The following is a 60948-nucleotide window of genomic DNA, read 5'->3' on the forward strand; positions in this document are numbered from 1 at the left end:
TAGAGAAAGGCTAAGCAAAGCAACGAATACTCAGCTCAGCCAAAAAATAAAAAATTTGCAGGTACACATACACTCATGCTCAATGCTTAGTTGCTTCGGTCATGTCCAACTCTTTGTGACTCTATGGACTGTAGCCCTCCAGGCTGCTCTGTCCGTGGGATTTTCCAGGCAAGAATACTGGAATGGGTTGTCATGCCCTGCTCCAGGCGATCTTCCCGACCCAGGGATCGGGCTGGGTCTCTTAAGTCTCCTGCATTGGCAAGCGGGTTCTTTACCATTGAGCCACTGGGGAAGCCCACACACTCTCACACAGATACATATTTCCATTTCTTAGACATACAGTTGACCCTTGAACAACAAGGGGGTTAAGAGGGCCCACCCTCCTCGCAGTGGAAAATCTGCATGTAACTTCATAGTCAGCCCTCAGAGTCCTTCCTTGTAAGGACATTCAACTAATCTCCTTATGAGGGATTGTGTAGTACATGGGTGTATAAGTGGACCCTCACAGTACAAACCTGTATTGTTCAAGAGTATATATACAATTTTCTCTACTCTGCTTTTTTTGCTTATTATATCTTGGATATCACTCCATAGTGGAGGATGGAGGTACTTCTAATTCCCCCACCCCCTCTTTTTTAAGGCTGTTTGAATTTACTCAATCAGTCCCTTAATGATGGATATTCAGTTGTTTTATCTTTGTTGGTAAAAATAATAGCTTTTTACTCCTTCTCTCTTCCTTCCTCCCTCCCTCCCTTTTCTTTCTCTCTATGTTTTCAACAGTTTATCTTTGGAATAGGCTCCTAAAAATGGAATTTCTGCATATAGAGTAGTTAAGAAAATTTTTTTTAACAATCTCAAACTCTTAAAAAATTTCGAATAGAGTACAAAGAGGATTTATTTCCTGTACCACCTGAGAGTAAGTTGCTGGCATGATGCCCTATCACCACTGAATACTTTAGTGTGTATTTCCTATAAACAAAAGGGTTTGCCTCCATAACCCCAGCACAACTATCAAAATCATGAAGTTAACATTGGGCCAATACTCCTATCTCATCCTTGGATTCCATTCAATCTTTGCCAATAATCATCTTTAAAGCAAACAGATTCTATCCTGAATCATGTGTGATATGTTGGTGTAACATTTCTCTAGTCTCTCGTTTTGGAACTATTCTTTCTTTCCTAAGCTTTCATGACCTCAATATGTTTGATGATAACAAGTCAGTTTTGTTGTATGTTTTTCAGTTTGGGTTCATAGTACTATTAGCTTTAAAAAAAAAAATGTGTTAATGTTCATCATGTTCTCCTTAATTGGTGTTAGGACCTTGGGGGAGAGGGTGAAGCAGGATGAAGGGAAGGAAATATCTCTAGAAGAGAGGGGGCCCATCCCCCTCTGCAAATGTGTTTATCTCACTGTACACAAAGGATCAGAGCCTTTTTTTATGGAGGGTGCGGGTAGGGGAGAGGAAGCCGATTCCCCAGGAAGCTCTGCCAGATAAGAAATCTGTCTCTGTAAACTCATCTGCTTCTGTGTTTTTGTGTGTTCCTCCTTGGCTTCCTCCTTAGTTCCAGTAGAATTATTTGCAGAGGGGAAAATCCCAGCTTTGTTTCAGCTTAGCTAAGGGAAAAGGAATGGGTCAGGAGAGCTGGTCAAGAAAGAGGGGGCTGCTGGGCACATGGACGCTCAGTCTGCCTTTCTTAGGACTCAGACTTGGCAACCGGCCTTCCGTAAAGACAAAAAGAAACCCCGTGTGAAATGCGGCTGTATGAGATTGGAATTGACATGCATACACTAGGTAGGAGATGCACGTTCCATATTCTGGAGAAGGAAATGGCAGCCCACTCTAGCACTCTTGCCTGAGAAATTCCATAGACAGAGGAGGCTGGTGGCCTACTATCCACGGGGTCACATAGAGCTGGACACAACTTAGCGACTAAACAATAACAATAGCAACAATGTATAAACTAGGTAACTAATAAGAACCTACTTATAGCACAGGGAAGGCCACTCAATGTTCTGAGGTGACCTAAATGGGAAGGAAATCCAAAAAAGAGGGGATGTATATCTATGGCTGATTCATTTTGCTATACAGCAGAAAATAACATTGTAAAGCAACTATACTCCAATTTAAAAAAAAAAAATTTTTTTAAGGTAGCTGTATGTAGCAAGCACTTGATGGGTAGCTACTACGTAAACAGTTAAGAGCTCCTCCTTCCTTGTCATGAGCTCTGTTCATACACCTGCTATAGGCCCTAATACCCTAGTGAAACTGTCTTTTCTACAGGACTGGGGGTGCCTGCTGGATGGAGGCCTGAACTCTTCTCAGAGTCCAGCAAGGGGAGTGGCATCACATACATCTCTCGGAGCTACTTAACTCATTAGTATCCCCACTGAGGAGGCCTTTAGTCCCACAGCAGGAATCTTCTCCAGAAAGAAGCTGAGTATGAGAGACTTATTAATAAGGGCACACATTAATATGGGGGGAAAAAATGAGAACGGGACATATTCACAAGAAGGACCTGGGGATCATCTACCTGATGATCCCTTTAGGTCCATCAGCCAGAGTAATTTCATTGAAACTAAGCTTGGAAGGAGAGGAGGAAGAGAAGGGAAAACAAGAAGTTAAGGAGTGTGTGATTCTACTGCAGGGGGGCGGGTTCCATCTCTGCTCCAGGAACTAGGATCCTGCATGCCACACGGTGGCAAAAATAATAATAATAAGCACATAAAATAATCTGGAAACACATCAGAAACAACTCAATTTTTAAAAAGTGTGTGATTAGTTCCTTTTCAAATCCAAGACGCAGAAGGCTTCAGAGGGGTCCCAGTTTAACCAGTGCTCCCAGAAGCCCGCACAGTCCAAATCCAGCCAGGCTCAGCCCTGGGACTCTAAATCCTGAGCCCACCTGAGAGTTTAGTAAGGCAGGGAGTAATTGAATTTGTAAAGCTACATTTTCTTTTCAGGCCAAAAAAAAAAAAAAAGAAGGTAAGACCATACACTCTTGGTTGAATACAAGTGTTTGCACTGTTTGCCAAAGATACAACAGATGCAGATTCCCCTAAGGAAGGATGGTGACAGTTTGAGGGATGGTGTCTATGCATGTATTTAATTGGGTAAAGTCCCTAAATAGAGTGCTTTTTTTTTTTTTTTTAACCTGATAAGAACTCCAATCCACCCAGCAAGGAAAAAATCAAAGTATACCTTCAAACAATGTCTGTGAGATAACCTCGAAGTCTTGTAAGTCAATATTTGCTTACAGGAATTCTATGTACATTCCAGACATTTCATATTCAGATCTTTTAAAATTCCTTGTTTTTGATGGGCATCGCTTGGACATTACCACTCATAAGAAGGTCCTTATTCCTCTAACCCCTCATCCCCATCCCTTTGACTTTTTTTTGGATGAAGCATTATTTTTTATCCTTCTAATGACTGGTATTTGGCTATAGTTGGAGCTCTCTTGATAAGAGGGGATTTTGGCATTTAAAAAAATTGTGTATCATTTTATGAACTGAGGAGAGACAGCACAATTTGACATTAGATAGAAAAGACTTTGTTAAAACACTTGGAATTTAAAAGCTCTGCTTGCCTTGTAATGAGTCCTTTGAAAGATAATCTGTTTGGAGCCCTATGGGGTTTCTAAGGAAACATGCAGCTTTGAGGGGAAACATTCTCTCTCCCCCCTGGTCCCAGAAGTGCACATTTCTCAACCTGACATTCTAGCTGGATCACTCTGCTTCCTGATGCAGTAATTAGATATTTTGGTGAAGAAAAATTTTAAAGCCTAATCATGCTGTAGTGGGAAGGTGGGATTTCTTTGGAGGCAAGTTTTCCTCAAAAGCCAGGCATTACATTTTGGCCTCTCACAAGATGCCCGCCCCTTACTATGAAAGAGCCTACAGTCTCTGCCCTCGGAGAGGTTACCATTCAGAAGAGAGGAGAGGCTGCCAGCCGAATAATTTACACGTGTGGTAATCGCCATGAACTGTTATTAGTGTTGTCAGAGCATTCGATACATTTATTGCCTTAACTGAGCCCACTGCCTGGCGGACACAAAGGCAATTACTAAAATATATCAAGGCTTCCCTGGTGGCTCAGATGGTAAAGGCTCTGCCTGCAATGCAGGAGACCCGGGTTTGATCCCTGGGTCAGGAATATCCCCTGGAGAAGAAAATGGCAACTCACTCCAGTATTCTCGCTTGGAGAATCCCATGGATAGAGGAGCCTAGTGGGCTACAGTCCATGGAGTCGGACACAACTGAGCAACTAACACACACACGACGTATCAAACCTATGTTATATATTACAATCACACCATTGCTCTTTTTAAAAAATCTCACCAAAAGAGGAAAAAACTACCCCCAATTGTAATATAAATGCATCCTGATTTCAGAGATGCTAAAAAACTGAAGATCTGCATCTTCAACGAGATGCAGTAACTCCATCCAGATTCACCAGGAGTACAAGTAGGAAAATAATCACAAAGTAAGGTAAGAAGTGAGCTTCCCAGGTGGCACAGTGGGTAAAGAATCTGCCTGCCAGTGCAGGAGATATAGGAGACATGGGTTCAGTCCCTGGGGCAGGACGATCCCCTGGAGGAGGGAATAGCAACCCACTCCAGTTCACTGCCTGGAGAATCCCATGGACAGGCTACAGTCTACTGGGTGGCAAAGAGCTGGCCATGACTGATGGAAAGAACGCACAAGGTAAGAAGCACCACGAGGGAGGTCTGGAAAAGTGCTAAGTTGGTCCAGACCAAGGAGTACTTGATGCTAAGAGATGATAGGTAGGCTTTCCAGAGGAGGTTACATTTGAGCAAGGTCTTAATGAATGAATAAGGATTTATAGGTAGAGAAGACAGGGCATTTTGGGCTGAGGAAATTGTATGCACAAAGGCGAAGAGGAAATGATAATCACAGTCTGGGCTTCAGATATATGTCCCAACTTAAAGCTCCCAACACAATGTTAAGTTGCATTTCTTCTCTCTTACAGAGGACACAAACACAGATTTAGTAATTTGTCCAAGGTTTCTCAGCTGGTAATCAAGAAATACTAACTATTGCTATTATTTCAGTCCAGTCATGTGGGCCATTGTTCTAAAGCTGTGCTATTCAATATGGTAGCCTCTAGCCATGTGTGACCATTGAGCTCCATATAGTCACTTGAAATGTCAAAATGTGTCTATTTCAAGTTGCATGTGCTGTAAGAATAACTATACCCTGGATTTTAAAGACATAGTACCCAGGAGTTCCCTAGTGGTCTAATGGTTAGGATTTGGTGCTTTCACTGTCTTGGTCCTGCTTCAGTCCCTGGTTGGGATACTGAGATGTCTCAAGCTGCATGACTTGACAAAAAATAAATAAAGACTTAGTACCCCCTTAAAAATGTAAGACATATCCCTAATCGTTTTTAGATTAATGCAAGTTAAAAATGACAATATTTTGGATGTGCTTGATTAAATAAAATATAATCTTAATTTTTTTCTTACTTTTTTATAATTGAGAAAATATTTTAATTTTTATGTAATTTTTATTATAATCACATTATATTTCTGTTGGCCAACACTGTTCTAGGGTGGTCTGCTGAGAGGGGGAGGGATGTGGGGAATTGTGTCCAGGGCAGAGGAATGGTGTGTGCCCAGGTGTGCTGCTCTCTGCCAGGAATCCCTGTCTGCTGGCTTAGCCTCACACATTGGCGCATCGCTACTTAAGCAGTTTGCCCCAGGCTCCACATCTGCTGGTGACAGAGCTGGGCTTTGAAACTAGGCAACCTAACACCTTAGCCTGCCTTTGAATTCCAGAAATGTGAATGATTGAGGTACAGGTGATAGTGGCGCCAGGGGCAGGGTTCAGGGCCTTCATCCGTTACCCGCTGCAGGAAGCAGGTACCTGTGCATTCCCAGAAGACCTCGGACGAGTGAGTGGAATGCTGGGAATTTTTGGCACCAGTGGCAAGGCCTGGAGGAAAATAACTTCCATCCTGTAGCAGGGTCCTGTGAGGGCCAGGCACTCCAGGTGCGATGTTGGAGGACAACCAGGGTCTGGCCTATATTAGTGAGCTTCTGTCTGAAGTTTAAGTCCTGAACCAGGATCCAAGCCCTTCCATACCCTGACCCCTGTTTCCGAACATCATTGCTCTGGCATCTGCCCCACCCTCTACCCACCGTACACCTGGCTCCCTCTAGACTTCATACACTGCTGTGTGGCCTTGCCTTTTGTTAATTTTTTCCCTCAGCTGATGGGCACTTTCCTATCTTGCCCCAGAGGCCAACTCCTCCTTCAAGACCCAGCTCAAACATCATCTTTACTATAACCTCCCCTGACTTTGATGGAAAAGACCCGGAAGCTGGGAAAGATTGAAAGCAAAAGGAGAAGGGGGAGGCAGAGGATGAGATGGCTGGATGGCATCACCAAGTCAGTGGACATGAATTTGAGCAAACTCTGGGAGATAGTGAAGGACAGGGAAGCCTGGCATGCTGCAGCCCGTGAGATTGCAAAGAGTGGGACATGACTTAGCAACTGAAGAGCAACAACCCCTGACTCACCTGGGACAAAAAGCATCACCATCACTCCTCTGTTCCATACTCCAGCTGTTTGTCTGTCTATCCATGGTGCCTGCTTGATGACATGCCCCATCTGGGCAGTGGCAACATCCTACTGGTCCTGGCCACCCCAGCAGTGCCAATGTTGGCACACACCAGATGCTGCATGTCTGTTTTGGAATGGAATCAAATTGAATCACGTTTAACCAACTGAAGGAGAATGGCAACAGCTCCTTCACAATGGAATTCCTCTTTGCAAATCCTTAGGAAGGCGGGAGGCTCCCGCTCTTTGTCTGCTTGTTAAAACGCAGGATTGAAAGAGAGAACAGGTAGCAGTTGTTATTGTTTAACTTCTGAAATGGTTGTTACAGAACCAAACTATGCAAGAAAAAACCCATGATAACTCACCCGTGTGACTCAGCAACGAGGCCCCTTCCAGGGGAAACATAGTCAGTTTAGCTTACAGGCTTTTAATCTGTGAGACTCAGTCCCTCTCCCTCACAGGGCTATCATGCGCTCAGGTCTCAGTGCTCAAGGCACAGTGGGGGCCCAGCCTGTGACACCAGAAGGCTTCTAGGCTTGATCCTTCTCTTGACTCGCTTGCTTCTCACAGCAGCTTCATGGAGCGTAGAATGTTTTGGGATATTTTCATTGGTCTGAAAGTTTGGTTTCATAAATTAACAAGTTGTGACAACTTCTCCCACCTCCATATGGTTTGATGTTTTCCTTTCAGACCTGCTACTGATGGTTATTGCGCTGTGGATCATGCCTCTTGAGTCACTACCTGCCTCCATGACTGCAGACAGATGCTGACAGCTGCAATTAGGTGCCCAGTGATATCTTTAAGATGGATGTAGGGCCTGGAGAATGCGCCACAGGCCCAGAAAAGAAGCACCATCCATGTCAGAATCAAGAGTCGTCATGCTACTGTATCTATGAAGGAGTGGTCCTCCCACCAAAATATAACTCTTATTCTAAGAAGAAAAAATTTGACAACCCCTGCCAAGCATAATGTTATTCTACCCTGGGAGCCTGTCCCACCCATCACCTGGATTTTGCATAAAAATTTCAATTATTAAAAAAAAATATTTCAATTATTTTCTTACAATGTCCAGTGAAGATTCAGCAGCTTGAAGCCAGACAACTTAACAAGACAATCTCTTGGTTTTCTTTCTGGTTGTAAATGGGTGTTGTAAACATAGCAGTGTGTACAATTTAGAGAAGGAAGTCTGCCTTCTTCTCAAAGCAGAGAACTTGCCTATGCCATCAGTGTGTGAAGAGCCATGCAATGGAAGGATTTGCTGAGACTTAGCTTCTATGGTAGTGTCCCGCTCTTTTCCCCCTGCTCCATCTCTTTCTTCTGCTTCTCCTTTCTACCAAGAAAGAAACCAGAAAGTCTGGGAGAGTGCCTGTCCTAAAGAACTGAAGTAGCTCGCTCTGTCTGAGGGCAATAGGACCCCTTAGAGACCATGGTCATGCCCAACATAAGAAGTGATGGGTAATTTCCTACTTGCTGGAAAATGAGGACCTTTTGTGTTTCAAGGGTTGAAAAGGAAAAGTTTCCAGACCTACAGTGGCCTGGTCCCTGGAGATGGAAAGTTTATGGAAGTTTGGGGTCTGCAGAGCTGGACAGCCTGATAAAATCTGAGGTAACCCTCTTGGGTGACTAGATCTTTGGGGGAAATATCTCCTAAAGGACTGAAAATTAGCACTAAGAGCTGCAATTCTGGGAACCTAAGCAAGGGACAGTCTCAGCTGGGCTAAGCATTAGGTCTCAAAGTTCTCTTTCCCACACAGATCTTCAGCAGCCTTTGCAGAGCCCTGCATAATATCATCCGAAGGCTTACGTGGGGCGTCTTCCATAGCCATGTGGCAGTGATCAGTAACATTTCTCCCACTGGGCTGCAGAAGTCAGGTTGTCCCCTATTTAATCCAAAAAGAGTCTTTGAGACTGTGGACAAGTCATAGGGTTGGAGACAGCCCCATGACAGAGATGCCGGACTTTCGCTAACCCACAATCTATTAAACCATGGGAACTTAAGCCACTTGTTTTGTGTGAAAAAACTAAATATGACAGTATTTGCTCCTGGATTTGTGAAGCAGTCCTACTGGTTATTGCATCCAAGATATGTGTGCCTATGAACAATTTGAAAGCTGAGAAGTTTTCCCATCAGCCCCAAATTGAAAGCTTATGAAAGTGCTGACCCCAAGTTTCTGCCCTGATAGTTCTGAGATTCACTGTCAGTTCAGTCAGTTCAGTTACTCAGTTGTATCCAACTCTTTGCAACCTCAAGACTGCAGCACTCCAGGCTTCCCTGTCCATCACCAACTTCTGGAGCTTGCTCAAACTCATGTCCATCAAGTCAGTGATGCCATCCAACCATCTCATCCTCTGTCATCCCCTTCTCCTCCTGCCTTCAATCTTTCCTGGCATCAGGGTCTTTTCCAATGAATCAGTTCTTTGCATCAGGTGTCCAAAGTATTGGAGCTTCAGCTTCAGCATCAGTCTTTCCAATGAATATTCAGGACTGATTTCCTTTAGGATTGACTGGTTTGATCTTGCAGGCCAAGAGACTCTCAAGAGTCTTCTCCAACTCCGCAGTTCAGAAGCATCAGTTTTTCGGTGCGCAGCTTTCTTTATGGCCCAGGTCTCACATCCATACATGACGACTGGAAAAACCATAGCTTTGACTAAATGGACCTTTGTTGGCAAAGTAATGTCTCTGCTTTTTAATATGCTTAGGTTGATCATAGCTTTTCTTCCAAGGAGCAAGTGTCTTTTGATTTCATGGCTGCAGTCACCGTTTGCAGTGATTTTGAAGCCCCCCAAAATAGTCTCTCATTGTTTCCATTGTTTCCCATCTATTTGCCATGAAGTGATGTGACCAGATACCATGATCTTGGTTTTTTGAATGTTGAGTTTTAAGCCAACTTTTTCACTCTCCTCTTTCACTTTCATCAAGAAGCTCTTTAGTTCCTCTTTGCTTTCTGCCATAAGGGTCGTGTCATCTGCATGTCTAAGGTCATTGATATTTCTCCTGGCAACCTTGATTCCAACTTGTGCTTCATCCAGCCCGGCATTTCACACAATGTACTCTGCATAGAAGTTGAATAAGTAGGGTGACAATATACAGCCCTGACGTACTCCTTTCAAAGTTTGGAACCAGTCTGTTCTATGTCCAGTTCTAACTGTTACCTCTTGACCTGCATTCATTGAGTCAAAAACAAACAGCTGAAGCTGCCTGATGTATATTTTGTGTTTATAATGAGAAGGGAAAATGATCACTCTTGGGGAAGATGGTGCTAAAACAAAGCCACACAAGAGCCTAAACTTTGAGATAAGGTTTGCCCATAGTCATTGTGCATTTAATAAATGTCCATAATACTCACTCTTTGCCATTCACTGTGCTAAGTACTTGAGAATAAAATGATATAGCAGGTGTTGTCCTTGCACTCTGACATAGAGATGGAGAAATACACTAATGAAATCATTGCTCAAAAAAGTAAATAGCTGTAGTTAGCACTAGAGAACTGATTCTTTATTTTCAGTTTGATTAATTTTCAGCTAAGAGGATAGATGAGACTCTATGTATAGAGGTCAAGATAGGAAAGAGTTAAGCCCTACACGAGGCCTTGCAGAGGCTGTCCTGGGGAGAAGAAGGACCTATTCATCCATCCTTGGGCAATGGGTTGGTTCTTTCTCTACTGTCGTTTCAGAGAATGTATGTTCCCTCCGGCAGCCTTGCTGGCCCGGAAGGTCACTGCAGGCTCAGGGTGCCACAAACACAGGATTGTTCACTCTTTGGCTGGTGAACTGGGCTGGGGACCAAACTGGACCACAAACTCAGGTTTTCCCACTTCATTTTAAGGGCAGCCAACTCCAAGACTGAAAAACGGGCTTATGGCAACACTAAGAGTAATGGTGAGGGGAGCCAAAGTCAATGCCATCACTAGATCATGCTGCCTTCAGAATAATTTCTCAATCTTTGAAACAATTGCAGAGTGATTGCCAGAGGGTTTCAGAGGGGAGGAGAGCTGAAGGGACTTTGGCTAATAAGGTTGTATGTTGAAATAATACAAAACAATAAAAAGAATTTCCTAGGAATCCCTAATCTAGTCTATTTTTGAGAAGTGTGGTTTTAATTTCTTCCTATTATTCTTAGGCATATGGTGAATTAATATGGAATTTTCTATTAATTAGATAATTAATTCAACATATATTCATTCTAGTCTACTCTTTTACTATTAATAGCTATAAGAGCTTAGGTTACAATCCTTTCATTCTTCCATTTAACCAGTTATTTACTTAGTGTCTAATGCAAGTAAGACTTTGTGCTATACCCAAAGAAGGAAACCTAAGTCAGAGGTCACCAAATCTCATGCCATTCATCTTTTTTCCAAGCACATGAGAAAACTACATTGGGAGGCCTTATCATGTTGGGGCCACAAGACTGGGTTGTAGCTAATAGAAGGGAGTAGAAATGATGTATGTTACTCTCAAGCCTAGTCATAAAATTCATTGTGCAATGGTGCAGTTTCTTAATTTCCCTTCAGTGGTGAATCTGGATGGCAGAAATACGAGATAAATGGAATACGGATCCCTGAGGCAGCCCTTGGAGGAGAGCCACAGAAAGACTGCATGTGGGGTGGAATTTGGTATGATCTAGCCTCATTTTCCCTAACCAACACACACTCTCTAAAGGTAGGGATGTTTCAGCTTAATACTGAAAGTAAAGAAAAAATTATCTAGGCTAATTCAGGTAATGTGAACTGATATTTTTCCAGCTGGGGGAAAAAAAAAAAACTACATAAAAAAATAACCAGGTTGGGACTTCCCTGGTGGTCTAGTCATGGAGAATCCACTTGCCAATGCAGGGCACGTGGGTTCGATCCCCGGTCCGGGAAGATTACACATGCAATAAAGAGCCTGCACACAGCAATGAAAGGGGCTCCCTCTCACCACAGCTAGAGAAAGCCCATGTGCAGCAACAAATCCCAGTGCAGCAATAAGCCAACAAATAAACCTTTTTAAAAAAGCAAGTTTCCCAATGTCTCGAATGAACCCCAGCTGTTTACTTGAACAACTGAGTACAGTGGTTACAGTCATCAAAGTAGAGATCGTAGAAATTCCCTGAAAAATTCTGATTCACACTTTAGAAAGTTTTTATTTTATTGTATTAATTTATTTATGGCTGTGCTAGGTCTTCGTTGCTGTACAGGCTTTTCTCTAGTTGTGGTGAGTGGGGGCTACTCTTCGTTGCATTTCATGGGCTTCTCATTGCTGTGGCTCCTCTTGTTGGAGAGCACGGGCTCTGGGGTGCACGGGCTTCAGTCGGAGCACAGGCTCAGTAGTTGTGGCATACAGGCTTAGTTGCTCCTTGGCATGTGGGAATCTTCCTGGATCAGAGGAACTGGTGTCTCTTGCATTGGCAGGCAAATTCTTTACAACTGAACCACCTGGGAAGCCCTAGAAAGTTGTAACAAGACTGAAGGAGATAACAGGTTAGTTGAAGGAATCACTTTCTTATCATAGAAAGAGATCATCCATTTCTTGACTATCTGGAGTTCATAGTTTAAGTGGTAGAATAGAGGAGATGAACCTAGAGCCCTGGATTTAGATTCCATGCCCCCCCCTACCCCACCTGCCAGACAGGTTCTTCTTGTCATTTAGTTCTTCAGAGAATGCTTTGCTGACAGCTCCATATGAAGCAGTCACCAGTTATTCTCTACTGAAGCCCTCTATTCTAATTGCCTGTGTAGCTCCTGACTATCTGACAGTTTTCTTGTTTATAAATTTGTTTGTTTTATTATAGGGTGTCTTCTCTCACTCGAATGAGGGAAAGAACACTTTGTTCAACATTATCTCCAGCACACTGAATGGTGACTAGCACATAGTAGGGCCCCATAAATGTTTATCAAATAAATCAATGTCAGGCAGTCAAACAGGAGTAAAAAATCAAATGTTTTATTTTGAAATAATTTGCAAATATACTGAACATCCAAGGTTGGGATGTGCCTCAAATAAGAACTATGAGGTAGCCATGTTTATCATTCTGCATCAAAAAATTTGATGCTTTCTGCATCAAGTGTCAATTGACATCAGTATCTTGCGAAATTTTCTCAAATGACACACTGGAGCAGTCTATTCCTGGAGAATTCTTTCCCTAGACTTGAAAAAGTCCCAGGGATGTAAATAGTTTTGAATCTAGCATAGTTCATATACATTAAACCCCTCTATTACAACATGTCTCAGATAATTTGATGCCTAAGATGCAGTTTTTGCTGTAGAGGCTGAAGCAAGCAATATCTCTCTTTCAAAAGGGATAAGAATTCTCTGGCTTGGGCCTCCTCTACCTATAACTTCTCTGGATCCTCAGACATGGGAATTTCAGATCTGAGTAATCAGGAAATCATGTTAACATGTAGGGGTCTATTCCATGACCTAATATCATCTTCAGATTATCAACTAAAATCTGTTTTGAAAGCCAATGAGTATAAAGACAAAGGGATGTGATTGCAGTCCTGAAGCCAGAAGCTATAAAGAGAAAGTAGGTCAAGAATAAAATTGACAAAATTTGCATGTAACTGGGTTTGACAAGGACTAGCCTTACTGGTTCACCAAACAAGGAGGTCTCCTCAGGTAACTGCATGAGAAGCTCATTTCAAGCCTTGCTAACCAACTAAGTACTAATAATGGTTTCACACCATGGGAGACAGCTGGCATAGTATAACAGCCAAGGAAATGCCAGGAGGGTAGAGGTTGTGTTATATTCATCTACTTAAATCCCTTCAACATTTTTTGTTTGTTTGGTTTTGGCTGCGCTGGGTCTTTGCTGCTGCTCATGGGCTTTATACAGTTGTGGCGAGTGGGGGCTACTTTCGTTGGGAGCACAGGCTTTTCCTTGTGGTGACGTCTCTTGTTGCTGAGCATCTAGCTGCATGGGTCTCAGTAGCTGCAGCATGTGGGCTCAGCGGTTGTGTCACACAGGCTTAGCTGCTCCGAGATATGTGGAATCTTCCCAGACCAGGGATAGAACCATGTCCCCTGCATTGGCAGATGAATATTACATAAAATTGTTTTATTCATTTTTTAAAACATATTTTATGTCAATTGCTATGTTTTTCTTAATGGTTTCTCTCTTGAGATGGATTCTTATCCACATTCCACCAGGGAAGTCCTCCTTCAACATTTTTATTATCTGCTGTATGAATTATAAAGCTTCAGGATAATATGCTTTGAGTGGTTTTTAGGTAGAAATCTTGGATTAACTCCAAGGCAGTTTGGCCTGCCCATCCCTGAGAAGCAGAGGTAAAGCAGGGAGGGTGCTGGATGCTGGACTGGGGGGTCTGTGGATCACGAAGACTGTGATGCCCAGAGTGCCGAAGGAGCTGGGCTTGAAGGACTCTATGGTTGAAGGGGGGAGCTCAAGAGACGGTTCAAAACAACATTCTTCCTTCACAAATGCTGAGTGTGTGACATATGCCCAGGCATTGTCCTAAGCACAGGAGATACAGTGATGAAGAAGATAGTCTTTTACATCTAGTTTAAGAGACTTGAAGCAATAAGAATTGGGCTTAAATCCCGCCTGTGCCACTAATTAGCTGTGATCCTGGGGGAATATCTTGACTCTTTTTGAGTTCAACTTCTTCAACTAGGAAGTGGGGACAACCTCAAAGATATGCTTGTGAAAATTAAGTTAGATTATGTCAGTGAAGCTCTTAGCACAGACCCTGGCATGCAGTGAGTGCTGTAAGCCCTAGGAAGCAGGAATTACATCTTGGATTCGTTTTGAATTCTCAGTGCTTGCCTTCATACACAGAAAGTGCTAAAAGAATTATCTGCTGAAGGCTTGAAGGTTAATAGAGAGTCAGATTGGAGGCCAGAAAGCAAGCTAAGGGTCTGGAACAGGATAAAAAGCCAAAATGTCAAGAAGTATTATAGAAAAACCAGAAGCAGGATGTATGAAGAGAATACTCAAAGAAAGTAAGGTTATTGATGGGGAGGTCTCTGCACAAGGTAGTGGGCATATGGGTGAGCTTGGCCCAGCTCCATAGGCTACTGACTCTCCTCCCTGCTCCCACAAACACACCCCGCCCCCTTCTAGCAACAAACACAACCAATTAGCATAACAGACAGTTCAGCTATATTTGTCTATTGGGAGAGCTGGGGAGAGAAGTACAGGCTCTTGAGACCATATTCCCAAACCAGAGCTGGGTTTGAACTGTGGCTGCTCAAACTTTCCTTCTACCCCATTTAGCCTCAGTACCTACCTTCTCCCTCAGGCGGAGGGTGACCATAAGTCCAGGATGCCTGAGTTTAAGCACATGTCCTGATGCAATCATTAATATAGCAGTGTATACACCAATCACCTAGAATACTAAAATGCAGATTCTGATCCAGTAGGTCTGCTGCTGCTGCTAAGTCACATCAGTCGTGTCCGACTCTGTGCGACCCCATAGACAGCATAGACAGGCTCCTCCATCCCTGGGACTCTCCAGGCAAGAACACTGGAGTGGGTTGTCATTTCCTTCTCCAATGCATGAAAGTGAAAAGTGAAAGTGAAGTCACTCAGTTGTGTCCGACTCTTCGCGACCCCATGGACTATAGCCTACCAGGCTCCTCCGTCCATGCGATTTTCCAGGCAAGAGGACTGGAGTGGGTTGCCATGGCTTTCTCCGCCAGTAGGTCTGGGTAGAGCCTAAAATTCTGCATTTCTTAAGAACTCCCAGGTGAGGCTAATGCTATTTGTTCAAGGACCATGCTTTCAGCAGCAAAGGTCTACCACTGATTCTCAATATGACTGTAGTCAGGATCACCTTGGTTGTTTAAACTGCAGACTCTGAGGCCCCAGTCACCTATTGGTGTGGATGGCTCAAAAAGACCAGCTGTGAAATAACTCTCCTTTATGAATTTCTACTAACCTTCTATACCAACCTTTGCTTTGAGTTAAGGGAGTTCAAACAGAAAATCAACCTGTTAACCTCAATGAACGCCCCTTAGTCCACATGCAGGGAGAGGCATCAAGGGACCTGCCAATTCTGAGATTGGGGAGGGTAGCAGGTCTACCAGGTCCAAGGAACCGCTCTGGGGTTTGTCCTTCAGATGTCCTGGGATTTGGTTGGCAAGGCTTTATGGGACCTGCTCAATAAAAAACTTCGGACCAGGTACTGAAAGAGGCACTATAGGGGGCGAGAAAAGCCACACTCTCTGGCTTCAGGGAATGTTAAATTAAGAGATAGGATTTCAGATTCTTTCAAAGTCCCAGCTAAACACATGCAAAAGAAATCAAACAGAACACCTGGGTGCTGAAAAGCAAACCTGTAGGGAACTGAGCTGGATGAGGTGAGAAGAGTGAGACTTCCAGGTAGAAGTGAATTTCACACTGGGTTTCTCAGGAGATAATCTGTGGGGATTAGTGGAAGTGGATGGAGGATGTTGCTGAGTAAGGGACTGAAAAGTGGGGGAATCCAGACAGGAAGAAACAGGGTCTACAAGGGGCCTCCCTGAAAAGCCATTGGGTTTTAAAAGTCAGAAAGAATTAAGTTAGTCTGTCAAGAACCCACAGGGCACTGTCCTCTAACAGCTCCCATTGGGGAGGATGCTGAGCGCCCAGGGCAAGTGACCAGACCACATCCTGCCCTCCCGCACAGGCTGGTGTAGCAACCTGCAGTGCCTTGGCTTTTGGAGACCTCCCTGTGGGTGTTATTTTGATCATTCTTGCCCAGCAGTAAAATAACACCCAACTAATGAGCTGCCAACTGCAAGCTGTTCAATTTACTTCCTCCCTCCCTGTCCCTATTCGTACCTATGCTGGAGTGGCCTCACTTGGGCAGAAGGGAATGGTGGAAAGATTTTCCACGCACTTCAGAGCAGGGTCAAATGAAAGGCACAATCAGGACTTCTGAGGAAGAGAGGAAGGGCAGAGAAGGGGCTGCCTTGCTGTAAGACAAAGCTGGGTGAACAACTGACTCTTTGCCTCATTGACAAAGGAGAATGAGGGACTTGTGCCAGGCTGGCTTAAATTGACTGGAGAAAAGTAACTTTTGTGATTCGCGGCTCTCTGTGTGCTATGGAAATGCTGGCAAAGCAGTGAGACAGGCATGCACCCTTCAGGCAGAAAGAGCATGAACCATGAGACAATTTCAAGCTCCAGGGTCAGGGATGGGGTTTTCCAATGTACCTCGGGACACAGTCTTGGGACAGCAGAGTTTGCTGGGGCAGGGGCCTGGCAGCCCTTTAAGATCTCTGGGTCTACTGCTACCCCAGAACCGCCAGCTGGTCTGCCAGAGGCTGCAACTGGCGCTGCCTACTTTTGTAATCACGTGGGGTGAGGTTAACCAATCCAGGACGGCCACTACAGGGCACTGTGGGATGTCAAAAAGAGCTGGGAGACTGCTCTGTAGGAAGGGAGGGCACAGTGCATGTCAGAGAGTGGCAGGAGGGAACATGGTCCACCCTCTCTCTCAGTTGGTCAAGAAAGAAGACTACTGGGTGGTTTACTGGGCTCAGCATTGCAGCCAAATTTGGTTCCCACAACCTACCTAATGAGCTTTGGGGTGTAGATGGTGACTTAGCAGTGATGAGGTGTACTGAAGACTTGTGCCCACAGCCACTCCATAAACCTTAAAGAGGAGAAGACATCCCTCTTGGTGACCGATATTGGATTTCCCATTGGTGTTGGTGAGTGTGGCCAGGCCAGAGATCATGATTTAGAACCAATACATGTGAAGTTTGTTACATTCAAATGGCCTGGAAAAATCCATACGAAGTACCTGAGTCCAACCTGCTGTGATTGTGTGCTAAATTGGGTGACAGTTGAGTACAGCTGTGGTGAGGTAGAGATTCCCCAAGGGCCAGAGTGACCGGGAAAAGTTTTGTGGAAGGAGGTGAACTAGATGTAGGTGCTGATGGGTGGGCAGGCTATGGACAGGCAGAGGAAAGTGGGAAGGCATTCTGGGAGGGTGGGGCAATGTAACCGAAGACCCTGAGATGAACACAGTAAGTTTATGGGGCTTTAAAAGGATTAGGCTGTTTGGAGTTTAGCAGGTGCTCTGAAAAACATGGGAGAGAAGACAGCACAAGCAGCTGGACTTGAGAGAGGAGCTCATTGCGAGACCCCACGGTGCTGAGGAGGGGCTCGGCGGTCAAGGTCTTCTGAGACTCATTCGCAGCTCCCTTGGGGGTTTAGGGAGATCTTTTATCAGAGTTCCAAGCACTTCAGTTGATTTTCAATTCCCTCCTCCCCCTGCCACTGAATTCCCATGGATGGGAGCCAGAAAAGCAGGTGCTACTTATCAGAGGTACTAAACTCTGGTGCTGAGAGGATGAAGCTGTCCCAAAGGGTCCTTTGAAAAAGAAATATGGGTGTCTTAGGAGTTTTAAAATCTTTTAGGTATGGACTCAAGAGGGCAGGGGGCTTTGGGCACAGGACTGACTGTGGGGCCAGGAACATGGACTTTAAGACAGGGGCAGGGAATGGGGAGAAGAGAGAAAATGTGAGAGTCTCAGGCCACTGCTAGAAAGGTGCTGTCTACTGTGAGATCTTGGAGAATTCTTCCTCCTTTTCTGGAAGAGATATCAGGGCTCCCTTAAAAATGACAGGATCTGTCAAAAGACAGGACAGAAAAAGGCAAAAATGTTTACTCTCACCACTTGTACTGAATTGTATATAAGAGGTCCTAGCCAGTACACTTGGGCAAGAAAAAAACATTAAGAAATAAATATTTGAGAGGAAGAAGTAAAACAGTCCTTATTTGCAGATGACATGATCTTGTTTGTAGAAAAGCCTAAGGAATCTACATAAGTCTATCAGAATCAGGAGCAAGTTTACAGTTTGTGGGATACACTATTAACAAACAACCAAAAAATGAAATTAAGAAGATAATTTCATTCACAATAGCTTAAAAAAGAATAAAATACTTAATGAAATGAACTGCAAGATCTGTATACTGAAAACCTCAAAACATTGCTGAGAGAAATTAAAGATCCTAACAAATGGAGAAATATACTATGTTCATGGTTTGGAAAATTCGATGTAGGAATTGTCCCCAAATTGATCTATAGTTTTGACACAATCCATATAAAAATCCCAGCAAGTTTTTTGACAGGATTTGGCAAGGTGATTCTACAATTTACATGAAAATGCAAAGGAGCTAGATAAATCAAAATAATTTTGAATCTAAACAACAGACTTAAAGCTTCATATTAAACCTTATCCTTGTTTACCATGCTTTTTCCTGGTAACCTCATAACTCCGCCATCAGCCTCTCCACACACAACTTTCTTCTGTCTTAACTGAAGATGCTATTTAAGTTAGTAGCTTCGGCCACCTCAGAGAGTTAATCATTCTTTCCTGGGTATCTCCCATATATACTGAAGGTATACATGTTAACTTCCTTTTTAAAAAAAATTAATGTGTTTTTTAGATTTTATTGACTTGTTTATGGCTATGCTGGGTTTTCGTTGCTGTGCAGGCTTTTCCCTAGTTGTGGTGAGTGGCGGGCTCCTTTTTGTTGCAGTGTGCGGGCTTCTCGTGGCTGCAGCTTCTCTTCTTATGGAGCACAGGCTCTAGGGTGCTTGGGCTTCAGTAGTTGCAACATGTGGGCTCAATAGTCCCCGGGTTCTAGAGCGCAGGATCAGTAGTTGTGGTGCACGGGCTTAGTTGTTCTGCAGCATGTGTGATCTTCCCAGAGCAGGGATCAAACCTATGTCTACTGCATTGGCAGGTGAATTCTTTACCACTGAGCCATCAGGGAAGCCCCTATCTATTTTTATTACAGGGGTCTCAACCAAGAACTCAGAAGGGTAGAGGGAAACTGTTTTCCTTCCCCTACACCCCAAGCTGGGAATAAATCCAAATGTCCATCAACTTTTATATAATAGATAAACAAAATCCATACAATGGAATACTCAGGTCAGTTCAGTCGCTCAGTTGTGTCCGACTCTTTGCGATCCCATGAATCGCAGCACACCAGGCCTCCCTGTCCATCACCAACTCCCGGAGCTTACTCAAACGCATGTCCATAATGGAATACTACTTAGCAGTAAAAAGAAATAAGCTACTGATACATGCAACAACATGGATGAACTTCAAAAACTTGCAAAGTAGAAAGAGACAGACAGTAAACTATATGTTTTCTCATTTATGTAAAGTTTTTAGAAAAGGCGAAGGAATAGAGACAGAAAGCAAGTCAGAGGAATGAAAGTGGGAATGGGAATTGGTTGTATAAAATAGGAGGGAACTTTTAGGTCCAAAGGGAGTGTTCTAAAAGTGGATCTTAGATAATTGTGATGATTGTACAACTGTTTAAAGTTACTCTAATTATCAAATTGTGCACCAATGATGGTGAATTTTATAGTATGTAAATTATACTTTAATAAATCTGTTTAACATGAAGTACAGGGAGACTCCTAGAGAGACTTTTGGAGAGAAGGTGTGGTGGGGTGTGGTGTATGTGTGTGTGTGTGTGTAGTTGTCACACGAAGAGAGTAAACACCTATGGGAGATAGTTATGAATTTAAGTGCAGTGGAAAAACACAGGAGCTCTGTACCAGGTTATGGGTCTGAATCTTGGTTCTACTACCTGTATGAGCTTGAGACAAATGACTTAATATCTTTGAGCCTCTATGAAATGGGACTCATGATAAATAACAAGGATGTGGCCCAGAGCCTGACGCCACAGTAGGTACTTGCTGAGGGAACATTCTGGACCAAATACTTCTACATAAGATTCAGGGCTTTTTAGTAACTATAGAATTATGGGCTTTATAGCAGAATGACAAGCCTCTCACTGACCTGATTTAGCACCTTTATTAATGAAGAAGCCTGGGAGTATGGGCCAAAAGCTTTGGGGCCCAGCACTGCTTCTACCACAATTGTACTATATGACTATAGAAGGATTCCTTAAACTCTCTAGGTTCCTAAGATGTACCCTGCCTCCCAAATAGGGTTGCTGGGATGCTTCAGAAGTCAGGATTCCTTAAACTCTCTAGGTTCCTAAGATGTACCCTGCCTCCCAAATAGGGTTGCTGGGATGCTTCAGAAGTCAGGATTCCTTAAACTCTCTAGGTTCCTAAGATGTACCCTGCCTCCCAAATAGGGTTGCTGGGATGCTTCAGAAGTCAGATCTCATTGCCAACATTAAGGGTGCTGTAAAGGTAATGATGGTAGAGAGCACACAGTGGGGGCTGGAGCCCAGCATGAAAGAAATATAATCTGACCAAGGTCACTGTGCCTATGGGCTGGGATATGTGAATGTTAGCTTAGCAGGAGGCCATGGAAATTTTCACAGACCAAATTGGCATTTGGAGCTGAGCTGGAAAGCTGTGAACACAGGATGTTAGTGCAAACGGGGGCTGGGGCCAGGCTGCTACCTGAGGTTTTGGCAGGCTTCACCCCCTGCCAGTTGATTGAAGGATGTTGGATCATCAGGAAACAGGGATTTTAAATGATCCCACAGGAAGGTGTGAATAACAACAGAAGCAACAAACAAAGGCAGCCAGGCCAGGTCTGACTGGGGCAGAGTGGGGGGGCGGGGTGGGGCGGGGAGGGGGGGTGCATTGGGTTGAGAAATGCGTGAGTTCTCACTTTCTTCAACAATTTAGGAATTTCAGAAGAAGAGCCCAGCTGGTATTCAAAGATAGTTTTGTGATAGATTCCTCCACCTCCCTTCCCTTCCTCCATCCATCTGCCCTGGGGGAGAAGAGGGAAAAGTGGTGGCTGGAGGGGATGACCCACTTCTGGCTCAGGACACTGGCAGCCCTCCATGGGACAGTGTGGAGTGGATACTCACTATGCTTCTAGATGCCTAGCATGTGCCCCTACTTCTTTTTCTAAAAAGGTTACTTGGATTCTTTAGGGGGGAATTTTCTCTCCCCAATATGTACAGTCTAGGTGAAGCTATCAGTACAGGCATTCTGCCCTCCTCTGGCCAATTGAACTCTCCCTCCTGTACTCTGAGTTGAGATGAGTGATGGATAAAGATTGGGGGGGGGAATAGCAACAGCAACACAGCAGAACTGCTGGGGAGTAACTGACACCAGGCCCTCACTCCACCTTTACTTATATCCACTACTTTAAACCCAGCTCTGCCCCTGTTTCTCAACTCTCCATCTATTTTTCAAGCCCCTGATATCGTTCCCAGAAGTTCCATTTTGCTTAGGCTAGCTATGATCCATTTCTGTTTCCAAGGACAGACACAGAACCTGGCTCTGGCACTCTTGCTTGGGGTAGTTTTCGTGGAGGACACATGAGGGGGCAGAAGAGCCTCTACCTTCTAACCATGTGACCACAGGCAAGTCTTTAAGTCCCTCCAGGCCTCAACTTCTATAAAACGGAAATACTGTTACTTTGCAGAACTAACTTAATTCATTAGAATTAGGATTAAATGCATTTATTTATTCATCTATTTACTGTCTATCTAGCAGCCACTATTTTCTCGGTGCTCCAAGGAACCAGAGAAGTGATAAGACAGACATAGCATAGTCCTTGTCTTCATGGAGCACACACTCTACTGGGAAGAGAGTCACTAAACTTAATGTTTACAAACCTGGTGATGTTATAATACTTCCAGCCATTGTGGGTATGGTTAATAAGGGGATCCAGGAATTCAACAGAGGGCCGCACATGGAAGGCCCTTAGCAAATGTGACTTTCTTTTCCCTTTCCTTCTCCGGGCTGTTTTCCTCATCGTGGTTCTTACCATGGAACAGTCCCCTCATATGCGTGTTCTTACAGTAGAAGGACACTCCAGAGAAATCCTGACTTGATCCAGTGACTGAAGATTTGCCTATTGTGTTAAACACAGAAGTTGGAAACCACTCATCCCAACAGACGGGACAACTTGGTGGGGAGTCCTTACCCCAAGATAGAGGGGGGGCCAAAATTTAAATGATGAAGAGAAAAGAAAGGTACTAACACTTTCAGATTTTTTTTTTTTTAAAACACGGAAAGCAAATTAAATTTTTTTTTCTTTTTTTTTTTTTGACCGCATCGTACAGAGTGCAGGATTTTAGTTCCCTGACCAGAGATTGAATCTGTGCCCCCTGCAGTGGAAGTGCTGAGTCTCAACCACTGGCCCGCCAGGGAAGTCCCACACCTTCAGACTTGACTGCTTCTCAGGCTGATAAAGTTCAGTAGTAGTCAAGATGGAAGATGCTCACCTAAAGTTGATACTGACAAAACAAGAGCATGCAAATTCCTTGATCTACTAGGTACCTTTCTAGTATCACAAAGTCTCAAAAATGACGTATCCACTGTTAGCACCAGAAAATACTTTAGAGGACATTTAGGAAGCTCTTTCATTTACAGGTAGGAAGCCAAAGTTCACTGGAATGAATATCTATCTTGGGTATGTAACCTGTGACATGTTTAGACCTCTGCTAAACAGTAAGAGAACCCAGACTGTTTCCTTTTTCATGTAGACAAATCCTGATGGATATGCCTCCTGAAAAATAGGTGTAGGTTAACCTCTCGAAGGGCAGGGACCAAGGGAATGAGGCTCTGTGCTAGGTACTGGGGAGGGACAAAGATAGCATCTTTAGAGTCCTTCTGACATAGCTGGGAAGCTGAAACACACACCATGTCATATAATCACACAAAGGAATGATACATGCAAACTGCTCATTGGTCGTGGTTACAGAGACACACTGGTACCATTTCCCTCTCAATGTCTCTGAAACCCATCTCATCATTTCTGTCCACTTTTCTCCCCAGTCTCCTACTGGAGGTACCTTTTTCTCAGAGGTCTGTATCTATTAATAGTAATAATATCTTCCATCACAAAGACGTAAAATAATATATTTCTGTCTGTTCCTCGTCCCCACATCCAGTAAGTCACTAGGTCCTGTTGATCTGATCCTTAAATTCTACCTCATCCTGTCCAAAGACACCAAGTAGTAGTCTTAATACACAGCTCTTACATCATCCCCCTGCTCAAAATCCTTCAGGGCGCTGCAGAGGAATTTGTAGAATGAAACCCAAACTCCTTAGCTGAACATCTGTGGTTTCTCATAATCTACTCCCAGTTCCTACTTCCTCTCTTAGGTTCTGCTACTTTCCTATATATCAACTGTGTCTTTTATTTATTTGGTTCTTTGGGTCTTTGACATCTGAGGCTTGCTGACCCTGGGAGGGCTGCTTCTCCCAAGGGTTAGCCAGTTCCTAGAGTTAGTAAATGACTAAGCGCTCAGTGTACCTTTCAAAGGCAGAGCGATCAATTCAGAGCCCACATCCCCACCATCTCCTCTACCGGACTCTCACACCAGGACTACTATTCCCCTGCCCCAAACACCCCAGGGCCAAATACCAAACAACTGCGAATGATCTCTGTGCCCCAAGCCCTCTGAAATTATTCAAATTTGCCAGTCCCAAACCTGCTCATCCTGGCTTGCCCACTTCTTTCCCCAGAAATCACAATAAAACCTCTTGCCCATGTTTTCCCTGCTCTCTGACCTGAGTCTGCCCTGAGTGGTCCCCGTGGTATGGCACGCCCCCTTCTCCTGGGACCCATGAGGATACTTTCAACGGCAGTCCCCTCCTAATCAGTTGTTCTTGCCAGACCCAAATAATAATAAAACCCATAAAGGAACTTCATGCTCTTGAGTAGCCCTCTCTTTCCCAAATAAGACCTGAACCCATGTCTTTGTCTGTGCAATTTTTCATTCTCAAAATGAACTCCCCCTGCCATTTCTGCATTAATTCTACCTGTACTTCAATGTACTCTTCTCAGCACCGGCTTGAATAACCGGTGACAAACATGAGTGTGTGAGGTTCCGAGTGGTTCATGACTGGTACGCTATCACAGCTAGGTAGAAGGCAAGGTCAGGCCTCAAACCTTAGTAGGCTTTCTTCATGTCCTTTTCAGTCATTGTATTGGCTCAGGTCCTTTGAATATGTGCCACAGAAACTGACACTAGCCAACTTGAGCATAAAAAGGATTTCCCAGAAGGATGTGGGGCAGTTCAAGTCACTGGAGGAGCTAAAGGACCAGACCCCAGATGAAGTGGGAACAAAGGCTCGCAGTCCCAGTGAGATGAATACTTGCATCTTCACTCAAAATCCCAGTCTTTAATAGGACCCAGCTCAAGTCCACTCCATTAGTTTCAAATAGCTGAAAGTGAAAATTTGAGAGACCCTACCTGGTCAGATACAATAAGCCCTGTATCATTTGGCTGCGGTAGGGTGTTTGGGAGGGGACAAGGTGACCAAACACTAATGTGATCATCACTCCTGTGGATGAGAGACTTTTCCCAAATAAAAAGAGAACTGTTGAGACCTGGACACATACCCTAATTTGAGTTGCCTACAGCCATCTTTCTAATGTTTTAAATACTATGTTCTCCAAATAAAATTGGATAATGGAAGGGTTGAATTAAAACAGCTCCAAAGCAAAGCATCTTTAACAGTTCCACAAATAGTCATTGAAAGCTTATTCTGTGCAAAGTACTATGCTAGACAGTGGGTGGGAAGAGAAATACGGCTGGGAAGTGAACAGCAGTGAGACCTGGTTCAAGGAGAAGACAGGCATATAAACCACAGCAATGCACGTCAGGATAAAGGAAGCGATGCCCCAAGAGGCACAAAGTGCTGTGAGATTTCAAAATATGGAGGGATTCCATAAAATTCATATATGGTGGAAAACTAAAAAAGCTAAAGTCCATATTTTCCTTCTTACTGCAACTTCATCATATGCTGGAGAGATTATACATGGCTCCATGTGGAATGGAACACAGTGTTCTTATTTCCATCTACTGCAGCCCAGCTGCCAATTCAAACATCTGTCACCCCTTAAATGTGCACTTAGGGAAGCATCAGGTGCAGGGGGCTCGTGTGCCACTTCCAAGCCCCTGCTTCAATGAACTGTGTCAACATGGTATATGGGAAGGAAAAAAGGGAATTGCCAAAGGAGAGTCATGCCTAGACTCTGGCGAGGAGTTCAGATATTCAGGGAGACACTTCTGAAAATATATGGGCACAGATAAGAAGAAAGTTGCGTGGAATTCTTGCATCTAGGGTTAAGGACAGGCAGGGTCCTTTGCCGATAACATCACCATACGAGGAGTTTCTGAAACTTTTCATAACTCAAGAGCCACAGGCTCAAGGCTGGGCTATTGCAACATATTTGGATCCATCTCACTTTATGGTAGTGAGAATGAGAATTTAAACATGTTGGGCCCATTGGGATTATTCAAGCAGTCTCTTTATTGAGAGCACCAGGTGAACCTCATGACCTCCAGGGGTCAGGAAAGGTCAGTCTAGGATCTGATCTGGGGGCTGGGAATGCCAGGGCTTCTTCAATTACTGCCAGTCATTTGGCTTATCTTTAATCAGTGGTTACAGGAGGAGGCAGGGCTCACGGGAATGCAAAGGAAGGGAAGGCTGAAGAAGCACAAGAGATCCGGAACAGTCAGGAGGGAGTATTCCCTGGTGGCTCAGCAGTAAAGAACTCCTCTGCAGTGCAGGAGACGTGAGTTCGGTGCCCGGGTTGGGAAGATCCCCTGGAGAAGGAAATGGCAAACCACTCAGGATTCTTGCCTGGAAAATCCCATGGACAGAGGATTCTGGCTGGCAACAGTCAGTCCATGGGATCTCAAAGAGTCAGAAAGGACTTATCAACTAAACAACAACAAAAAGAAAGGGTGCATATGCCTGGAAGCATATGGGCAGGAGGGGAAAGGAAAACCAGGAGTCATTAGCTTGGTTTTCACTATGGAAGCAGGGGAGACCAATTAAACAATCAGTCTCTTAGATGGAGAGAGCCAGGAGGTGATCTGCTGAGGGAGAAAATGAGTCAGTCAATTAATATTTCTGCAGGCCCACTTTGTGTCAGGCATTGCTGTGTTTTTTTTTGACCTGGCAAATTACTTAGAGACAGAGAATGCTCCCACATTTGCACCTGGAGACCTACAAAAATGTGGCAGACATTTCCTCACCCTTTAATGAATACATGGGTTTCATCTCTAGAACGCAGCTTTCTTTTAGCCAGGTGATCAGCCTCCAGCCCTGGGTCAGAAAGCTTAGAATGCTTTTGTTTGGAGGTTGAGGGTTCACGCTCAGGCATGGATGAGACACCTCAATCTTAAGACTCCAGTTGGTATTGAATGTCAGGGTGGGCAGGGGTGGATTTAATGCACTGCTTATAGTCGTGAGATGAGCAGAGCCTCACATTTAGACTTCTGACATTTATCTCCAGATGAGGTTGTTTCATGGAACTGTATGGAAACATTTTGTTTTTCAAGATAAAAAAAAAAAAGGTTGAATATCAACAATTTCAATGGGCTTAACATATAACATACATTGTAAATTATACATATGTTAAAGATGTTACTTTGTTAGATGAAATATTTAAAAATTATCATTTTTGTAAACCTACTTTGTCATCTTGTCATTCTCTTAAAAATAACATATCAGGACCTTTAAGGAAAGATTTAGGGCCTTCTTGACTCTGGCTAAAGCTGCTTCTACCTTGAGACCCTCTGACACATATGGACATGTGCATCGTGTGCTGGTCAAGACCCAGAGCACATCTTTAGAAATGCTTCTTGTGCTCAAGTCTGAGCCTTTTTCTGAATGCTACACCTCAGCCTTTCTTTAACTGTCTAAATCTAACTTCTCCTGTTACATATTTTTATATCATCATATCTGTTTGTTCACCAAAAACTGCTTACAGACATCTCTTCTACCTCTTCAAATCTTCTGCAGCCTCCCAAACCCTTCCTTTGTAAACCATGTTCAACTTCCTACAAAGTTTGACATGAATTCTAAATCCACGCAAGAATTCAGACCAACATAAAATCTATTCATTTAGAGCAGCTGCTATCAAAGGCCCACCTGACTGACTCGATGTACAGATGTTGCTATAGAGATGGGAAAAGGCCCAGTAGAGGTCCCTGCTTCCAGTCCTCTTACTCTGCTTCATTGAGTTCTTCAAGAAGGACAACAAAATCATTTGCTTCACTGTGGTCATACTGTGTGCCTATGTGTACAGTATAGTTACATGTGCTCATTTTTCAACAGGTATTTACCGAGACCTGATTGTATGGCAGGCACTGAAGATTCAATGATGCAGAAGATTGACATGATTCTTGTTATCAGGGAGTTTAGTCTAGTAGGTGATATAGGTAAGACTGATGATATAAGCTCTAAAAGCCGTGTACTGGAGGGTACAGCGTACTATGGGAGCACAGTCATTCCTTAGCTTAGAGGTCTGAGTGTCTATTTATCGCAAACACTGGATTCTACTTGTCCCAAAATCTAGATGCTAGAGGAAGAGATGATAAATAAGTAAACTGGGAGGCCTATTTGAGGAGGGTGCTGAATGGTGACAGGATCTAGGAACTGGGGAAGAAGGGTACCATGCACTAAACACAGGATGAAATATCCAGGAAGCTTTCCTGGAGGTGATGTCTGAACTGAGCCCTGAAGGATGGACAGGAATTATCCACACGATGGTGGCTAGGGTTTGGTGGAAAAGTGTTCCAGGCAGAGGAAGCAGGATGTGCAAAAGCCCAGGAGAGAAGGAGTGGAACATCTGAGAAGTTTGAGGCTGTGAACGATGAGTGTGTGGCAGATGATCATTATGTTTTGACTGTGCAAGGGCCAGTAGTTTTGTGTGCCTTCTTGCCTGTTTTAGCAGCCTTACTGATACACCAGTCCAAATTTGTCTAGACAGCTGACGGAACGTGCCAGAGGAAATCCTGCCATCTGGTGGACAGACAGAACATCGCCCTACGCAAACATGATGTTACTCAGGGTCAGGCTCACAGCATCCCAGATTAGGGCAATTTTCCACTCAGAGGTATAAAAGCCCTGATGTGCTTTGAAAACATTAAAAGGTTAAGGAAGAAATACATATAAATATTCTCAGGCCCTATTCCCCTGTATGGGGGAGATGAAAGGAAAATTGGGGTAGAAAAAACAACTGTGTACTGTGTGATTATACCTAGGGCTCATGCTCCTTACTCCTCCAAACAATAGGCAGGCATATCAGCCCCATTTTGCAGCTAAGGAAACCAAGACTCACAGTAAAGGTCAAAGACTTGGCTGATTCCTTTACTGCCTCTAGTCAGGGTTTGTTTGTTTGTTTTTATTTGTTTTTAATTGAAGGATAAGTGCTTTACAATGTTGGGTTGGTTTCTGCCACATATCAGCATGATTGGTTTCTGCCATACATCAGCATGCATCAGCCATAGGCATACACGTCTCCTCCCTCTTGAACCTCTCTCCCACCTTCCAGCCCATCCCACCCTTTTGTTTTGTCACAGAGCACTGGATTTGAGCTCCCTGCATCACGCAGCAGATTCCCACTAGATAGCTAGTTTACACGTGGCCATGTATATATGTCAGTGCTACTCTCTCAGCTCACCCCACTCCCTCCTCCACCCACTCTGTCCCTAAGTCTGATGAACCTGCTTGCAGGGGAGGAACACTCAGACATAGGGGTTTTGTTTTTTTCATTTGGCTGTGCCTCACAGCTTGTGGGATCTTAGTTCCCCAACCAGGGAGTGAACCCATGCCCTTGGTAGTGACAGCACGGAGTTCTAACCATTGGATAGCCAGGGGATTTCCTAGGATTTATTTTTAATTGACAAAGGGTAAGTAAGGGATCATTAGTTCCCCAGTTGTTACATCTAAACTTTTAAGTGTGAGACCTCAATGAAAATACTTACAGCCCCATTTGGTGCTCAAATGGCCTTAAAAGATTCTGCATTTTACTCAGTAATATATACATCAGCTGGTTCCCAAAGAAGAGAACCTCAAACACCACATGTTATGAATATAACGGACATACTTTCAAAGCTAAAAAACTAGAATGTGTTTCTAACAATTTCACACTACTTCTAGTTAAAAAGACATTCCATACAATTTGGATGCAGAAAATGCTGGAATTCTCGGAACACATCAATGAGCACTGACGTTTTTGTAATAGAAGCTGCCTCAGAAAAATCCAAGATGAATAGGGTCTGCATGTATGAAGATGAATCGCGTTAGCAAAGCATAAACATGTATATAATGATTTCCCATAAGAATTTACACATGCTTGTAAGTAAGTCCTTAAAAAACAGATTTTGCTGTTGTGGTTGGCACACAGTAGGCGCTAAAACCATGACTATAATAATTATAAAATTTTTGCTCACTTGCCTCTTATACAAGGATGTTAAGGGTTATTACAAACAGAATGTCCACCAGCTGTTCTCTGTCTCTGAGGTCAGCGCAATGGGAATTGGAGTGGAGAAAAATTAGAACTGATATGGATGGGAAGGGGGTGAGAAGCTGGGAAATTTTAGGACAGATGACCATAGGAAAACATTATAATCCTGTAGATTTTTAAGAATATAAGGGCTGAGATTATGTTGGTGGGGTTTGGAAATAACCCCTGGTGTCAGGTCCTTAGTCAACCCCAGTTTTGACTGAGTACTTAAGTCTCTAAAGTGCTGATACAAAATGTATGTGTGGATTGGGGAGAACATAAAACAGTTTCTACCTTCCTATGATTTGAGTATAGGGAACTGAGAAAATGATCATTTGAAATGGGATGGGATGGGATTGCTGAGAGCCTAGTAACAGTGGATAATCTGGCTAAGGGAGGGAAAGGCAACTAGAAGTCCAAAGACCGCTTCAACATTATTTTGAACCTAAAGCCTGCCATTAAAATCTTGCCTTCATTTAAATTTCATATGCAAGGAGAGATGAGGCATTTATTTTTCTTACAATTTGGTGTCACTCCCTACCAAATAAATTGGACAAAGCAGGCACCCTTATTAAGAGAGATTTTGGCTTATATCTTCCCCCCAAAAGTAAATCAATTAAAGTAACTTTAAATGTATTCACTCAACAAGTATTCATTGAATACTTGCTCAATATATGCCTCAGTCATGTCCAACTCTTTGTGACCCTATGAACTGTGGCCAGGTTCCTCTCTCTGTGGCCTGGAATTTTCCAGGCAGGAATACTCTGGAGTGTAGCCATTTCCTTCTCCAGGGGATCCTCCTCCCGACCCAGGGATTGAACCCAGGTCTCCCACGTTGCAGGCAGAATCTTGCATCTGAGCCACCAGGGAAGCCCCTAACACTTAAATGCATTCACTCAACAAACATTCACTGAACACTTGCTCAATAAATGCCTGGCTACACTGTACAGGGGCAAACCAAAAAGATGCTTCTTCATAATACACAATATACAGATGTAAAGATGCTGATACTTAACACATAGAGAGTTAATAATGAGTATTTTTTTTAAGTTTTTTAAGGGGAGTACACATTTAATATGGCCATTTATGGAGTTTTAAAAAAGTTAAAACGACAAAACGGACACTCACAGAACACCAGACATTCATTTCACTAACCGTGGGGAGAAGTGTAAAGGAGCATTGCTAATATTTGTCTAAAGATTACTCATATACGTATACATACAGTGGGGCTGGTTTTTATTTCAGTCAGAACATTAGTGTGTAGGAAGACCAGCAACATGCCAGAAGAAAGAGAGAAACTTCTATCGGGTGAAGAAGCGGTAAGATGAGTGTCTAGAGAAATAAGAAGGTGGCTGGATTCCCCGGACCCCTGATCTTTTGCTTACAGACAGAGTTGAAATAACAACGTGAGGCTACGGAGCCATACATCTGTTTCTGATTTACTGTCTTCGTCTTGTCCTAGTTGGAGTCATTTCTAGATCATATGCTAGTCTTCAGAGAAGTTACAGAAGGAATTTACACTAAGGGTGAATACATAATTAAGTACATATATAAAAAACACACCATGAGTAGAACATAGATAAGCAATGCATGCAGAAGTTCTGATTAGGAAGAACTGTCAGATGGCTCTTTCACTTTCTGATGTGTGCCACTCACCCCCGCAGCTGACAGTGTTATTACTGTTCTGATTTCAGGATGTCAGAAGCCCCATCCCTTGATTCATCTTCTTGGTTCCTGCTACAGTGACTTTGGCTTTTTCTAAATTGAGTACTAGCGATGATTCTAGAAGCTATTTTATTCGTGACATCCCTTCATAAGATAGGACTTAATATTCTACCGCTAAATCCTTACCTTCCTCAAAGAATTGCTTCAGCAGGGTCCAAGATGGAATCTGCCTAAGGGACAGGACAGCATCACATGCATTCAATTTAAAAGAGCATTTTTGTCCATGGTGCATCGGGATCCTAAGCCATTCACATTTTTGGTATCCCCTGGAGGTCCAGTGGCTAGGACTCGGCACTTTCATAGCTGGGAGGCCTGGGTTTGATCCTTGGTCGGGGAACTAACATCCTGTAAGCCCCGGCATGATGACAAAAATTTTTTAAAGAAACCATTTATGTCTATTTTGTAGTCATCTCTCTTGCCTTATAAAAGTTTTGTACACACTTTCCAAGTTTTTATGCTTATCCTTTTGAATTCTTTTACATACACTGATAATTTTTTAAAGTACTCAAAACAGAGATCCGGAAAATTTTATTCTTTTAGTTCATTTTCTTCTATTGAGAAAAAAAATTAGCAGGTCAGATTAAGCACAAACTATTTTGCAGTCACTTTGTTCTGAACTTCACTTTTATAATTTTCTCACCCGACTTGAAACTGCATCTCAAAGATCATGGCTTTTCACTTCAGATCTCTAAAATGTCACTATTTATTATATACTTGCCTTAGCACTGACCTTTGTGGTTACTTTGCTGAAACTCTTGCTGTAATTTGACACAGCATTAACTACTTCTGATTAGTTATCTAGTACATGGGTGATAATACCCACCTTTCAAGAAAGGAAGATCGTTCACACACACAATTTGACAAAATTAGGAAATGGCAACATCAGTTCTAAGAACATAGGAAAAAAACCTGAACAGAGAACTGACATTTCTGCCTGGTGTTAGATAGTGTTCTTTAAAGACCACAGACAGCACGCACAGTTGTAGGCGGAAACAATCCATCTGCAGACACTGGCAGACAGCATTACCCGCCAAATTTGGCCACAGTTTCTTAAGATAAATAACTTTTCGGTGACGTGAAGGGCTGAAATTACATAAACAGCAGAAATTACTAAAACCTAAGCCTACGAGTTTTGTGGTTTTCAAGATTTCATGCAATCAATATTCTGACATCTGTAACACCATTTTGTTGCTAAAATGCTGATGCCAGAAACAGATTAATAATCACTTGATGACTTTTGTTCTGATTTTGAAATAAACTAAGTTTAATTCTTTGGAATAACCATGCTTGAGCCACATTTTCATTTAGGTCATTAAGACAACCATAAGCATCTCCTTATAAGGAAAAGTTTCATTAAAAATGCTGGAGAGCTGCAGCCTGTTTCGAAAACCAATACTTGTAGCCTGTTACATTAATAGTTCTAGATGTCTATGGCTTATTAGATGAAAATACCCATAACAGTTTTATCTCAAGAGTCTGAGCAATAAGAATTTTAAAAAGCTGACAATGAAAAATAGCTGAATATTCTGGGAACTTACAAAATAATAGGAAATGGCATTAACTAGTTATCTTCTAAATCTTTCCCTAGAAATGACTATTCTAATATCTTTTAGGGAGATATCTGAGATTACAAAATAGTCTTTAGAAGGCTGAAAAACCTGAAGAATATGAGAAGCTCCTTGCTAATCTCATCCACAAAACGGCCAAAGTTGAGGCAACATTATCTAGCTGGATTGAAATTCCCTGAGAGCTAATTTGTAACACTGCATATCTTTCAGAAGACTAGCTCCCCTTTCCTTCCCTTGCATAACAACCAAATTCTATTCTTAAAGTCAAATGTTCCAACTTTTCTATTCAAAAGACATTAATGGAAAGTTGAAACAATAGCCCTGAATATTAAACTTCCTAGAGAATGTCTCCTTACTTGTGTTTTTAGTAAATTTTTCTTCCTGTTAATTTTCTGAGAACATGTTGATTGTGAACCACATTTCTATAAAAAATACATCAATCTTTCATAAATTACTTGAGTCAGGTCTACATCTGCTAATCTATTACCGATTATTTGTTTGAGAGAGAACTCATTAATGCCAGAAGGAAAATGTACCTAGTGGTCAATACTATTTAAAAAAAAAAAATGCATCTTTCAAATGAGTAGTCTGACACTGACATAAAAAATACGAGGATGACTTTATTAAACATACAAATTCAAGAACATTTTTTTTTTTAAGAGAAAAAACGACAGCATTAGAAGACAGCAGATCAATGACTCTGGTATACAAGTATAATACTTGCCAAATGGAATATGGATTACGGCAAACTAACTTCAATGCTCAAAACAAAATGAATGTTAAATCTCCCTAAGTTGCATTATACTCTGTGACTACCAAGTGGTAAACTTCTTGGCAGACCTACACCTCTAGACTCAATCCTTCAGTAAATCTGACATGCTGTCATTTATACATATATATAAAATTTTGTATGTCATAATACATAAACCTCTATCTTAGTTCCTTTTCTACTTTGCCTACTTCATTAGCACTCTTCCCAATGCACCCAAGACTCTCGGAAGCATCTTTCTCTGACCAGGACCGACTTACTCAAAATAGGATATAGAGATCTGAATGGCTCTAGGCAGAGGAGGAATCTCCAATTAACACTGTCAATTCTGTGTTCACTATCCTTTTAGCAGCTACCTAATTATATCTAAGACAGAATGCAAAAACCATGTATATTCAGAAAATAAGAAAAGCATTTTGAACTAACAATCTTTACTTTGGTCCCACAGCTTCCCTTTATCAACACATTATTTTAACTTCCCAACTATGAACACAGGCGGTATTTAACAAAGTACCCAGAAGCCTTGGAAAGCACCATAAAATTTCCAAGGAGAAATGTGTTTTAGATGTGGGTAGAGATGGCAGAAAAATCAAGAGAGAAACCATTAAGAAAAACATGGCAATTCACACAAAAAAAGTATTAAAAAATGAATAAATAAAACTCAATTTTAAGTAACATTCCAATATTTTCTCATTGTTTTAGTGTTCATAAAAGGTATAATACATGCCTCTAAAAAAGGAAATTATCTTCTCTACCTCCAGAATAATCAGAGGACCAGCATCAGGTTGAGTTTTCCAGAAACACACATAGCTCAAAAAACCCAGTAAACCTGAAGTCTTTAATCCCTATCACAACCCTCAGTTTCAAGACTCATACCTTGAAGCCCTATGTGCCAGGCTAAGACTGCACCTATTTCTGCAGATGGCAGTGACAAACAATTAGGTAAATGAAAGATCTGATTCTACTTGGGTAGATCTAAGTCAAAGACCATTTTGTTAGTCCAAGAACTACCCTAGGCAACTTAAGTAATCTTAATCCGTACTTTAGAATCTGCTAGGAGAGCAAATATTAAATAAATTATTCACTCTGACCTGGTCTCTAATCAAGAATTTATGGCTATTACAAATAACTCTTTTTCACTTTACCTCAAATACACAATAATAAACATTAAAGAATAATCATAAACTCATATCTTTAAAAAATGGATGCAACAAAGCTTCCTCTGCTGTTATTCTTGAAGCTGGATTCAGATCTAGGAGTTTATCAAGCAGGTCATAAGCTTCATCAGGCACCTCATCCCAGCCTTCTAGATTGGTAGTAGACTCCTCAAAATTGCCCCCACAGCCATTACTGTCGCCTTTATATGATGAATTCCCTGAGGGTTGCGCTTGAGGTGTTTGTATGAAGTGAGCAAGTTTACGGTTTTCTGTCTTCTCTGAAAAAGCTGGGTCATGAGAACTGCACTCTTGTATATCACTTGTTAATTTAGAAGTGTTAGAATTTATACCTCTGAGTTTCTCACAGAGTTTTCTCAAGTCTTGTGCTGGAACTTCTTTGCTACACAATATTGACTTGCCTAAAAGAGAAAAAATATACATATATTATATTATTTGAATATATCAGAAGTCTCTCCCATGAGAAACATGCAAGTCCAACTGTTTGCTTTGTGCATATATTTATGCTGAATGAGAGATAAAGCACCATGTGCCATATTTTAGTTGTGTTTTACATCATGTAGTTGAAGGTCAAATCATGAAGTGGGAGATGGTAAGTAGAAAGCAGTGCCTTAATAAGTAATATAAAGGACTCTCTTGACTCTGCCAAAATCTTCAGCTTCATCATATTCTGTAATCTTTAATCAGCTGCAGTTCCCATTCCCTCTTCCCCTTCCAAGCTTCTACAAGTCTCTGACCACGTTTCCTGGCTTTGATGAGGATGCCCTGCACCCCCCCCCCCCACCCCCATGCCCAGAATACTGCCACTTACATCATCACTCAGTTCAAGCATTATTACCTCTGTGAGGCCTGACACTCTCAGAGAGTTGATCATTCTAAGCCTCTGTTGTATCCTGTGACAACTTCTGTTATTAATTTGCAGTTCTGTATTGTAACCTGTACTGTAATATCTGTCTGTCTAACCTACTAGACTATGAATTCTTTGAAGATAGAAGCTATCATTTTCTCAACTGAAAAACATACTCATGCAAGAACACAGTTTCTGATGTTAACAATCTTGCTTTCCTTGTATGCGGTACTTCATCCTATTACCCTCAGATAAAATTTTCTTGTAACATTCGGTTGGTCGAAAGGTTCTTTCGTGTTAAAGCTCCGAACAAACTTTTCGGCCAACCCAATAGTTTCCAATAAGGTACAAGGTTGCCGACTGACGGCTGCAGGACCACAGCTGCCACTGACTTTTCCTGGTAGATCAGACCGTGGCACTGGGATGGATAATCATTTTTGCAGTGGTTCATACTCAGAAATAGCTTTTGATTAAAATTACTTGTTTTCTCAAACTAACAAACGTCAACCCTTTCTATGTATAACATTTTTCTGAATCATATTTTCCAGGAAAAGGTGGGGTGAGACCAGTATATGTATTTCCTGAGGTTCCTCTGATAATTTCGATATGTAACTTTGATTAAGGCACACTGATTCTGGGGCTGGGCAAGAGGCAGCCCAGCTACTTTTGAGGTGGGTTGACTGAAATTTTGTCCCAAAGGAGTGTCCCATAGTTTGTAGTTACAACACCAGAGAACTTTACAAACACACGACATGTTTATTTGTAGAGAATTTTGTAATAATTTATTAAGTGATCTGCAGGAGATAGCAAAGGTATGTGTTTCATTCTATAATATAAAACTGCTTACCAAAAGTTTTAGCAGCTTGGATAGTTTCCCTGGATCCACGAATTGTCATAATTTGAGCCAAAGCAGTTAAATCATCACTTGCTTTATAAAATGGATATCTTCCACTAAGCAAAGAAAGGAATATGACGCCTGCAGACCACATGTCAATTGCTGTAACAGAAAACACACTTAAAAAAAAAAAAATCCCCAATCTATGATACTTCTACATCAGTAGCTCTCAATCTTTACTGTGTATTCAAACCCTCTTAAGAACCTTAGAATAATTCTGATGCCCTGCCCCAATCCCCTCAGAGGTTCTGATTTAATTGTGCTGGAGCAGGGCTGAGGCATCAGTTTTTTAAGCTCCTCAGGTGTTTTTACGTAATTGCAAGGTTGAGAATCCCTGGTCTAACATCCTTAATGAAAAATACAGTATTACCTTTCTTAAGCAATATGAAAGTTGGTTAAGTTTAAAAGGACATTTCATCACTAAGTGAATGCACATTTTATAACATCAAAATACATCCAAAGTAGCTATGTAGGAAAGAAAAATTGAATGCACCCCATGAGTTACCCAGCATAGTATAGTGAAAAGTATTAAACATTAGAAGCTCATCTTCAGCTAGATGCTAACCCTAACTTTTATTGTGGAAACTTTAATCTCCAAAGTTCTTGCAGTTATGACTAAGACCAGCTCAGCCTCATGTGAAGAAACTCATTAAAAAATACATATTTAGGGATCTCTTCTCTACTAATGGTTGAACTCCCAGTATCACCAGCCCCTTGACCACTGCATCATCTGACATTTTTGGTTCCCTCTATACCTCTGCCTGCTCCTTCAATGTTTTCTCCAAGCCTTAAGGGCTGACTCTCCCCAGAGTTCCAACTTCTATCCTGTATACTCTTCCTGACTGGCCGTTCATCCACTTCACAGCTTCAACTATTAATACCTTTTACACAGTCTAGACCTCCCTGAACTTCACTTACTTTTTTTCTGTTGGACATCTCTATGTGGATTTCTACAAACATCTCAAATCAATGATGACCCCACTCATCTTTACCTTTCCCTGTACATGTTACTTCTTTATTCTCTCCTTGGTTACTGGTACCCATTCGAATCTCCCAAGCTAGAAATCTGATCAGCATCCTGGATGCCTTTTCCCCACCAGCTCATACCCAAGTCCCACATCCAATTATCCATCAAGCTTGGCTGCCTTTCCAATTCTTCACTTTTCTGTTCATTAATATTATTAACATCCTCGTTCAGGTTTTCATCATCTCTCATCTGGACCTGCACGCACCTCCTCTCTGTATACCTGCCAGAATGACCCATCTAGAATACAATTATTACCATATTTTTCCCTAGAATAACTTTCCAAAACCTACAGGATATAGTTTAAGCCATGTAACAACTGGGATCCAAACTTGTCTACCTCTCTCCAGGTTGATTTCTCACAACTCCTTGACTTTCACCATACATTCTAGCAACACTAAACTTTTATTGATTCCTGCATGACCATGCTGTTTTTTGAGCTCCTCTGCCCACGAAATCCCCAATTCCAATTCATTCTCTTTTCAGACGTCCTCTCTTCCATGAACTTCCCTCCATAATCCCTTCAGATAAGAAGAGTTAAATATCCCTAAAATACTCTTACAAAGTTTTATAACCATACTTAACAATTACTTTATAATTATTTGTGAGTGTGTCCTGACTAGAGTGGAAGCAGATAGTTTTATTCATTTTTTTAGGTCATTAGCAAGCAAAGAATAAACGCACAATCAATGAATACATTTCTGTAAAGTCCATGATATAAGTGAATATAACAGGATTCATCTATTCAATAAGATGTTTTCTGGGTTCCTGCATCAGGACAACTCTTTCAAGTTACAGACTTTTTTCTTTTTCAACATAGTTTTGGCGGTCCTAGCTATAGCAATCAGAGAAGAAAAAGAAATAAAAGGAATCCAGATCAGAAAAGAAGTAAAGCTCTCACTGTTTGCAGATGATATGATGCTGTACATAGAAAACCCTAAACATAATATCAGAAAATTACTAGAGCTAATGAGTGAATTTAGCAAAGTTGCAGGATACAAAATCAATACACAGCAATCACTTGCATTTCTATATACCAACAATGAAAAATCAGAGAGAGAAATTAAGGAATCAATCCCATTCACTACTGAAACAAAAAGAATTAAATATCTAGGAATAAACTTACCTAAGGAGACAAAAGAACTGTACACAGAAAATTATAAGACACTAATGAAAGAAATCAAAGATGAACATAAACAGATGGAGAGATATTACATGATCCTGGGTAAGAAGAATCAATATTGTGAAAATGACTATACTACCAAATGCAATCTACAGATTCAATGTGACCCCTATCAAATTACCAATGGCATTTTTCACAGAACCACAACAAAAAATTTCACAATTCATATGGAAACATAAAAGACCCCAAATAGCCAAAGCAATCTTGAGAAAGAAGAATGCAATTGGAGGAATCAACCTTCCTGACTTCAGATTATACCACAAAGCGACAGTCATCAAGACAGTATGGTATTGGCACAAATACAGACCAATGTAACAAGATAGAAAGCCCAGAAATAAACTCATGCACCTATGGGTACCTTATTTTTGACAAAGGAGGCAAGAATATACAATGGGGCAAAGACAGCCTCTTCAATAAATGGTGCTGGGAAAACTGGACAGCTACATGTAAAAGAATGAAATTAGAACACTTCCTAACACCATACACAAAGATAAACTCAATGAATTAAAGACCTAAATGTAAGACCAGAAACTATAAAACTCTCAGAGGAAAACATAGGCAGAACACTCAATGACATAAATCAGAGCAAGATCCTCTATGACTCACCTCCTAGAGTAACGGAAATAAAAACAAAAGGAAACAAGTGGGACATGATTAAATTTAAAAGCTTTTCAACAGCAAAGGAAACTATAAGCAAGGTGAAAAGACAACCCTTAGAATGGGAGAAAATAATAGCAAATGAAACAACTGACAGAAGATTCATTTCCAAAATATACAAGCAGCTCACACAACTCAATACCAGAAAAACAAACAACCCAATCAAAAAGTGGGAAAAAGACCTAAACAGATATTTCTCCAAAGAAGACCTACAGATGGCTAACAAACACATGAAAAGACGCTCAACATCACTCATTATTAGAGAAATGCAAATCAAAACTACAATGAGTTATCACCTCACACGGGTCAGAATGGCCATCATCAAAAAGTCTACAAACAATAAATGCTGGGGAGGGTGTGAAGAAAAGGGAATGGTCTTGCACTGTTGGTGGGAATGTAAATTGATACAGCCACTATGAAAGATAGTATGCAGATTCCTTAAAAAAAAAACACCACCATATGACCCAGCAATCCCAGTCCTAGGCATATACCCTGAGGAAATCAAAATTGAAAAAGATACACGTATCCCATTGTTCAATGTAGCACTATTTACAATAGCTAGAACATGGAAGCAACCTAGATGTCCATCGACAGATGAATGGATAAAGAAGTTGTGGTACATATACAGAATAGAATATTACTCAGCCATAGAAAGGCACACATTTGAGTCAGTTCTAATGAGGTGGATGAACCTAGAACCTATTATACAGAGTGAAGTAAGTGAGAAAGAGAAAGATAAATATAGTATTCTAATGCTTATATACAGAATCTAGAAAAATGGTACTGAAGAATTTATTTAAAGGGCAACAAAGGATAAACAGACATAGAAAACAGACTTATGGACATGGGGAGAGGGGAGGAGAGGGTGAAATGTATGGAAAGAGTAACATGGAAACTTACATTGACATATGTAAAATAGATAGCCAAGGGGAATTTGCTGTATGGCTCAGGAAACTCAAACAGGGGCTCTGTGATCAACCTACAGGGGTGGGATGGGGAAGGAGATGGGAGGGAGGTTCAAAAGGGACGGGATATGTGTATACCTATGGCTGATTCATGTTGAATGTTGACAGAAAACAACAAAATTCTGTAAAGCAATTATCCTTCAATGAAAAATAAATAAATTTAAAAAATCTCTTTATATGCTATTATACTGTTTTCATAATAACAAAAAAAATTTTTAATCAAACACACAATCATGTGTGTCCCAGAAGAATTTTGAGGTATTAGGCAAACATAAAAAGTTACAAGCTTTAGCAAAGACTACTAAATACAATTCCCACCTACCCCCCAACAAAGGTAATGTTAAAAGTATTCCTAAACTATCTCGTAAATAGATAAGCAAAATGCAATCTACTGGGGGGAATAAAAAAGGCAACACTAGATTTCATTAATAATACTATCTCAAAAAGGGAATGTCACACTGCTAGAACCACTTACATAATTTAGTTAAAAGCAGAAGAGCTCAAATTTAGTCATAAGTAGACAAAAATCATAAAAAGAAATTTATGGCAACCAATTTAACTGGATTCTGTATTTCTGGTGCAACATACCTGTAGTTTGATTGGGGCACTTGGTCAAGACCTCTGGTGCTCTGAATCCTGGTGTACCTGCCCTGGGTGCAACCTGCTGCCGCCTTATGATGATGAAATAAGATTTTTCCAGTTTAATTATTTAAGACCAAAAAAATAACACTCATCAGTTTAGTTCACAGTAAATTCTACTTTGACATCTATATAAATAAAAGTTATTACAAAGCAAATGATAACCCAGTGGGATGAAAATCCTGGATTTTGCTTCTACAGGCCTCACCCCACACACCAGTTCCCAGGCCTTATTTCAGAGGGGCTTCAAGGTACTTCCATACATAAAAAGAGGTAGTGTAGGATACGAGACATAATGGAAAAATAGAATACAACAGGAACTCTGGGACATAAAAATTTATTTCTGTTTGGAGTGATTAATTACAGAGATACTTGTTCACTTATACACTTGAGTTAATCAGGAAAGGCTCATGAAAGCTTATGCAAGTCCTGAAGGGAGGAAAGGAATTCATGTGTGCAAAAGAGGTGGGAGGTATGAGTGAGAGAAGCGTTCTAGTATTTGGTTCAGGTTACTCTACACAGGCAGGAATAAAGGAAAGAAGATAAGCTTAAATCCCCAAGTAAAGCATGAAATTTTGAAGTTTCAAAAGAGCTATCCCTACCCCTACAAAACCATTTCATGTAAAAGCAACTGTGCTTCCCAAAGAGCACATGTGTGTAAGGGGACAAACATGACAACAGCTGTCATCTACTCTTCAAGATACTTATCTGTATTAGTGCCTGTGCCGTTCACAGGACCGCCTTTTTCCTTTTCACTCACTTATATCAATTGTCTACCAAAATCAATGCAATTTCTCATCTTGTCTGGCACCATACTAGTGGTTTTACAGCACCATCAAAACACATTACCTTGAAAGGCAAATACTGCAAACTTTATCTGTTGCATAACAGTCACAGGTCAGGCTAGCTGGGCAAGAACTAGCAGTTTTCCTCATCACACCACTATTCATAACTTTTGTAGAAATGGTCTTCTTTTTGGTTCCTAATTTTCTAGACAGTAAATCCACAGTCTTTGACGGCTTCATAAGCTGTAAAAGAAAAGTCATAGTCTCTATTTTCATGACATTTAACATGATGCTAGTATATGCTAGTAACAGTAAAAGCAATAGGGGAAGTGTAACTTTCAAAACCGCTGAACAGGCTTTTGGAATGTAAACAAACATTTGCCTAACAAAACATTTAAGGTCTTTTTAGGTTTCTGTGTTGAGTAAACATAAAAATTTACTAACTGGTCCTAGTCTGGTGAATATTTGAATTGCACTTTATTAGAACTTTCCCTGAAATGTTACAAAAGTATAAAACAGTTATGTTCTAGTGTCTAACTCCATTTCAGAACTGTAAACTGCACAATTACATCAGCTAAAATCAGTTTTAATTTGTTGCTCATGCTATCTAGCTGCTACAGGATATCGTAAGTCCATTTAAAACCATTTAACATTGATGACAATTTTGTAAACTTTACAAACATCTTTACACCATCAACTGTGTGTCAGAAATGTGTTAGTTGTTGGGAGCTCACAACTCCAGCCAATGAGATAAGGCCATTCAGACAAGGTCTAAATGAGCAACAATGAAGCAGGTAATCAAAAATGACAAAAAATTCCACTAGAAAAGTTCATACCTGGAGAAAATGAAAGCACTGACTAGATAGATGCTCAAAGCAGTAACACCTTCTGCTAAAGAAAAAAACCTTAATAACTTACTGATAATAAAACCTAATCTAGCCATTCCCTAAATTCTCTCCAGTGTGACACTGACTGATGTTTGTACTATGAGGCTACATTACTTACTTTCACTGCAGGGCTCTCATGTGAAATGGAGCTGTGTATATTGAAATTTCTTTCTCCAAAAACAGAGCGCTGGACAGAAAGGCCTACAGATCCCTCCTACAATACCAACAAAAACAAGGAAAAGAAGGATTATATCTGTAACACTTTCTGCCAGCTGTACTCTGCCATAGTTTTGAGAGTTAAGTGACATAAAACAAAAGCAGCTGCATCCAAGTCATCCTCAGGCACCAAAACACTTCTGTGAAAGGAGAAAATAGTCTAGACAGAGCTCTTAACCGCCATACAGTGTTATCACAGTCCACAAATACACATAATTGAAAAATTATAAAACCACCTGCATGGATGTTACATGTTGCTGTGCAGCTAAAATGGAGATAGACACTTTGGAATTTTTTTCCTCTATAACTAATGTTTTCCTTTTAAAAAGGATAATATAAGCTTTATACATGCAGGGAAAATTTTATGATTTTCCATTTTTCTTATATAATTGTAGTGACAAAAACATTATAAACCTACAAGCAAAATGTTCAGTTTTCAAATCATAAAACAATCCATTATAAGTCTCAGTGAAATCTAACAAACTGAATACATAACAAGCATAAACAACATATATAAATATGTATGTATTTTTCAGTTGCAAGTATCATCCTAGAATTAGAACTCCCTCTGTTGGACAGAGTACATTTCTAAAACTGTATTGGTACTTAAGAAATAAGAGGTAGAACCTTTCCATCTTTTCCATGTTTAGTCTGAATTTGTGCATTTGTGTAGGGCCTTTTAACAGAAGTTTTTGGGGTAGACTGCTGATCCAGCTCTTTAGGTGCTGCTGGGCCACTCAATGAAATCTTGTTGCCGGTGATTACATAGGATTTATTTTGTGAATAGCTTTCCTGGTGAGCTTCAGACTGGACAAATTTGAGAAGCTCTATTTTAGTATCATGGGTTCCTTGGGCCAAACCAAAGTCTACCAAGGCATACCTATGAAACAAAAATAAGCATTTTTATTTCTCTGTAACATTGAAAGCTTAGTAACATCATAATATGCTCAAACCATATTCACACAAAAACTGTAAATCTTTTAGTGATAAATTAAGGATTTAAAATATTCTTGAAGAAAGAAAAGTTAAGTTTTATAGACAAGGTAAAACTTGTCTTAGACAATTTAATAGCTAACTACTGAAAATTAAGGAAAGATGTCTTCCACACACAGAAAGCATCTTTTCTCTCCTTCTTCCAATGGCTTGTTCAGAAAAGGAATGCAGATGTAAACACAACCCTTTGTTCTCTGATGGTGGCAGAGATGGCATCATAGCAGATAATTTTTAATTAAACAAGTTTAAAATAAAAATAAAATAAAAATAAATTAAAAATCATGGTTTAAATTTACAAGTCAGGAGTACAGAAACCCAAGAAAAGAGGCTACGGTTCTATTTTCCTTACTATACTCAATATGATCCACTGTATAAACAGCAGTTTTTAAGTTGTCAGCTTACAATGCCTCTATGTATATCATCACCAGAAAAAATAAAAAACTCAAAACTTTTGGTGTTGAAATAGGAAATTGGCTATCATGTGGCCCAATCCCCTCATTTACTAAAATGAAGTCCAGAGAAATGTATGAGGTTTTTAAAAAAAAAAAAGTAGACCTTTTCTAAGTCTCTTAGCTATTTCCACTGAGCCATGGCACATCACACTCTGTGCGACCCCAGAGACGGCAGCCCACCAGGCTCCCCCGTCCCCGGGATTCTCCAGGCAAGAGTACTAGAGTGGGTTGCCATTGCCTTCTCCACTAATAATGTATACTCCCTTACTAACACAATTTTATCTTCTCCTTGAGGGTATTTCCTTCCCGAACCACAGTGAAAATCCGAAACAGAAAAATCTGTGCATGGTTGTTGTGGTATGTTTTAAGTCAAAGAGACGGACCCCACAGAACAAATTCATTCAAGTATAAATATTTTCTGCTAACTTTCCATACTTACTTTTTCAAGTGCCTATTATATAAAAAATTGCTGGGCTTAACATCACGGTGAACAATACCAAACTGATGAATGCGTTTCAAAGCTTTGAACAGATTAAACATATATTCCCGTACTTCTTGAAAAGAAAGAGAATTCAAAATGTCCTAAAATAAAGTTGTGAATAAGGTTATAAGATTGTTTTCAATGAAATATTTAGCTGATAAAAATCCAAGAAATATTAAAACCTACCAAAAAGGACTCATGCTCCAGATATGGCATAGCAATAACCACATGATCATTTTTCCTAAAGCAGTATTTAACTCCCATGACATTGTCTTGCCCCCTAGTGGAAAAACGCACAATGAACTTTGGAGGAAAGGTCAAATGAACTGAAACTTTATGCAGTTTTTAAAAAAATACAATTTTAGCAATACATAAATAACACAAGGAAGCTAACTTAAAGCTATCACCATACAGGATAGCATGCTCACTTAGTTGAGATTTTTTTTTTTAAACAAAAACAGCACCAGTTATGAGGTTATAATTAAAAAACAAAGATAATTATAGCTTTAAATGAGGAAGTGACAGAATGAGAAGGAAAAGATGACTAATAAAAATGAATTAACAAGACTTAGAGATAGGATGGTAACAGTAATAAATAAATCAATTAAAAATAGCTAATAATTATGGAATATTCACTACATGCCAAGCTCTGATCTAATTGATCAATCATAGCAATCAATAATTCACATAACCTTCACAACAACCCTATAAGGATGGTACTATTATTTCCTGCCCCCCCGCCCCCCGCCTTGTTTTGACAGATAAGGACACTCAGGACCAGACAGGCTAAGGAATTTCCCCAAGGTAACCAAATTAGCAGATCATGGAGCCAGGATTTGAATCCAGGCAGTGTGCTCCAGACCTAGACTCTTCACCACACCACTTCAGAGCAAAATGAGGGAAACAGGGTAACCTGATTTCCATGGTTTTGAGTCTGAGTAAAACAACATAGATACCAACAAAGCATGCAGAGAAAACAGGGGGAAAAAAAGCATTAAAACTAAAACCTCATCAATGTGACAAAGATATCTAGATACAAGACTACATCTTAGGTGAGAAGTCAAGTGTAAGTCAGTGACTGTATTATAGATAAGTGATTAAGTTGTGAAATTATTAAAGAGAAAACTGCTGCTGCTGCTGCTAAGTCACTTCAGTCGTGTCCGACTCTGTGCAACACCATAGACGGCAGCCCACCAGGCTCCGCCATCCCTGGGATTCTCCAGGCAAGAACACTGGAGAAGGTTGCCACTGCCTTCTCCGAAAGAGAAAACTGAGCCTTGGAGAAATCTCAAGTTGGAGGGCAAAATTAGGCAGAAAGCCCAGGCAGGAAGGTCCACAAGTAAGGAGTTGTGAAGCAAGGGGTGATCACTAAAGAGGTCAACAAAAATAAGGATTGAGGAAAGGCTTCCATTCTGGTGAAGGGGAATTAACTGCAAAGTGGAATTAACTAATTTTCAGAAAGTAATTTAAGTGGAAAGAAAGAGGCCAAATAGGATTTAAGGAGGAAAAACAGAATACAATGGAATCAGAACATAAAGATGGTTTTCCTGAAGTATCTGTCAAATAAAAAGTAAAAACCAGTATGGGAACTAGAAAGGAAACAGGATCAGGTAGACTTCTTTAGCATGTACATTGCTGAAGAACTAGGAAAGAAAAAGTTGTAGGAGTTGTTTACAGTATAGAAAAAGGAATAATCTGATTCAGGGTACTAGAAGGTAGGTGTCTTACAGTAGCCACCTTATGCTCCTGTCTTCTATAATAAACAGACAGCATGTTCATTCATTCAACAGATGGTTAGTGCGCCCTGTTAATCAACAGACACTACGTTAGACATTTAAGGATGTGATGGGGAATTAAAATTAACATGATTTCTGCCCTCATGAACTTTACTATCTAGTGGACAATATGGATAATACACCATATTATTATATTTGGGGTTTTAAAAGAGAGAAAATATAAGGGCTTTAAAAGAGATCAAAGGGTGCTATAACAATGAAAAAAAAAAAAAGATCTCATTTAAATCAAAGATGGCTTTGAAGTGATACTGTTGTTGCTCAGGGCAGAAAGACAAGGAGTCACATGCAAAGACTGGCAGGGGTCTTCCTGGTTAGGGAAGTAGTATGCGGAGTGGCCCTGAAGTGAGAAAGCTCTGACTCAAATTTGAGGAGCTAAAGAAACTACAGCACAGTGAAGAAAGCAGAAAGACTGACACGAGATAAAGCTGGGTATTTTTCAAAAAACATTGAGAAAACATTGAACAATTAGTGGAACTAACAGTATCCAATTTGAATTACATACATACATATTTTTATATTTTAAGGATCAGTCTGGCTGTACTTTGACTATGGGTTTAAGAGAGGAAGAGAAGAAGCAGGCTATGTAGTAATCGAGGCTTGGACTAAGCCAGCAGTTGAGAAGATAGACAGATATGGATGAGATTTTAGATGTATTTGGGAGGCAAAACTGCCAGGACATGATGATGGATGTAGACTAGGAGAGATACAGAGAAACTGTGATCAGATTACTGGCTTCAGTATCTAGGTAGACTATGGTGCCATTTGTTGAGATGGACAGATGAAAACAGACTGTGGCAATAGATAATTCTGGGGGCCAATGAAGGTGGATTAAAATTTACTTTCTGGCATACTAGGTTTGAGATGTTTATTAGGTACCCAAATGGAAATGTCAAATAGGCAATTGGAGATATATATATATATAAAAATCTGCAGTTACGAGTTCTGAGGTTATAACACTTATGAGAATCACTACTATGTATTTAAACTCATGTGGAATACATGACACCACTTAAGAAAGTCTAGAGAAAGAAAGCCCAGGATCAAGAACTGAAGAACTCCAACATTTAGGGGTCAGGCAGAACAGGAGGAACTGACAAAGGATACCGAAAATGAAGGCCAAATAAAGCAGGAAGAAATCAAGGAATAGATAGCAGTAGAGAAGTCAAAAGACAACGGTTCAAATCAATTATGCTAAACACTGCCAGGAATTCATGTGAACAGAAAAAGGAACTGGCAAAATGAAGTCAGGGCTGACTCTAAAATATTAATAGTTTCCGTTTAGCACAGAGAGTAGCCTCATTCTCTGTGTGTGTGTGTGTGTCTGTGTGGGTAAAAGGGAGGTGTGAAAGTGAAAATAGGTTTGTGCAAGTTAATTTTTGAGATGTCTAGTTGTGAAGGGGAACAAAGAAATGATGGAGTAGCTGCAAGAGGGACAGAGGTACAGGGAGGGTAAGAGATATGACATTATGTGTCTATGTTGACAGGAATGACCTAGTAGAGACAGACCAATGACAAAGACATGCTAGAAGATTCTGTTGTTCAAAATAAAAAAAAAAAGAGATGAAGCTGTTAATATCTAGGGAGATGTGAAGTAAGAGTGCCCCACATTTTATACCATGGAAGACAAGGTCTACGATTTGGTAGGAAGATTAGAAAAAGAAGTCATAAGAGAACAGAAGTCAAGCTGAGCCTCAAGGGAATTCCACCCTAAAAACTAATATAAACTTCACTAGCCATTCCAAGATTAGAGAAAAAGTGCCAGCAAACTGTAAATACCTGACTGAAGAATATGCTTAATTCACAGACAATCTCATCATCCCTACGGGCTATCTATTAATATCTAAAAATCTTAAAAATCATACACAGCAGTTGCCTACCCAGCCACTGTTAGGCACTGAAGTTCAGCTGCAATTCTTATGGGATGACTTGTTGGAATTAAGTGTTTTAGAGCAATTTTCTCTTCAGGTCCGACTTGTAACTGTGCTGTGGCCAAATAAACGGAGCTGAAAGTGCCTGTAAAACAATTTATTAGAATCTTTTAATATTTTATTTTTAAAAATGTTTATGAGACAATGCTAAGATAATTCTTAAAAACTGGAAACTAAAATTATCATAATTTAATCATTAATATTCTAATGATACTGAACACAAGAAGCAAATACATTTGTACTAATAATTAGAACTTATTTTCAATTTTAAATACATTCTTAACTGTCATCACTTCTTTAGGTGGTATATTAGTTCAGTAAAGCTATACAGTACATCTGTTTGATTGGGTCAGCATAAAATATTGGTATTTCTATGGTATGACCCATTCTAGTAAGTATCTATCTTTCTACAATATTACCATTTGAAATTACTATCTTAAGACTTGGATTCCCGTCTGTTAGAAATAAAAATTATAATAATCTTAGGAGAGGAAAACCTACAACATTTTTCATTTTAAAAAGTTTTTTAAACTTCAAAATTTACCATGAAACTAAACAGAAAAAAAAATAAAAGACTGGGTGGTCAATTAAATTTGAGAAATACTGAGTTAAAATAAATTGATAGATTTCTCATTACAAAATTTTCTAGACCTTTAATGTACTGAAGTACATCATAAATAACCAAAAAGGTGCTATACAGGCTATAATTTTCAAACTTATTAGCCTCAGATCACACTCCATCCCTCTGCCTCCCCAAGAGTAGTTAGCTATTTGTTAGGAGGATACCAAAAGGGCTTCCCTGGTGGCTCAGTGGTAAAGAACCCTGCCAATGCAGGAGACATGGGTTCAATCTGTGGGTCGGGAAGATCCCCTGGAGGAGGAAATGACAACCCACTCCAGTACTCTTGCCTGGGAAATCCCACACAGAGGAGCCTGGCGGGCTACAGTCCACGAGCCCAAAGAGTCGGACATGAATTAGCAACTAAACTGTAACAACAAAGAGGACACCAGAGTTTTTCAAAACAAAGTTTTTGAATACTAAGTCAGTGCTAGAAAAAAGGTAAGAAAATTGACTTAAGTGTTAAAAACAGGTAAGAAAAAAGATGTAAAGATTTGATTTTTATATCGCAAATCATCTCATCATCTTATTTCTCTGCACTCACTGACTCAGCCTTTTCTCATCTGACACTTAACTGTGAAAAGCAAACAATGAACAAATGGAAGTTGCTTTTTTTTCTTTTTACTAAGTTTTAATTTTCTCTCTCTCAATATAGTCACCAAAAAGTTCTATTATCTTTTATCTTCTCATTCCCTTAACATTTGTCTGCTCAATTTGCCCTTCATTCAGTCAATATGATTGTGCCTCTGAATGATATTTATGTAAACACTGACCATCCTATAAATATTATACCAGTTTATTTTCATCAATTTGCCATCTTAGGTTTCATATATGTTTAATTCTACCTAACTGTAATGGAAAAAGAGAAAAAAAGATTTGGCTTTCCCTGATTAAACCCCCCCACTTAAATCGTAAACTTTTTATAGATAATTATCATTAATAATTATTAACATATTGATATCAATACTTTTAATAGTATAAAATTATAGTTTCAAATAGGACTGTTCATTTTACTGTATGTATTTATTCATTCTTCCTTTCCAAGGAAAAGAGAAAGTTGTTACGCCAATTAATAATATAACCATGGTCTTTGTATTTTAAAAGGGGTATTTATCTCATAAGAAACAATAATGAAAATCAAGATTAGACAAAGGAAAAAAGGAGGAAAAAAGAGCTTATACAAATAATGAAGTATATACCCAAATTACCTTCTCCAATTTTGTCCTTAATCTTAAACAGATTGCCAAGCTGTGGTACAGCTTCATAAAGCTTCTCAATGTCTTTTTTAACACCTATCAAGGCAAAAAAGAATTCAGTTACAATTAATGAGTATATTTTATATTTTCTTAGGTTAAAATGTCTCAAAATAATTTCTAAAACGTAGGTAAAATGTTATATTACATTAATTACAAACAAAAATAGCTACAATAAACCTTAAAATTATAAGACTAAAATCCCATCAAGTTGCTCTAACTCACACACCTCTTGAAGGAACAGACAAAACTGAAAAGTAACTGAATCACTCACACCCAACTGCTGCTACTCTAAAACTACATTCTGACAGACACACTGTCACTGCATAGAGTACAACACAATGAAGAAGCTAAGTTTAAAAAATAACTAAACAATCTGAGCTGCGATCACTAGATGGCATGACAAGGACACAAGGCAATTTTCTTGAAAACTATTTCCTTCCTCCAAAGATGCAAAATCTTACAGGCTTGGAAAAGTTTTATATATTGAATATTCACAGTATAACCTAGAAAGAAGCTCTACTTAAGGTCTCAGGAATGTTAAAAAAATATTCTTTAAAAATTGTCCCAATTACCAGTAGTATCCTATATCCTGAAAGCAGATAAATCATTACTTTTAACTAAATATAAGCTCTTTGCAAAAGTCTGCATGGTTAAAATACAGAAAGGCAATAATTCAAAATGTGATAAACTACTGGATACAAAGGATATTTACATACTTAAGAGTCCTCAGATTTTATTACAATATCTAGGCCAAGCATTAGCTACTTTTAAAGTTATAACAACACTCTGCATCTGCAACAGTTTAAGATATTTTCAAAGTACCTACACATGTTTTATCTTTTCAGATACAGCATTTTTTCAGATCTACATAACAGCACTGTGATATTGGGAGATCCTGGTCTTTCAGATAAGGAAACCATATTCAGGGAAGTTAAGTCACTTGCCCAATTTCACAGAGGTATTGCTGACAAGTCTATCAACCCACTCATTTAACAAACACTGTCTTTTTAAAAACACCCAGCAATTGTATTAAAAAACAAATGAACAAAGTTGGTGAAGATCCTGTTCTCCAGGAGCTTGCCTGACTCTTTGCAACCCCATGGACTGTAGCCTGCCAGGCTCCTCAGTTCATGGAATTCTCCAGGCAAGATTACTGGAGTGGGTTGCCATTTCCTTCTCCAAGGGATCCTCCTGACCCAGGGATCCTGCATTGCAGGAATCTAGGAGCTTCCTCTAGTGGAAAAGACAGAGGTTAAAACCTCACTTTTAATACAAGATTCTAATTGTAATATTAGAAGAGTTGCAGAGTCTGACACGACTGAGTCACTGAGCATACACCTGCTCATATATATTACTAGGTGGAAGGGGAGGGGAATGAACAGCTCTGAAGGTGACTTCCAGTCACTAGAAAGAAATAATAACATCTCTGAAGGTAACTTCCAGTCACCTTCAGGAGACAGTTAACCAGTGTTTCTGAAGCATTTACCAAACAGAGCACTGTACAAGAAGGTATTTTAGGAAGGAACTACTATGTATGCAAAGACAAGCAAAAGGAAAAAGGCAAGGATTACTGTGGAGGGAGGGGAGAGTAGGAGAGAAGATAAAATTGAATGTGGTTGATAAAATTCAGGCTTCCTTGGTGGCTCAGAGGTTAAAGCATCTGCCTGCAGTGCAGGACACCCGGGTTCGATCCCTGAGTCGGGAAGATCCCCTGGAGAAGGAAATGGCAACACTCCAGTACTCTTCTTGCCTGGAGAATCCCATGGAGGCAGGAGTCTGGTGGGCTACAGTCCACGGGGTCGCAAAGAAAAAGCAGAGGATGCAAGTAAGAGCCATGTAAAGTTATTAGGCAGGAAGATGACAAGCGGAAGATAAATTTGAAGGGAAGAATACTAAGAAGTGAAAATTAAATAAGAGGCCAAGAAGACCTAATCCAGAAGTCTTTCTACTCTTATCACTCCATCTAAGTAACAGAAAGAACTTACTTAAATTATTTAAATTACCCTCACAAAGAGTCAGACACAACTTGGTGACTAAACAACTAAAACACCTTCCTATCTACCATGCAGGTGAACTGGAAAAGCTTTGTGGATTTCAATACTACTAGAGGCAATATAACAGTAATTATGTGAGCCAGTTTTAGAGATGAGAGGTCTAAATCAAAATTCTGGCTCCAGTTGGTATGACCTTTCTAAAGCACACAGCTTACATCTGTAAGCCTTAGTTTCCCTATTTATAGAAAATGGGGTAATATTAGTACCCATGCTGTTGAAAGACTATGAGGATTAAATGAAACAACATACAAAACACAAGCGCAGCTTTTAACACAATGTCTGACACATGGTAAATATTAAATAAATCATACTGGTGATTCTTATTGTTGTGGTTATGATTAGTAACATTACTTCTTTAAGGCTTTTGCTCTTTCTGTTCCCCTTGCTTGAAGTCCTCTTCCCTTATAACTTTACATTGCCTAAATCAATTTTCAGTTTCCTCTGACATCCTACTTAAATTAACACTCCTCCCCATTATCCACTTTACCCTGTTAATTGTCTTTTGGTGTTCTTATCCACTACAAAATTATGCTGTTTATTTAATTGTTTGCTGTCTGCCTCCTCCCACTAGAATATAAGCTCCATTAGTACAGGCTCCCTGTCTGTATAATTCACAAAGCACTCAGCTCTTAGAACACTGTCTGGCACGTTCGTTGAATGAATGAATGTTTACTATCATTATGGTCACTCAGACAGCTCCAAAAAAAAAAAAAAAAAAGCAAAAGTTTGTAAGTTACAACAGAGTGAAGCCAAAGACAACAGAAATCCCTTCACTATTAGCTACCACACTCCTTCACTCTGGAAACCAAAACCAAGGCCTGGGGGGAAAGCTGGCTTTCCAGCAGTCATAGTTGCCACAGTCAATTATAATCATGTCTAATGAGTGTCAAATCCAACCAACTTCAAGTTCCAGTGTCACAGAAAAGGCATTATGAAAGGGCACTAAAATATGTTCAATTTGCTATAACATTTCTTTGATTCTAAGACACAATTTTAACAACTCTCAAACTGGGATGCAACTTACAACTGTAGTTGGTCAGCATCAAAACTTACAGAATAGGAGTCAATAACCTGAAGACAATGAAAAAAAATCAGAGAAACATTCACATTTAACCCTTAAAGAGTCAAATGACTGTAGGGAGGAATTGTAGAGGTGACGAAGTACAAATCAAACATAGGCTAGCTCCACATAACTGGCTGGGCTTTTCTTAAGAACCCATTAACAGGGAATTCCCTTGTGGTCCAGTGGCTAAGACTCTGTGCTCCTGATGCAGGGGGGCTGGGTTTGGTCCCTGGTTAGGGAACTAGATCCCACATGCCACAACTAAGACTCTATGCAGCCAAATAAATAAAAATAAATGTTAAAAAAAAAAGAACCCATTAACAATGGCTTTTTTTTTTAAATGAATTCTTGAAAGAAATTCTGCATCGCTAATATATGAGAACAATGCTAGGAGGGAAAAAATAGGGTATCAATAACTCTGAATACAAAAAGTGATTCAGAAGAGATAGATCCGAAATGTTTATTTTCCTTTTCATGTATGTACTAGAGATATATAATTATTTGTTTAGTTACATCTAAAAGAACTCTTTCAGTAGGTATATAAAAACATTGCTAGTGATAAGCCTTGTGTCACAGTATAACTGACAGCATTTCTGAGCAGTACATAAAATAATGGTATATCTTAACAATCAACAGTATTTAGGTATGGTGAAATATTTTAACAACCTTTTGTGCTGTTTTTATTGTATGTGTTCGTATGTATACTTTGTTGTATGCACATGATTAATAACACCAATAGCTTTGTAGTAGGATGATACAGTTTCATATGGCTATTTAAGTGTAATCAAAATTAAATAAATTTAAATTAAAAATTAACTTCCTCAGTCACACTAGCCACATACGAACATCTCTGTTATTGCAGAAAGTTCTACTGGACAGTGCTGATACAGACACTCTGACATCTAGAGTCTGGAGTCAACTCCTATCATTAAACCACATTAGTGCTCAGGTTTTTAACCTGTAAAACAAAGGAGTTGGATTAGATGAACTTCACCTTCCAACTATAATATTCTATGGCTTTCCTATGAGTTCCATGTTCGGAACCTCCCTTTGCATAAACATGAGCTGGCAGTTAGTAGTAGAGACGCTGGTTAGCTGTTAGAAATAACTAGAAAGAAAAGATAAGTAGTAAAATACTGTAATGCACAAGCTGTGTGAATGACTATGCAAGCTCAATGTGCTTCCATACCACCAGCACTTACTATGCAGTTACCCATCTGTACAAAATTCAAATTATGATTATATGAAGGTTTCCTGCTTGCAGAACAACTTTGATGTTTCTGAACAGAAAAACTTCCTGACAATCAAAGTGAACGAAAAATCCCCAGTGTGGAAAAACCCCCAGATTCTGAAGTGGAAGATGAGAGTTGATCTTGGAAGACAGTATTCATGTCAAAAGCTAGAAAATACTATTAAGGGCAGAGACCAATGAATATCAGAGACCAATGAAAATACACTTTGAGGATTGGGAAAAGGCCCTGAAAAGTCCACAAAATAAAATATTATTTAAATTATTAAATATTATTTAAACGAAGATCTAGGCTTCTGTTTTGAAATTTTAAGTTAACTTTTTCCTGTTTCGTAATATATCTAAAATCATTATAGCAACAGGTTCCTTAACTATACTCCCTGCTTTCACCCTCAAGGACTTATAATCTACTTGTAACATAGCAGCCAGAGTGACCATAAATCACCATGTCACTACTTTGCAAAAACCCACTAACAGTTTCACATCTTGCTCCACGTAAAAGCCAAAGAACTACCTCCTTTCCTTACCTCTCTTTGACTTCACTCTCATCACTCACCTCCTTGCAGTCACATGACCTCTTGCTGCTGCTGCTAAGTCGCTTCAGTCGTGTCCAACTCTGTGCAACCCCATAGACGGCAGCCCACCAGGCTCCTCCATCCATGGGATTTTCCAGACAAGAATACTGGAATGGGGTGCCATTGCCTTCTCCCAACATGACCTCCTAGCTATTTCTAGATGCGAGCATACTCCCAGCTTAGGGCCTTCACACTTGCTGACTGCTCTGCCTGGAATGCCCCTCCCCAGATATATGCAAAGCTCCCTCCTTCACCACCTTCAAGTCCTAGTTCAAACGTTACCATACTAGAGCTTCCCTGGTAGCTCAGTGGTAAAGAATCCGCCTACCAATGCAGAAAGCAGGGGTTCAGTCTGGGAAGACCCCACATGCCACGGAGCAACTAAACCTGTGCGCCGTAACTACTGAGCCTGTGTTCTAGAGCCTGGGAGCAGCAACTACTGAAGCCCAAGCAACCTAGAGCCTGTGCTCTGCACCAAGTGAAGCCATCACGATGGGAGGCTGGCACATTGCAGTGAAGAGCAGCCCTGGCTCACGGCAACTAGACAGAAGCCTGCACAGCAACGAAGACCCAGCACGGGCAAAAACAAACAAATAAACATTTAAAAAAAAAAATGTTACCACACTGAAGCCTTCTCTGACCAGTTACACTTACTAAAATCACAGTCTCCTCCCCAATGCCTGTCTCCCCTCCCCTGCAACATTTTTTTTTCACCGCACTAATCACTTTTGAATATACTATTTATCTATTTTCTGTCTCTATCCACTAGATTGAGGGCATTGATTTTTTTGTCTGTTTTATGAACTGATTTATTACTAGCACCAAGCAAGGTGTTATGTTAAATGTAAATATCTATCATATAAATGAAATGCTTTCAATTACTTACTATGGAGTAACACTGATACTCCAGGAATATAAGTCTTGCTTATTCTGGGGCTTCATGTACTGCCTAAAATTATGCTTCCTGTAACTTGTTTTACACATAATTAAATGTAAATTAAGATCACATAATTTAGGGAGATCACCTAAACTAGACACTCTTGAGAGTGAAAGGGGGCGCTCATAATTACACTGTGATAACAGGCATAAACTGAAACTGTTTCAGGCAAACCAGGATGTTACCTATAACCCACTTTAGAAGTGTGGGCTAAGAGCTATTCACATAACACACCAAAAGCAAGCCTTCCAATACAGTTCAACAGTATAGAGGAGACATTAGGAGCACAAGGAGTTTCTTCTTTCGCTGAAAAGATCTTCATCACTTACTAAACTTGGCATATGGTAGACACTCAAAAAAATAAATAAAAGCTTGCTGAAAATATGAAAGAATAAACTTTTGATAGTTTAAATAATATCTATTGTTTATAAATATCATTTATAAATATATCTACTGTTTTTAGACAGTATCTATTATAGAATAAACTATGCCAGGTACTTCATTCATTGCAGCATTTTTTGTAACAGGAAAAATGGCAAACAATCTAAAGGTTCTTATTGAAAAGGCAATTAAATAAATTATAGCATAACATGCAATGGAACATTAGGTGGTCTTAGCTACAGAATATTTAATTACATTTAGAAATATTCAAGATACATATTGCTAAGTTAAAAATGGAGATTAGAAATAAATTGGCTGACTCCAATTTTTTTTAAAAAATGTATCTCTGTATGCACAGGAAGACTAAAGAAAGGTAACAAAATGTCAACAGTGGCAATATCTTGATAGTGGTATATTCTCTATTTTCTTCTCTAAGCATGTACAATTTTTATCAGAAAAAAAGTTACTGCATAAAAAGCTGACAGATATCCCAAAACAAAGGGTCATACTATGTATCCATTATACTAAGATTTTTACTTTATATCTTTGCATTAAAACATGCATTCAAATATTTTCAAGCACCTACTATGTGCTGAACAGAGTAAGGCTCTGGGAATACAAAGATATACAGAAATCCCACCATTCAAAAGTTATTCTATCAAGACAAATCATACTAGAACACGAAACAGTTATGTGCCTGGACTTCATCAGTTTTATTCCTTATTCAAGTTATGTTTTTGATATAATGTTAGCTTTTTATTAAGGGTCAAATAAAAAAGAACCAGATGAATACAATTTCAGCATGCTTTATAAATTATAAAAAGCACTGTTTATAATGTTCAATGTTCTGCAACATAAAAGCTACAAAACTTTAGAAATCTGGAATAAAATCCACCCCACTCTTTATTTCCTAGCAGATTTTCAGAAGAGTATTAGAATAATAGCTTTTACCTGAACATTTGCTAGAGCCAAGTCAGATTCATTTATTCATATACTCTGCCTAATGCACAATGTACATCAAGAGCTATACAAGATGCTGCCTTCAAGGAGCTTATAGTATTACTGAAGAGGCAAGATGTACAGAGTGCTTAATAATACATGAATAATAATATAATGACTGTTACTGTATGTGTCTGATGACACAGGGAAAGCTGAACCTTGAAAAACAGGTAATTGAAAAAAAATGGATGGGAAGAGGGAGCGTATCCATGAAACTGGATGAGAGTGGCATTTTAAGATTATTCTAGTGGCAGTGTACAAAATGAACTGGAAGATGAAAAAGGAAGTGAAAAGTGGCAGTTTAAGTAAGAAACTTCACTGTAATTCAGGAGTAAAGTGTAAGGGAATGAAAGTGGGAATGGGAAGACAAAATTGGGGGACTGGATGAGGGCAGCAAATATAAAGCCAAAGTCAAAAATAACTTTTAAGTGTGAAGTTTTAAGTGCAGATACTTTAACTGGAATAATAGTGGCTTTCATCAAATAGGGACATCAAAGGGTACTTCCATCAAATATGGTACTTTAACATCAAAGATGAGTTAAGCTTTAGTCAGAGAGCAAAAGCAGGGGATGTCATACTTCTCCAGGGTTCAAGTTAAAGTCGATTTTGTAGTGTTTGAGTTTATATAGGTATAACTCATGAACAAAAAGTCAAAATTAATATTTTTGAAAAAGCACTAAATATGCTTAAGACAAAGATGGAACAAGAAGACTTAGCTACATTTTAAGGGAAAAAAATCAACAGTTAATTGGAACTCCTATTTAATCAATATTTATTGAATGTCTACTATGTTGCAGACACAGTGCTACAGCAGGAATAAAGGTGCACATTATAGTGTACAAGATCAGGCACTGTTTGATACTCTGCTCATTTCAAGGTCTGGGTGAGAGTCAAACATTTCATGATGTACACTGAGATACAATCCTTTATTACTGCTACAGACACTTCATTTACTTTTGTCAATGAATTCTACCTTGGAATACTTAAGTGAAAGTCCCTCCAACGTCCATTTCTAAATTCAAGCTTAACGCAATATGGTGAGTAGAAATAAGAACACAGGTCTAGAAGAGAAATTCTAGTTTGGCTATCAGCAAACTGTGATCTTAGACAAGCACTAATATTTAGATTTTAGCAACTTCACCTGTAAAACGACATGGCTGGACTACAATCCTTCTAAAATGAAATGCATCCTAAATCTAGATCTTATGTTTTACCGATTTGTAAAATACTCCTATATAAACATACAACTCACTTTAAGATTTAGTGTTTTGGTTGTTTTTTTAATAATGGAAATTACAAAATTGTTGCCTACATGTCTTTGGAAATAAACACATACCTGGTGGTTTAAAATTCTGCTCTTGTTTTTTTAATGAGCCATCCGCCTGAAACCGGCCACCAAGGGGAGAAAAAACCATTGGTTTATCCATCTGAAACCCCAAAGCAGGCTCCATCACAAAGCAAGTGGGGTGCAAAATGCCAGCTACAGGGTCATGTCCGCAGGGGAACCAAAGCAGCTATGAAAATCAGAATACTGGAGAAGATGAGAAGTTTAAATCATTTAGTGAACTAACCGCTAAAAATGCTACTGTCCCCAAAGCAAATACTTAAAAACGCACCTTTGTCCAAATCCCCAAAGGAAGGAAAACCGTGAACCATTTCTAAAGATTCCACGGGCTTCACTTTCGCCTCCCAGACAAACCGGCAAGAGCTAAAGGGAAAACTGCCTACCCGGGGAGTCTCCCGGTAGCAGACGCCGGTGGAAACTGCAGAGGTAGCGAATCGGGTAGGGGAGGCCTTAGCGTGGAAAACGGTTTGACCTGAAGGAAGAGGTTGGGGGAGAACTTTTGACTACCGAAAGGGAGCGCCGGGAGGTCTGTCCAAGGCCCAGTGCAACGTGGTAGCGAAATGATAACGTCACGGCTTAGGAGCGCTGGGCGGAAGGGAAGGGGAACAAGAATGGGATCCCTCCCGGAGCCCGGCCCGCGAGCTCCGCGGGGAAGGACCTAGTCCCTGAGACCCGAGACCGAACTGGATGCTTAGTGCGCAGGCGCATGACATTCCCGCCGCGGGTCAGTGGAATCCGCAAGGGTTTGGGGGTGTTACTGAGCTGCGACGAGAGGGAAGTCACAATTTAGAATTCGTTCCTAATCCTTCACAATCCCGCGCCATGGAACAAACCGTCGGAAACTCACGGTTTAAAGGAATACGGCTTCTGAGGCTTCCCAGATGCTTGGGTCGCCGCCTCCGAGTCCGCCAAACGCGCCTGCGCAACACTTCCCGCCTCGCCGCTTTTAGTTACACATGCGCACTGTAAGGCCCTCGGCGCTCTGGCATCTGCTTCTAGGAGATTGCGCAAGGGGGTTGGGTTTCTTCTCTGAGGCTCTGGCTGTTTGAAAGAACTGTTACAGATGTAAAGTCCGGGAATAATCCTTTAATAAAGAATAGAATGAAACTTAAGGTTAGGGCTTTAATAGATTTTCAGGAAAAGGGATAATTCATAAGTCTCAGGTACTGTAGTCCTAACACATCCTGACTACAGAGACGTTGGGCACTCTGGAAAAAAAGACATTAACTTCCTTGACTCCATATTCACTTCTTTTTGTTGAGTGCCTTAGTTATCCGTTAAACTAAACAAACAAAAAAGGCAATTGCCAATTGTTTATGGCTGTATTCGAGGAAATGAACCTAGTGACAGTCAATCAGTCAGTATACATTTGAGCTCTTGGCTTTGCGGCTGGTTTCCTTAGGCTGGGCTTACAGAGGTGAATATGTGATGGAAAAAACCTCCGTCCCTTAATGAAGCCAAATTCCAGTGAGGCAGTGGCAATAAACAAACAAATGAACAACATTCTTTCAGATGTCGACAAGGGCTCCAAAGAAGGAAATAAAGTGGAAGGAAGTGATAGTGACCAAGAATGAGGCACCATGATGGGAGCCAAATGGGAAAAAGACTACTTGGCAAAGGAGAGAGTAAGTGCCGAGATAGGAATGAGCTTGGTAAGTTCGAGGGGGGAAAATTTTGCAGAACATCAACATCAGACAAGGCCACTCTGACCATGATGGATCAAGAGCAAGAAAAAGATTACTCTGTAATCATATCA

General features: G+C 40.3%; 1 protein-coding gene across 4 annotated transcripts; it reads right to left on the reverse strand.

The window, feature by feature from the left end:
* Positions 1 to 33622: 33622 nt before the first annotated feature.
* CDC7 (cell division cycle 7) lies at positions 33623 to 60147 on the reverse strand. Of its 4 annotated transcripts, XM_020907573.2 has the most exons (13): positions 60040 to 60143; positions 59464 to 59664; positions 59184 to 59378; positions 50542 to 50625; positions 48664 to 48799; positions 45177 to 45270; positions 44949 to 45091; positions 43692 to 43944; positions 42967 to 43062; positions 42026 to 42204; positions 41126 to 41208; positions 36661 to 36810; positions 33623 to 35367 (listed from the first exon to the last, which is right to left on the reverse strand). In XM_020907573.2, exons 3-13 carry the CDS (start codon positions 59296 to 59298, stop codon positions 34970 to 34972), a joined length of 1731 nt encoding a protein of 576 aa, XP_020763232.2. In that variant the 5' UTR covers positions 59299 to 59378; positions 59464 to 59664; positions 60040 to 60143; the 3' UTR covers positions 33623 to 34969. The 4 variants fall into 4 exon arrangements, with proteins under 4 accessions (XP_020763232.2, XP_070323878.1, XP_020763244.2 ...); XM_070467777.1 differs by lacking the exon at positions 59464 to 59664 and having other exon boundaries at positions 60040 to 60147; XM_020907585.2 differs by lacking the exon at positions 60040 to 60143 and having other exon boundaries at positions 59576 to 59983.
* Between the last annotated feature and the right edge of the window lie 801 nt (positions 60148 to 60948).

Source organism: Odocoileus virginianus, chromosome 5 (genome assembly GCF_023699985.2).
Source record: "Odocoileus virginianus isolate 20LAN1187 ecotype Illinois chromosome 5, Ovbor_1.2, whole genome shotgun sequence".
Taxonomy (NCBI): Eukaryota; Metazoa; Chordata; class Mammalia; order Artiodactyla; family Cervidae; genus Odocoileus; species Odocoileus virginianus.

Excerpts from the sequence above, each read along its gene's own strand:
- CDC7 (XM_070467777.1), bottom strand. The coding sequence starts at position 59,298 with ATGGAGCCTGCTTTGGGGTTTCAGATGGATAAACCAATGGTTTTTTCT. Across the intron at positions 50,626-59,183 it reads GCAGAATTTTAAACCACCAG|GTGTTAAAAAAGACATTGAG; the intron begins GTATGTGTTTAT and ends TTGCCTTGATAG. Across the intron at positions 48,800-50,541 it reads TAAGGACAAAATTGGAGAAG|GCACTTTCAGCTCCGTTTAT; the intron begins GTAATTTGGGTA and ends ATTGTTTTACAG.